Source organism: Haemorhous mexicanus, chromosome 14, assembly GCF_027477595.1.
Source record: "Haemorhous mexicanus isolate bHaeMex1 chromosome 14, bHaeMex1.pri, whole genome shotgun sequence".
NCBI lineage: Eukaryota > Metazoa > Chordata > Aves > Passeriformes > Fringillidae > Haemorhous > Haemorhous mexicanus.
In genome coordinates this window covers 4,079,240-4,142,168 of record NC_082354.1, presented here as the reverse complement: position 1 = coordinate 4,142,168, position 62,929 = coordinate 4,079,240, and the positions used below count along the sequence as shown (strand labels likewise).

The 62,929-nt window shown below is 44.3% G+C and overlaps 2 protein-coding genes and 1 long non-coding RNA gene across 3 annotated transcripts; 2 read left to right on the top strand and 1 right to left on the bottom strand.

Moving 5' to 3' along the window:
• Positions 1 to 11,401: 11,401 nt before the first annotated feature.
• SERTM2 (serine rich and transmembrane domain containing 2) lies at positions 11,402 to 18,820 on the top strand. The gene is made up of 2 exons (XM_059859360.1): positions 11,402 to 11,783; positions 14,815 to 18,820. The coding sequence occupies exon 2, from the start codon at positions 15,406 to 15,408 to the stop codon at positions 15,679 to 15,681; it is 276 nt and encodes a 91-aa protein (XP_059715343.1). The 5' UTR covers positions 11,402 to 11,783; positions 14,815 to 15,405; the 3' UTR covers positions 15,682 to 18,820.
• An 11,058-nt stretch (positions 18,821 to 29,878) lies between these two features.
• LOC132333940 (uncharacterized) lies at positions 29,879 to 33,473 on the bottom strand. Its single transcript, XR_009488304.1, has 2 exons — positions 32,800 to 33,473; positions 29,879 to 30,289 (listed from the first exon to the last, which is right to left on the bottom strand). It is a non-coding gene; the product is annotated as an uncharacterized LOC132333940 (long non-coding RNA).
• Positions 33,474 to 33,966: 493 nt separating this feature from the next.
• ALG13 (ALG13 UDP-N-acetylglucosaminyltransferase subunit) lies at positions 33,967 to 59,774 on the top strand. Its single transcript, XM_059859663.1, has 27 exons — positions 33,967 to 34,146; positions 34,573 to 34,738; positions 34,922 to 35,060; positions 36,329 to 36,437; positions 38,061 to 38,397; positions 38,570 to 38,697; positions 39,431 to 39,481; positions 40,185 to 40,231; positions 41,170 to 41,242; positions 42,572 to 42,653; positions 42,998 to 43,178; positions 43,893 to 43,968; positions 44,677 to 44,785; positions 45,987 to 46,051; positions 46,935 to 47,035; positions 47,625 to 47,749; positions 48,428 to 48,662; positions 49,406 to 49,577; positions 51,468 to 51,600; positions 51,835 to 51,870; positions 52,004 to 52,059; positions 52,677 to 52,739; positions 53,096 to 53,267; positions 54,462 to 54,584; positions 57,691 to 57,731; positions 58,554 to 58,737; positions 58,853 to 59,774. Exons 1-27 carry the CDS (start codon positions 34,066 to 34,068, stop codon positions 59,116 to 59,118), a joined length of 3,351 nt encoding a protein of 1,116 aa, XP_059715646.1. The 5' UTR covers positions 33,967 to 34,065; the 3' UTR covers positions 59,119 to 59,774.
• Positions 59,775 to 62,929: the final 3,155 nt, after the last annotated feature.

Below are 62,929 nucleotides of genomic sequence, written 5' to 3'. Positions count from 1 at the left end.
AACAACAGAAATCCATGGGGTTTGTTTCAAGTGGAACCCTCCCTGCAGGTGCTGCATCCCTCTGGAGCAGCTGGACTGGGATGCAATGGGAAAAAATGTGTCTGCTGACACTTCCAGAGCAGGGAAAAGTCTGTGCTCTCCAGGCCAAACCTGGGTGCTGCTCTTCTTCAAAAAGGTATTTGTCAAAAAGTCTGTGCTCTCCAGGCCAAACCTGGGTGCTGCTCTTCCTCAAAAAGGTATTTGTCAAAAAGTCTGTGCTCTCCAGGCCAAACCTGGGTGCTGCTCTTCTTCAAAAAGGTATTTGTCAAAAAGTCTGTGCTCTCCAGGCCAAACCTGGGTGCTGCTCTTCTTCTCTAAACAGGGATTTATGAAAACTTCATTCATTTTTCTCAGAAACACACACTAAAGAAAAGGAAGCATAGCTGAGTGATAGGAGAAAAAGAGTAAGAATTCAGAATTAATCTCTCCCTCTCCTTTACATCCAGGACCTCTCCAGTGAAAAGCACTTTTTTGGGTTCCCTGTGCTGGGAAGAAAGCCATGCTTTGCTGGTATCAGCCACCTAATTAGGAAAGGGATTGTGTGAGTGAGCAGGTAGCTCAGGAGCAGATCTTTTGTGAGCAGAGCTAATTTCATTTATGCAAAGAGAAATGTGGGGCTTAGGCTGAATTATCAAATGAATTATACCAACAGATCATTTGCCTTCACAGTGATTTAATTATCAAAGATTTTGCAAGTGAAGGGGGGGGGGGACCAGATGAGGGACAGAGCATTTCCTGAGGGAAATGTCAGCTTGGCAGCTGCATCCCTCACCTGGCTGTGTCAGGCCAAGGTTATTAAGGGAAGGTGACATGGTGCAATCATTTGTGATGGAATTCTTCTGCACATCTGCTCTCCCCTCAGCTGTAGCTCTTTCCAGCACACAAGCATTTTCCAGTGCAAGGAACTCACCCTCTCCCTCAGATGAATTATCCCAAGCATCTCAGACACTCCAACATTTCTTGTCAGGCTCATAAAGCAAATCTTGCCTCGGCTGGTAATGAACCTGATGTGCTGTGACAGCCACAAGCAGGGCAACAAAGAGAATCCTCACATGTCAGCAGATCTGAGCAGGACCTCCATCTCCCTCCACCAGAGAGAGCAGGATGTGTCTGTGGAAGTGACAGCCACGATTTCCTCACACAGGAACCTGTGAGTGCACGGACTGATGGGCCAGGTTCTATTAACACAGGATTCCTCTGGAAAGAGTTATTTTTTTGTGGACCTTGTCTTGGATCCCTTAGAAAAGAGTTATTCTTTCGTGGACCTTGCTTACCATCAGGTCTGACATTGTTCTTTCCTGGGACAAAGAGCAGGAAGGAATTCCAGATTGTCTTATTTTCTTTTCAAAAGTGTTTTCCTGCCTACAGGAAATATTTGATGGGAGAAGGCAGCTTCTATACCACAGGTCATGCACTGCAAAGTGGCTGTGTGTTTTGCACAACAAAGGTACCTTGAGGAATTACAGGCACTGAAAATGAAATATTTCAAAACGTGAAAGGACAAGTGGCATTTTGTGAGTAGAAAAAGCAGTGGTACAAATCTCCCTTCTTCTTGAAAGGAGATCAGCTGGTTCAGGAAGATTCAGAGACTTAAATTCCCTTCAGAGGACTTATATTTAAATCAGCAGAGTTGATTACACAGCAGGGTGTTGTAAAGTTCTGCAGTGACTGGACTTTACTGATCCCCAGTGGAATTTAAGCTGCACTCTCACAGTTATCTGTATGATTAATTCAACTGTTTGCATTAAAGCAGGCAGGGCACTCCTGCAGTCTGCTGGGGCCCACACATGGAAATTTCTACAGAAATTTCCACAGAAATCTCACAGCTGATGCTTCTGAATCTACTTCAAGCTCATGGCTGTGGAGATTTCCTCATTCTGAAGCAGTGGCCCTTAAAGCAGAGGTCTGTTCTCTTACCTTCTGATCCCATTTTAATGCATATATTTATTCCCAGGATAATCTTTGCAGGACTGGCCTCTGCTGAGAGCCCCAGCCCATCACACACAGGGTCTACTTGCTCCTGCTGCAGCTTAAGAAAGACACTTCATGTGCAGTCCAGCACATAATTCCTGACTTGCTCCTCTTTTTCTTGGTTATTTTGGGCCTGTCATCAGAAGCAGAGCTGAAGCAGGAGGAAATGTTGATAATAAATTGTATGCAAAAGCAGATAATGTGCCTTGCCCTCCCTGTAGCCCAGGACTAAAATCCTTGGGAATGGGAACAGGGATTTTGCTGGCATTAGTGGGTAAGACAGAAAGCTCCTCTCCCTTGCAGAAGTGGAAATGGAGAATTGGAAAGCTTTACAGAGAACAGCACTAGCACTGAATAGACACTGACCCAAACCTCACACTCCCCAAGGACACTGCCAGAGAAGGGCTGAATGCCTTTACAATTCCAGGGGAGTCAGGTGTGGAGAGCTGACCAGGGATGTTTAAATGTCCCTTAATCTGGGCACATGGAGCTGCTGTTTAAATACCAGAGGGATATAGGAATGCTGTTGTGTCCAAAAGTTGTTAACCTACCTCTATGTTCAGATCACACAGAGCCAGAAATTTGAGGCTTGCCTAGGAAAACACTTCACCAAAGTTAAGACAGAAAATTAGAGCCAAATTTAAAAATTACTGGCCTAACTACAAATTGTTGACACGGGTGAGACTTCTTCAGTTCAGGTTCCTTTCTCCTCCTTCTTTTTAGATGCAAGGGAAGGGTGAGATACAGGAATGTGCTCTCTGTTGATGGAGTGACAGAACTCTCCTTTGTCCCCTCAAAAAGGAAAGAAGCCCAGAAGTTTCTCTCCTCAGTTAGGTGAAAAGACACCTCATAGCACCTGGGGGACTTCACCTCAAACTCAAGGATGGCCAACTGGACAGGAGCCAGAGAGTCCTGCCTGGGCAATTGACCAGAAAAAGAAGAGAACAAAGAAACCAATGGCTTTTGTGGGGTGTTTTACCAGGGGCAAGAGCCTCCTGCACCTGGCTTGGTTTTTCTGTTTGTTATTTTGCCTTTTATTAAATCTTTTTGTTTCCAACACTGCAACAGAAGCCATCCTGCTGATTTTATGCCTCCAAAGGAAGCTGAGCTGTCTTGGGTGAGCAACAGACCTCCAAGAGCTTCTGAGACCTGGCTCAAAGAGGCAACTATTACTGAGGGACAAAAGCCCATCTTCAGCAGCAGCCTGGCATCCACAGCCTGCCTCTTCCAGGGTCCTCCCTGCAGCCAGGGCCTCTCAGCTGGCCTCTGCTGCCCAGCAGGGAGGACAAAAGCCCCTCTCTCCTCTCCAGAGCATCACCTGATTGCAGCACAAGATCCATGTGGCAGTGGTCAGAGTCTGGAGCTGATGCCCAGGCACTGGAGAAGTTTTAGAAGTTTAGAAGTTTTTTGGGGTTTTAGAAGCTGGGACTTGCTGCAAAGCCAATCTGGAGCATGGATGAAACCTGCTTCCAGTGAGAACTCAGAGAGCTTGTGCAGAGCAAGGCAGAGGAAAAGGACCATAAAAGGACCATGTGGTGAATCTTTCTGGGTAGAGATCTTTGTCCAAATGGAAAACACGTCCACAGCTATGAAAAGTGAGGCAATAAGGCAACATTTGTTGTTAATAGGCTAAAAATAAAAAGATAAATCAGTCTTCTGTTCAAAAGGAAGGTTGTTCAATAAGCTTTTTGTCCAGTGTTTTCACAGAACAGTTTCTTCCCAGACAGCTTGATGCTGGAGACAGAAATGTATTTTGTGGCACACAGGCTGGAAGGGGGACCAAAACTGGCTGTTAATAACCAGGCACATTAGTTAAGCAGAATCACTCAGGGATGTTTATTCTTTTCTTCACCAAAAATGAACAATAATTAAGTGGAACTGGCTGGTGAGCTTGTCCTGCTACTGACCCAGAGGCTGGGGAAGAGGGAACTTGTGACTGCTGTTAGACAAACAAAGGCATCACATGGAAACACCCCCCATTTATATTTACTAGAAATGTGTAGGAATTGCTGCCACAGCTCAGAGTGAGGGGCTGCCTGGGCTGACACCCTGTCTCCACTCCCTCATGGAAACAGCACAAGTTAAAATTTGTTGTATAAAACAATTTGTTTCACAAATGTGAAACAAAATGGGAACTGTGCAGTTGTTATTCACATCTTCATCCTGCCTGCTCTCCCCTTCAGCACTCCCCAGGCACCACCTGTGTGGAAGAGGTTTTACAGCAATTTCTGTGAGCCAGAGAGGAGTTTGATAAGAGGACCCATGTTTGATAAGAGGATCCATGTTTGATAAGGGGATCCATGTTTGATAAGAGGATCCATGTTTGATAAGAGGATCCATGTTTGATAAGAGGACCCATGTTTGATAAGAGGATCCATGTTTGATAAGAGGACCCATGTTTGATAAGAGGATCCATGTTTGATAACAGGATCCATGTTTGATAACAGGATCCGTGTTTGATAACAGGATCCATGTTTGATAAGAGGATCCATGTTTGATAAGAGGATCCATGTTTGATAAGAGGATCTATGTTTGATAAGAGGACCCATGTTTGATAAGAGGACCCATGTTTGATAAGAGGATCCATGTTTGATAAGAGGACCCATGTTTGATAACAGGATCCATGTTTGATAAGAGGATCCATGTTTGATAACAGGATCCATGTTTGATAAGAGGACCCATGTTTGATAACAGGATCCATGTTTGATAAGAGGATCCATGTTTGATAAGAGGACCCATGTTTGACAAGAGGATCCATGTTTGATAAGAGGACCCATGTTTGATAAGAGGATCCATGTTTGATAAGAGGATCCATGTTTACCCCTGAAAGAACTTCCAATCAAGGCTGTTGATGTAGAAACCAAGAAAGAAAGAAGGATAAATAAGAGAAACCTGCAACTGCCTATCCCAATGAGCACTTTGTTTGTCTCTTCTAACCAATGAGTAAAGTGTAAACTGATGAGTTTTGAAGAATGTATAAAAAGCATGCAGGCTAAAATAGAACAGGGTTTGAAGCCTTCTGAAGTGGAGTGTTGCTTTGTATTGTGACTGTCCCACCTATGGCACAGCTGGGCTCCCCGTGAACAGAAAGGATTTCAGGATTGGTTTATGGGATTTAACTCTCTGCTCACTGCCTCGGTGCAGCAGAATAAAGTGGGATAACATTGCCCAGGGCAGCACATGGGCTCTGTGTCAGTGAATGGCAGATGCTGGAGTACAAATGCTTTGGGGTGGAAGCCAAGGGAGCCATGGCAAGAGACGGATCCCTGCTGTTGAGAAGGGATTAAAGAGAAACACCTGAATGGCTTTGGTATCACTTGTAAGATTTATTTTTTAGCTTAAGCTACAATAATTCTTTCAGTACAACTGGCTCAGGATTCCTGTGCTGTGCTCTCCTGTACAGAACAGATGCATCCAAACAGAGGATTTCCTCAGAAATTCATGGGAAATGGGTGGCAGAGCAGAGATGGCAGTGTTTGCATCTATCACTGTTTTTCACTCTTCTACTGTGAAGATTTCAACCGTGTTTCCTCCAGACAGGTTTAGAAAGAGTTCATCCAGCCTGCTTGGAAATGCTGATATCTGAAATGTTAAAGCGTGTGGGTGGGCAGAGCTCTCTCAGCTGCATATTCTGTAAAGGAGAATTGAGAAAAGAGACCTTCTTCCCTAAGACTGGAATTAAAACAAACCAAGGAAATAAAAATTGGTGTAATGGGGTCAGCACAAAATCGTTTTCCTTTCAGTATAAAGGGTCCTGATTATTATTTAATGATGGCAATTGAAGAACTGGTCCCCCCCCTGCAGAGGCAGAAGCCCATCTGTTAACTGTGAATCATGCAAATAATGTGGCATCAGAGGCTTCAGAGAAGGCTTTAACTGTTTTGCAGCTCACATTCCCCATGCTCTACCCACCCTGCTCTCAGCTTCACGGCCTGGCTGGGGGGATTTGGTCACAATCCAGGAATTATCTGTTCCTGTTTTAAAGATTTGCCTGGTGGGTGCCTTGGCAGAAGGGAGCTGGTCAATACCTGGGTCTGTGAGCACTGGGCTCAGACCAAAACTCCATCCTGCTCAACAGGGAGCTCCAGCTTAAGGATGGCTCTGCTCAGGAATTACAGGTCAATGTTGTGGTCACAAGGGCTGCCTGGCAAGCTCAGGGGGTGCCTTGGTTCTAACATGTGTGACCTTATCTGAGACCCTCCTTACATCACCTGGGCTGTGAAAAGCACCTTTCAGGGGCTCCTACAGTAACCCTACCAGCTGTTCCTGCAGGCAGAAATCTGGGAGAAGCCCCCAGGAGTCCAAGGCTCTCAGCACACAGCTCTGGCTGGGCTGGGAGGGGCTCTGTGGTGACAAGGTGTCCTCCAGTGCCCCAAGAGTGACCACGGGCTGACACCAAGGGAAACGCTGTCCTCAGCCAGAGCATGGAGCTGGCAGGGGGGAAGTGAGCTGGGAGTACAAAATACATTTCCAGGCTCCATGCAGAATGCCCAGAGGAAAGCAGAGAGCACAAAACCTGCAGATTTCACACATCTACACACCTCAGGTGCTGGTTTGATGCTGAGGCCCATGCCAGGTGTCCCCTGGGGCACCAGCCCTGCCATGCAGATGGGAAGGAGAAAATTCCATGAGTGACTCAGCAAACCCAGCCCTGTCCTCAGGGATGGTTTGTCCATCAGGCAGGGACACAGCCTCATCTCCTGGAGGCTTCCAGTGGCTGCAGCCAGGCCCAGGTGTGGTGTTCACTGTGCAGCCCAGGTGAGCCCTGGGACAAGCTGGGCTGGGAGGGTGAAAAAGGAGAGTCCATTTATTGTTTTTGCTGGGAAATGTCCTGATGAAGGCAGGAATGATGCATCTGACTCCATGTTCTCAGAAGGCTAATTTGTTACTTTATAATACTGTATTATATTATATAATACTATACTGTACTAAAGAATACAGAAAGGATACTTTCAGAAGGCTAAAAAGATAATAATGAAAACTGGTGACTCTCTCCAGAGCCCTGACACAGCTTGGCCCTGGTTGGCCAAAGAGTGAACACAACTCCCAGCAGAATGCAATGGAACAATAACCTGTGGGTGAACAATCCCCAAACACATTCCACATGAGCACAGCACAGGAGAAGCACATGAGATAAGAATTGTTTTCCTTTTCTCTGAGGCCTCTCAGCTTCCCAGGAGAAAAATCCTGGGCAAAGGGATTTTTCCAGAGATTGTGAGTGCCACACCCACTCTCAGTGACTGAGGCACAGTGGCTCACTGCTGTCTCTCAGGTTGTATTTTAGCAACTGGCCACCAAAAACCAAGGATCAGCACATCTCAAAGTTGCTCCAGACCTGCATGAAGCTCTTGGGTCTGGAGTTTGTGCTGAACTCCCTTAAAAATAGGCACAGCTGCAAGAACTATCCTAGTTCAGGAGAAATAATAATACTCCAGACTGTGGGCTGGAGAACACAAGATCTGTTCATTTCTCAATAAATTTTTGCCAAGGCCCACATGAGCCATGTGGGATCTTGATGGAGGGTGGCTGACATGAACTTGTGGCTTTGGATCCTGGTGGAATCTGCTTCCCAAATACAATTCCACCTGCTCCAAAGGTGTTCACAGGACCCTGTTCACCGCCAGCTGGCCCCACCTGAGCCAGCCCTCTCTGACTTACCCTGAGCACTGCCAGTCCCTTCTGCAAGTGGTGCTAGTGCCATTCTGGGGACATGCAATGCCTTCCCCACAAGCTCACTCACAAAAATGAAGCTCAGGGCTGTTCCAGACAGAATTCTGTGCAGAACAATGCAGCCCTTCACTGACAACTGTAAATCAAATTAGAAATGTTCCTAAAAATTAGCAGCAACATCAGACAAGACTGAATTTCTTCAGTCATCTGTGGGAGACTAAGTTTCTATAAATAAACTGAGGCATTGCCGTGATGAAGTTCCAAACAAAGCCAAATTGTCAAAACAGCCCCAGAGCCTTTCAAAGCAACAAAACTCTTTCAGTCCAAACTCACGAGCACTTTCAGGCTCAGTGTGCTGGAGAAAAGGAGATTGTGTGGGAATGCACAGAGGGAAAGGGTGCTGCTGGGGCAGGGGACACATGACCACTGCATTTGTGTAGCCCTTGGGGGGAGGGACCAATAATTTATCCTTTTTCATGAAAAAGAAATGAGACAGAGAGAAGTCAGTACATTTGGTTGGGGCCTGAGCAAGGAACAAGCTTGAGGCAGCTGTCTTTGCTTTCAAGGTTGCCACCCCTTGCACTGTGGGGTTTCTCCTCAATGCTGGTGGCAGCTGGACACATTTCACAGGAACCTGAATATTTATCATATTTAACATTCCATCCTTTAGAGACCCCTGATTCAAAGTCTACCAGAACATGTCTTTTTGCGTGTTCTAAAAGCCTGTTTGTGGTACAGAACAAAACATATCAGAACAAAAACAGATCCCAGTCTGCCAAGACAAACAGCTACCCCTTGCTTCAGCATGTCCCCAGTCACTGCAGCTGCACTGAAAGGAAATGTTAAAGACCCAAATTATGCATTTACTGTGTTGATAGGATTCCTGAGTTAGGGCAACACAAGAACCCCCACAGGAGCACACAGATTATACTCACTAACAATCATGCAGAGATCTTGTTTGCTTCTTAAACCCAAATTTCACTCTAAGATGGGTGGGGATCACTATGAGGAAGATGTGTAAAATGACCTGATTAAAAGCTTCAGACACATGGGCCAAATGGTGCACAGGAAAGAGTCCAACAAGCTCCCTGGGTTTTTGCCCCCAAATTCACAAAGGCTGTTTAAAAATATACATTCCCTGGGGTCATATCTCTGAGCATCTCCAAGGGAGTTTGTACACCTTTATTTTATGTAACACAAATTTGTCACTGATTGTCCCAAAATGTTTACATACTTTTCAACAATTCAGGAATTCAGCAATCATTCAGTCAAGTATTCATCAGCCTCAGCTGGTATAAATTGTGGCAGTATTTAAAATTCATCTGTCATTATTATACCCTGCTACAAAACAAACACAAAATCCAAGTGCACCCACCCAGCAAGCAGCAGCTTGGTCCTACAAAAGGGAGAGATAATTTACTGCAAAATCAACAAAGGGGGAAAAAAAGCTGAGCAGAGAAGCTGGATGGCATGGACAGGGAGAGAGCCTTTCATTTCAGCACTGCTCATTAGCATTATATAGCAAGCAAGGATGCAAGGTTTCAACATATCTGTCTCTTCTGGGTCTCATAAATTCAACCAGCAACATAATTCCTGCTTAAACAGAGCTCTCACTTCTTTCTTCTTAAATACAAGGATGTGTACCAAGGGTTGGGAGGTGGTTTGTTGGTAAAGCAGCAATTGTAGCAATTCCAGGGGTAAAATACACAATCTTCCTTCTGCTTTACCACTGTACTTTCATTCCTATGTGCCTAGCAGGGAATGGTGGCATAGACTGCAATATTGGGGACAGCCCTTGATATTGCAACAAAGGAAATATGAACTAAAATCAGCAGTCAAAGCTGCCTTTCATGTCTTAGTTTACAGAGTTCATCCCTGCACAGAAGCATGGAGGAATTGGGGTTTCTTTTAAGGGACTATGTTTTATTTATCTAAAGAGTGCTGCATTGTAATCATACACTGTGCTTGTGAGCTCCAGAGACTGAAGAGCCTTTAGAGAGATGGATTTATAATGCATCCCAGGAGGATGAAAGAGCTGTGCAGCTCTGGCTTTCATTACCCTTTGGCCCCTCTGCTCAGGCTGTGGCCATGGGGAACCAGAGAGGGAAAGCTATTCTAGGAGACAGTTTGGAGATTAAATATCTCCATTTTGTCACACAGAAAGCTGCAGAGAGAGAGAATTTACAGGTCTTTCCAAAACCCCTGTGCAGGACCTACTTTTCAGAGGGAAAGCTTGTTTCCAGTGCCCCAAACACTGGCCATGAACGACAGCCTGGGAACTTCCACAAGCCCACAGGTCAGAGTGGGGCTGTGGGTCAGGTTCACCCCACGCAGGTGTCTGTCTACATGAGCACACGAAGTACAGCTGCACACAGCTGCCCAAGCTCAGTGCTCAGAGCTGCAAGCTGCATCTCGTGTGCTGGTGACACCTTGGGGACAGCTGCAGCGCATCCCAGACTGGCATCTGTCACAAAACATCCCCGCTCTGTCAGCCCAGGAGGGTGAAGGAATGCAGGTGAGGAGGTGTGGCAGGGAGAGGGATCCACGTGCTTTGGGCTCTCACCCAGCCCTGGCTCCTCCTGCCTCGTTTCTGTGCCGGTAAATTTGTGCTTTGCACATTCGTAAACTGGCGAAAATCATTTTTGCCCACAACACTGCAGGCTTGGGGTTATGTTTATTCTTGCAGTTCCAAACTACTCGTGGGGGCAGGACCTGTAAACTCAGCACAGCCCTTCCCAAACCACCAACCAGCAGGCACAGGGACAAAAATGCACCCAAAGCTGCACGGCCACAGAGCAATGCTTGGGGACTGTCCTGAGGGCTGGAAGGTGACACTTGTCCATGCTCCAGACAGGAACCCAGCAAGGAGCCTGTGGGAACCCAGGAAATTCCTCTGGCTGCCCTGCAGGACTTGAGCCCCTGCCAAGGGGTTCAGAGACCTTGGCACAGAGCCCAAGCCCCCCGTGCCTTTGATGCAGCCCTTGGAAAAAACAATTCCCAACCTTATATAAAGAATTACAAGCCACAAAAGTTTAAGTAGAATGACAGTGAATTTATCACAGGGTGAAAAATGGATTTTTTGGGGTTTTTAGAATGGGGGGTCAGGGGGCAAGATGGAGGAATCTGGGTGTGTCCAGCCTTTCTCCTTCTTCTTCTTCTTGGCCTCCATCTTCTGGGTGATGGTGGCACATTTAGATTCGTTCAGAGTACAAGCTCACTGTCTAACATAGGTGACAGGTATTGGGAAGTAATTGTAAACATTGTACATGTAGTTTTTAGTATAAAAAGATAACACCACCTCGGGGGCAGGCAGAGTGCCTTGGACTGCCCTGCTGAGCGGACCTCGGCTGGACAGGAGAAAAACTTTCATAGATAAGAAACAATAAACAACCTTGAGACCGAGAAATGAGGAGCTCTGACTCCTTCTTTGCCTGCCGGGCTGGGAAAAGACTTTCTAACATGTCTCAGGGTCACTCTGAGCAGCTAGAGACCCTGAGAGGAGCCCTCACCAAGAGACACAAAAATAATAATAAAAAAAAAAAAAAACCACAAAAACCAAAAAAAAAAAAAAAAAAAAAAAAAACACCACCACCTTTGCACCCCCCAGAAAATGAGAGGAACCCTAAGCTGCCCTCCAGGGTGATGTCTCGCTCCTCAACCAGCAGGCAGCGCAGCCTTGCAAGCACGAAAGAGTTAAACCGAGAGAGGAAGAGTTAAACCGAGAGAGGAAGAGCTAAAGCGAGCCTCGCACAAACTTTGCAGCGAGCTGAGCTCAGAGCGTCCCTCCCTTCGCTCGGAGCCGGAGCTCGGCTCGTCCCCTCCCGGTGCTGTGAGGGAGGGAGGGAGGCTCTGCCTGCCTCCATCCATCCCACCGAACAGCTCAGCCAGAGCAGCTCCTCGGCCCTTGCCCTGCCCCTGCAGGGACCCAGCCGTGCCCTCCTTCATCAGCCGTGCCCTCCATCCATCAGCAGTTCCACGCTGCTCTGGTGGCATCCCAGGGTCGGGAGGAAGAGGAGCCTTTCTGCACAGATCCCACCGAGGAGATGCTCCGGGGACACCAGGTGTGAAGCAGGGGCTCTGGTGGCTCATCCCAGCACTGAAAGGTAACCGTGCTTTATTCTCTTCTCTGCCTGTGCACCACCACGGCCAGCACCCTCACACGTGTTCAGCATGAGAACAAAATCTCTTCTCTGCCACTAAAAGAGGAGACACAAGACCCCCCTTGCCTCTCTTCTCCCCTCCAGACCCTCCCTGGATCTGAGGGAGAAAACTCAAGCCATGGATGGAATTGATAGTTTTGATGGGGTTTTTTTGCATTTCTTCAGTGCTGACATTTTTCTGTAAAGGTGACCTGGACAGAACACACCTGGCGCTGTGTGTTCAACCCCAAACCATCCTGTACTTGCCAGCCAGGTGGGTGCTCTTGAAGAAGCTACACAAGTAATTGTTCTATTTTGTCCCACTCACCTGTTTGTAAGAGCCAGAGTGGGAGGAGAGCCCAAGGGGAGCTCAGGAAAGTCACCTGCACGTTCAGAGATGCTGTGCTGGCAAGTGGTGCTCACACTGAGAGTGGGAGTAGAAGGAAGCAGGTGGGCAAGACAAAAACATTTTCTGCAGCTGCAGGATCCATTTGTACTGCCTGTGTGCACTGCTTGGGGAAAAGCTTTCCTCCTGCCCTCCTGTGACATCCAAACGTGCAGAGTGGAGCAATGCAGGCTTCATAAATGCTCCCCAGAGCTGAAGCTCCCCACACCCTGAGAGCTGCAGTGGGAGGCTGCTAATGTCAGTGCCCATGAAGTTTTGGCTGATGAATTTCCTGGCTCAGACACACACTGTGGGAAAAAAAGCCTTCTCCTGTTGTGTATGAAGGCTTCTATTTTCATTGCAGATTTTTATTAAATGAAATGTGTTGGGTTTGGGTTTGGTTTTTTTAAATTCCTGATTTAAAAAAGCCACAAACTGATAAAAAAACCCCAAGTGTCTGCTTGGAATCAGTCTGCACCCACTGAGCACCAGTGATCACTCAGAATTGGAGCATTGTTCAGCCAGAGAATGACTGAATCTTGGAAACTGAGATCACAGGGAATGCTCCTGTGTCCATGAACTTGAGGGCTCCTCATGGTAACCAGTGAGGTTCTGCCTCCTCCAATCTGAGTCATACACAGCTATAGTCTGACCTGCTTTAAAGACAGAATTATTGTCTGCCACTTATTTTCATAGGATGTTGGTCTCTAAAGTCATTCAGCTTTTCTTCCTTAGAGGGAAGTGTACAAAATCTGAATCTAATGGTATCCAAAGAGATGTGCTCAATGGAATAATTGGTAGATTGAAAAGCAAAAAATCTTTGGGGTTGCCTGGAGCTATTGAATTATTTCTGGCTCATTTCTGGAGAAGATGCAGTTAATGTTGCAGCTTTCAATAGTCTGAAGAGTTGATTGCTCCTGACAAATCTACAGTTGAGCCTAAAAAAACCCCAAACAGTGCCAGCTCCCCATTGCTGATACTTCTTACTATTAATCTGCTCCTTTTATCAATAAATACCCAGCTGAGATTTACTATTTCAGCATCTTGGTTTTAGTTAATTATTGAACTTCAGGCTAATGTCCTTAGCATTCTGCAGTCTAATTTTATGAAGGATATAAAGCCATTAGGCTGTCTGCTCATTATGGAGAGAAACCAGCTCTGGCTTTTTCTCTCAGTAACAGAGCAGATGGGATGGGCAAAGACATGGCTCTGTACTTTAACTCACACAAGTGTCAGATTCCAGGCTGGTTGCACTTCATTATCAGCAGAGAAATCATATTGTAAGAACAGAATTTAATACAGTTACCTTCACACCCTCCATTTCCCACCTGCTATGTAACATGAGAATATTCTTCACGGGAGAAGAATTTCCATTTATAGATTCCAAGTGTGAAAATCACAGTTATTGCCCTGTGATTGAGAGCAAAGGGGCCTGGCTGCCCTGCCCAAACCTCTGCATCAGCACCAAGCCCTCTGCCAGAGGAACTGGCTCCAGAGGGGCTGGGTCAGCCCCTGGAAGAACCCTGAGCCTGCCCACAGCTCAGCTCAGAGGCCACTGCAGAAGTCAAATCAAATCCCCAGGTCATTTTTTCCATCAGCAATTTGGGCCAGTTTATTACAGAGCAGGATCTGGTCCAGTGTCCCCTGAACTGGATTGCTGTTTTCTCAAATGCTTTGGTACTGAAGAAGGGGCTGCGAGGCACAGAGTATCCAAGCCCCCATGTCCCTTCTCCAAAACTCAGCAAATCAGGTGTTTCCTCATCCCACGAGCCAAAGCAGGTCTTTCCTGCTTGTAGTGAAAGTCTGAGTCCCTTGAAAGTCAAAATGTTTTGCAGCAATTTGTCATTTAGGTGAAATCTGTCAGAGCTTTTATCATACTGACCTAACACTTCATTTATTCTGATTATCATACTATATTACCATGTTAATATTACTCTGTTTACACCTCGTGTAGGTTTATAGGCAGTGGACATTATAAATCATTGCATCAGTTTATTCAGTGCTTTCATTTTTGTTTCGGCTAAAACCAAAATTCTGGTCTTATCAGAGCAGAACATTATGCTTTTGAATACAACATTTACAGTCAAATTTCAGAATTTTCATTTCTGTTTCCAGCTGGAAGAACTGGAACTGCTAAACCATTAAGATTCCCCTAATTTCTAGTAAGTTGTGCTGCCAGGAGGAGAGGGAAGTGTCAGATCCTGCAGCAGAGTTGCTGCAGGGGGACAGGTAGGGCTCTGGACAGCTGCTCAGAAAAAGAGGGTGCTGATACACAATAAATGAGACCCATGGTGAAAAACACTGATTGGATTGATATCTCCCCTTCCTCTCTGACATCTGATTGCAATAATGTATTACCCTTATTGCTTGTGCAATAATGCATTACCCTTACATGTATTACCTTTAATAATGTGTTACCAGAGAGGACATCAACAATTAGATTTGCACGATGTTTTTCTAAAGTTAAATACTCAGTGCTTCTCATCTCAGAGTATCTCCCAGGAGCTTGACAGGGGTTTTCTTATCCACTTGCTCTAAAGATACCACATCCAGGCTAGGCTGTTTTGGTACCTGGTGTCATTTCTCTCTCTCACACTCTTTTCCCTTTAGAAATCTGACTTTTTGACTGTTCCTAATGAGAAACTCAGAACTCCAGACTCCTTAAGCCCTGAATTAGGAGAGAAGAGATCCCCCCAGACGTTTGGCAAAGCAGAAAGCAACCTTCCCCGGCTCACCCAAGGATAAACCACCTGCTGTGGGAGAGAGAAGCTGGCAGAAAGCTGATTGCTCAGTCTGTCTGGAAAAACAACACTTGCAAAGACCAAAGCTGTGCCAACCTTCACAGCTCAGCTTGAGGGAAGGACCAAAGCTTTTCACCATCCAAAGGAGGTGACCTACCAAAAGGAGACCCAAGGTATTTTTAGGATGAAATAAAAGCCAGAAAGAAGTGTAAAGCACAAGTGTGATGCTCGTTGTCATTATGACAGCAAGGTGCAAAATGGTCTGCACAAGCCTGTCCCTCGCAGTGTGCTCAGCTGTGTGAGCAGCAGCCTTGACATCGAGAGGATGGAGCAGCTCTTGCTGAAGCCGTCGTGCCATCTGTGCTGAGTTTCCTCTCCTGACCTCCTTTGTGAGTCTGGTGAGGGGAGACAGGAGATCTGAAGGTAACTACAGAAAATGGACCAAAGCTGACAGAGAGCAATGACTGAGATTTATTTCAAGTTCCGCGGGAACCTGACTGGCCGCGTCCACCTTCCAACTCTGGCTACTGAAGTAGACACAACAGCAGACAAATACTCTGGCCTCTATGTATATGTGGGGTTGTTCCTAACCCTCCTGGCTCTCCTCCTGATCCTGCTCTTCTCCATGCTCCTGCGCCTGAAGCACGTCGTGTCCCCCATCACCTCCCCAGAGAGCACTGAGAACGTGCAGCACTTCACAGACGTGGAAATGCACAGCAGGATCCCCACCACGTAGGGAGCCCACAGCAGAGAGGGCTCCATGCTTGGGCAAGGTGTTTTGTTCAGCAAAGGTGGTGGACAGAAGCTCTGGCTGCCTGTTGAGCCCCACAAGCTCTTGCAGAAGCCTCAGCAGCATCTGGAGAGAGTTGCTGGCTGTTGGCAGCACGGGCAGCATGTGTGCAGCAGCGTCCATAAAATGGACATCACAGAAACCTGCTGCTGTCAGGGAAGGCTCACATCCCTCTAAAAGCCTTGCAGAAAATGGGAAAAGCCGCATTAATGACAGGCAAAAACCCAGAGAAACAGCAGAATGTGTCCTGGAGCCTGTGTTTGCTGACCTCTCTCTCTGAATCAACAAAGTTGAAGTGGTGTAAGTGGGAAGAGCCCACAGGTCACACACAGAAATTGTCAGTGGCTTGAAAATTCTCAGGCATTTCTCCCATTCAAAGAGGAAAAATTAAAATTTTCTCTTTCACCTGAATGGCAATTAAACAATGGAATTTCACAAATATAGAAATGTTTCATCACCTGCTGGAACTACGTCTTTCTGATATTAGAACCCATTCAGTGAATAGTTGCACACCAGATATCAGAAAGAGACAGAACTTTAAAGAGGAAAGAGAATAAAGCCAAAATTTAAGCAAGGTTTAAAATAAAAAGAAGCAGCAGCGGCAGGAAATGAGATTAAAAAACTTGTAAGACACTCTACCTCTTCCTTAGTCCTCCTTTATATGAACTGTGCTGAATACAAACATTTTATGCTCCCATGATTTTAGGCTCCCCAGTATCACTCAGTAATTAAAATGCAGTGCAAGTTTTGGGAGCCCAATTGACATTGCTCTCCTAACAGACTCCACTTCATAATAACATCTTCCCTCACATCCATGTTGGGTTTTCTTCCTCAAAAGACAGATGAGTTCTTCCAAAGATTTTTCATTTGTTTTCCTCCAAAGAAAGCTGAGGAGATGCCCAGGCCTGGCACTGCAATAAGGAATAGTGGGAACAGCTTTGGACACAGACTAACAGGGAACATGCAGATGGAAAATAAACTCACTGAGCACTGAAAGATATGATTGGATTCAAATACCCTGATGGAATCTCACAGGGGAAAGAAATGTTTATTTGAATTTATGGAACAACAATCTGACCCAGTCCTATGAGTGACGTACAGAGGTAGCCTTTGCCTCTGTGGATGGAAAAGATGGAACCAAATATGGCAAAGCACTCCTGGGACAGCCACTGCCTCTCACAGAAAAACCTTCAGTGAATTGTTTCAGCCACATCTCTAAAGGGCAGGTATTTTACACAGCTTATCCACTTTATTACAGCCTAACTCTAGCTCAGCAATAAAATCCCCTGGATGTTTTCCACATGTACATACACTCTTATTTGCCAATTCTCCTCCCTCCAAGGGCTTGGAAAGTGTAAAATCCTCACACAAACCCAGTGCAAAATTAGAGAAGGCACTGTCACATGGACCTGTGACAGTAGCACAAAATTTTTCTTCAAATGCTCTGTGTACACCAGGTTTTTTGCTTACCTTTGAAGGTCTGGGTGAGCTGTTTGGACTGGGAATATCTGAACTTTTACAGATGGTTGGCAGAGGGAAGCAGAATGACAGCTAACATCCCCCCTGGATACACTGGATCCATGGACAGGACTAGTGCAACTTCTCCCTGATGTATTGAGTACAAAACCATTTAAACACTGCTTTCTTATACTGAATAATTCCTTTTTATTTCACTAACCCCTGTGAATCACAGAATCCCAGAATGGTTTGGGTTAGAAAGGACCTTAAAGATCACCTTGTTCCACGCCCTGCCTTGGGCAGGGACACCTTCCACTATCCCAGGTTGCTCCAAGCTCTATCCAGCCTGGCTTGGGACAATGAACCAGAGCAGTGATTGTGTGGGGGAACACAGCAAAAAATTCACTCTCAGCAGTGTGTCTCCATGCCACGCTTGTGTGTTTCCCTGGAAAAATGGCAGGATGCAGGTTATCCTCTATGGGGACAACCCCAGGCAGGATCACACTGTATCTGAAGATTGGCTCCTCGACTGTCAGTACTGCACAAGAGCCAAAATTCTGTGTGATGATCAGGATATTAATCCAACTAAGGCAGATGGCTACTGAGTTAGTCAATGACATTTAAAATTAACAAAAATCCATGCTGCTCAAATTGGTTTGGTATGTGTCATTCATTGAGCCATCGTGAGGCAGCTTAGCCCAGGCTCAACATCTGACTTACCTTGGGAAATTTCTCCATTCCAAAGCTACCACTTCCCTAGACTCTGTTCTAACTTACCCAATCAGCAACTCAACCACATTAGCTTCCCAGCACAGCTATCTGCAGAAAAGCCTTGCATCCAAGAGTCTGCAGGACAGACTCAGCTTTTATTGACAGACTTTTATTGACATAAAATATCAGACCTACTCATTTAAAAGACAGTATCCAATTCTGAGTGCTCTGATCTCAGCCAAAATGGCCCTTGAGGCACAGGTCAGGACTGAGCTTCTTTCCATCACACTAAGGAATGTTAATTCACAAGAGTCCCACAACACTTTAAAACTTATTCAGTAACTATCCTTTAAATAAATGAGTAATCTCTTTATACATCAGATGGTATCTTTGGGCAGACTGGGTATTTTTATAGAGTACTCTCATGGAAGGCTGCCCTATCTTCTCACACGAAAATGACAAGTTTTCCTTTCCAAAGCTTGATTTCACATGAAGTCTCTGTCCCACTTGACACATCTACAGTGGCACTCAGGGTGCCTCATTTGTCTGTAAAATGCCAGTATATTTTAAAACTTTTCCCACTAAGAAATAGAAGAATGCCTTTCCCCTCTTTTCATTATCATTTGCAGTGTCCCAGACCTGAGGGATGTGTCTGGGAAGAGAGAATGTTGGGATGTGTTGGCCTGTGTTTGGTGAGTGGCCCCCAGTGGACTTTGGCATTCTTTGGCTTTCAGAAGTGATTATTGGAACTTTTGCACAGTTTTGGAGCATCTTCTGGAACTTCTGCTGCATCTTGGAGCACTGCAGGTCTCACAGCCATACCCTTCCCCTCCTGCAGGCTGTTCCCTTCCCACTTGACCATGTGCTATAGAAAATGGGGGTTTTTTACAAAAATAAAGAGGCACAGTGCTACCAATGCTGAGTCACTGACTGCTCTGTACCTTCCCACCTGTGGGTCTGGAGGACCAGCTCACAAAAAGGCTCAGGAGGTGCCACTATTCCAAACCAGCTGGCCACAGAGAGTGTCTGGGCATGAAAACCTTCTACCAGTCTGTGTGAGTATTACTAGAACCAGCACAGTTTGCCCCCACCCTTACTCCCATCAGAGACTGGAAATAAATCGAGTATTGAGTAAATTCCTCACCTCCTCCCCACCCTGCCTGCGGGGGAGGACAGCCACCTGTTGTTGTGAAGGAGCAGAAAACACTGAGCATCCCTGCCCCTGCTGGGTGGGGCTGTGAGGCCAGACAGAGCCTCCTTTCCCCAAAAAGCCACCAGTGCCCCCAAATCTCCCAGGGTTCTTAGCCTGGGAGCTGTCAGGAGTAGGGTGTGAGTCCCCAAACCATACAGCATTAATCATTGAGTAATCTCACCCACGTGGTTTTCCTCCACAAGCATGAATTTTCTGTATTGACAGACCCTTAAGGGTGGATGGGTAGAATCTGTTCCTTCTCTATGTCAGAATCAACATAAATATTTTCATAGCCTATTGTATTTGCAGGGTCCCTTGTGGCAGGGAGGGATGATGAATCTGACTCCATGTTCACAGAGGGCTAATTTATTATTTTATGACACTATATTATATTAAAGAATACAGAAAGGAGACTTACAGAATGCTAAAAAGATAATAATGAAAACTCCTGACTCTCTCCAGAGCCCTGACACAGCTTGGCCCTGACTGGCCAAAGAGTGAAAACAACTCAAGCAGAATCCAAAGAAACAATCACCTGTGGGTAAACAATCTCCAAACACATTCCACATGAGCACAGCACAGGAGAAGCAAATGAGATTAAAACTGTTTTCCTTTTGCTCTGAGGCTTCTCAGCTTCCCAGCAGAAAAATCCTGGGCAAAGGGATTTTTCCAGAGAATGGGAATGCCAAAATACCGTCTCAGAGCTGCAGAGAAAAACTTTATTTTGCAAACAACATAACTCAGCAGAGGATCAACCTTGATCCTTCCCAAAGGACGTTTTTGGATTTTACTTGAAAAATAAATAAAAAATGTTAAAAACCCAAAAATTATGTGAAGTCACCCATCCATTTAACTGACAGCATTAATGGAAACTTAGAAGTATGATTTCTCCTCACTAGGAATTGATGTATCCTTACATATCCTTACCCTGCAGTCACTGATGAGGTGACTGCTTAGGAGGGAAGTGCAGACAGACAGCCCCAGCTTTAGGGCAGGCTGGAGAGCAGGAGCCATGCAGACAACTCCTCTGCTGGCAGGTAATGCCACAAATCTGCTTTTGCCACAGGTCAGGCAGCAAGGGAGGTGAAATTGTGGAATGGTTGCACTTTTCTCCAAAGAAGATGCACTTTTGTGTTGTGTCTACGCTTCAGCTTAACTCTGGTATGGAAAGAAAGTTGGTTCACAGTCTATTCATGTGCCTTGCAAAAAATGAGCAATGACATTCATGACTAGGAATTCAGATGCAGATACATCTGGAAAGGGGAAATCCCAAACGGTTTTTTGTTGGTACATGGGCTGTAGACTCAAATGTTGACTTTTTGGTAGAAAAATAAAACTGGTGATGGTGAAGTCTGCTTGAGCTTTGCCATGGGCTCAAAAAGAGACCACTCTGAATTTCAAGGGTAAAAGATAAATACTTGTGGATTGGGGAAGGTATTTTCACTTACAGTTCCTGACACAGATTTCACATTTGTTCACAAAAAGAACTGCATGTTATGCATTTCATCTGCCAAAAGCCTTACCCCATAAAGCCCTCTCAGATCTTCACCTTCCTCAGGCTTTTCCAGAAGGTTGTGAAGTTCCAGCAAGGGTAAGAGCAATCTTCATCAGCTAGTGTTCATTCTGGGGGCACAGATATCAAAATAAAGTCTAAAAAACCCACAATGATCATTTGGTTTCTTGTACACTTGCTCTCCAGAATGTGATATATGAACATTCCCTCCTCAGTCCTTTCATTATCAAGAATAGTTAAATTATCATCTAAGTGACTGATGTTAAGAGTGGAAAAATAAACTGGATTTGAATTTTGATGGATTGGACTTTTCAAAGATACTTAGAATTTCTTCAGCTGAAGGCAAAAAGAATTTGTTCAGCTGTAGTCAAAGCTGAGTTGTGAAAGCAGATCTGGCTGCAAGAGGGAAAGGTCTGTGCAACTCATATGTAATTAATAAATAACCCACTCCTGATACTCCCACCTGCATTTCATGGCTATGTAAACTTGTCAAACAAATGATGAATAATTCAAACTACCTTCTCCTCCCTCCCTTCTCCTCTAGATTTATTAACCCATTTTCAAAGTATAACTTGATCAAGCTAATAGCCACAGACTTCCTAAGCTGACTCTCTCTGCATTAATTCTCTCTGCATGGCCATAGTCCTACTCCCACAGTACCATCTAATAAAAATCAATTACAAGACAACAAAAGGCACCTGAAAGCCAAATGAGAGCTCAGCAACATTCTTTGATGCTTGAAGTCTGTTCTTCTCTGCAAAAAATAAATTTATCTTATTTAAGGTGGCCTGTTGTCCTGAAGCCAGTTCCTCTTCAAGTCATCAAATACTTAGGTACTGGATGAAGTTTATTTATGCAGTTTTGTTTAAAAAAAAATAACACCCCCCCCCTCAAAAAAAAGAAAAAAAAAACCACCCAAACCAAATCAAAACAAAACAAACAAAAAACCAAAACAAAACAAACCCACACACAAAAACAAAACAAAAAAAGAAAACCAAAAGAAACCCAAACCACATCCTGCCAACAATGCTGAAGGATTAAGCAGGACCTGGCTGGGATATTTCTGTGTGATATTTTGCTCACATGTGTGAGCAAATAACAGGCAGAGAAGCTCTTCCTTGCAGTGCAGGGGAGGTTTGGAAGCAAACTGGCCCTGGGCTACCCTTTGAACTGTGTGGGCAAGCAAGTGCTGCACTGGGAAACTCCACAGGACAACACAGAGCCATGAGCTGGATTTGAGTGTACCACAGGCTTTGGCATCCTCCAGCTTCCCATTCTTCTTCCCAGATCAGAATTCTGTCTTTGGCCCACAGCTCACAAGTGTTTCCAGTTTACTCCTTATGCCTTAGCAGCCCTAATTCAAACTAATTCATGCTCACAGCAGTTACATGCAGCACTTTGTGTCATGCTGCTCCCTAATCTTTAGGTGACAAGGACCTGTCCAAGTTGCTGTGGCATGAGCAGCACAGAATGCCCCAGGAAGCTCAAATCTGGGCTGGGGTGAGGTTGCTGCAATGGACTCAGTGGCAAATCTTACAGCTTGTCACTGCAGAATCAAACTGACGTGGGCTTGCTGTTGCTCACAAATTTTTCATGCTTTCACACCCTGGGAAAGCTCCCAACAGCCCTTTCAGCACTGACTCTGTCAGGATGGGAACACCACACCCATTTGCACTTCATGTTGGCACCTCGAGGGGAAGAAATGTGACTTCTCCTTGTTTGTGTCCAAAAAAACAGAGGAGAGCAGGAAGCACCCTGAATGCACCTGGTTTGGGCTAATGCTGGGCTGAATTCCCAAGCTGTTTATTGTTTCAGAGCATGACCAGCACTGAAGGGATGGGTAAGAGATAACCACAGCACAGCAGTATTCTCCACATGCACTTCTGCAAGCTTCTCAGGAAGAAAGAAACCGCTGGGATCAGAGTGCTGAGGCTGCTTTTCCTTTGTTTGACTTTTGCTGGTAAGTATCCATCAATTTACTAGAGATACATCATCGTTCTGCTGACCTGCTTCCCTCCACTCACACTGCTCAGATGAATAATAATTTGCTGCAAAGCAATTTAGAAAATAAATGCTGACAGGCTGAGTGTATACTTAACCTAGGTGAGATTTTGTTCTATTTCTACTTTTTCAATGAATTTTGCTGGCTTAGAATTCTAAAAAGGTCCCAAAAAGGAAACTGCTTTTGTGGAATTTCAGTGTTTTCAAGGCCCATGCTGGACAACAGCAATTAGAAAGAGATTGGGAAAAGTTTATCCTACATTGAGGTAGTGGGATGACCTGAAGGCCTTTCTCTAGAAAGCTGCTTTCCATATCCATGAGCAAGTCACAGGTCAGACATAAAGCTTGCAGTCAACACCTTTGCATTTGGTGTCACCTCTGCCACTAAAAGCTCAGATTTCCATCTTATGAATACTGATTAGTTTAGCATTGTTGCCTCTTTTTTTTTTTTTTTTTAAATCCTCCTGAGGAAACTTGCGTGTAAGAGCCTGAATGAGGGATGTGGGACTCCAGGGGCTCTCCAAAATGGAGTTTATGCTACCCAAGAGTTACAGCAGTCCAGGGCTGTGGGTGACAAAGCTGTGCCCACAGCTGTCAGCTCCAGCTGCAGGCAGGCCTGCAGACCCTTTGGTTTTGGTTACAGTGCATTCTAGACTTTTCTTTGCTGAGCATCTTCATACAGTAGAACCAATCTATATCTCAACTTTTACCTATAGCCTGTCATAACTACTCTAATTACCCAATTCATGTTTCTGTTCTCCAGTCACTCACAGTCAGTACATCACAGTTCAAGCCAGAAGTTGTTTTTCAGTTTTCTTGCAGTGGAAAATTCTGAGACCTTTTTTCTACTTGCCACATGTGCTGACTTGTTTGCCTGTGCTCTCTTTCTGCTTGGTAAAAACATCTTCTTGTCTGGGGTGGGTTTATCCTTTGCTCTAAGCCATAAAACCCCTTCTAACTAACACACCCTTTGCCTCCTTGGTTATCCAGTAACACTGGCTCAGCAATTCTTTTCTTCTATATCAAAACTTGCTTCCAACTCTATTCCTTCATCAGACTCTACATTTAAAAATCTTTCTGCTGAGCATACATATCTGTGAGACTTTCTTGTCAAATTTTCATCCTTCCCAACACTTGAGAAGAATTATTCACAAGAATTATTCACACCTCAACAGCAGGGGACAGAACAAGATACTTATCATGAAAACTTCAGGTCAAAGTGTCCAATGGGCACACAAGTACCCATGACACAGAGAATATTAATTCACAGAAGAGGTGTGCAAGGCCAAGGAAGGTCTGTTGTGGATGGATGTGTGACTGTAGCTATCTCCTACTGTTTTCCTCATGATCCAGCTGAATCCAAACAAAACAGCCACACAGTAAATCACAGGCAGGAATCACAGCAGAGTGCCAGCAATGTTCATAGAAAGAAAAAAGACATGTTAGGATACATCAGACAGAAAGCCCAGTCATTTCTCACCTTGGAGCAATGTGCCCTCCCTCTCAGCAGGCAGCAGATGCTGGGAAACCAGAAACAGCCAAACCAAATGCAGGAGTCCAAGCTGCACTGCCAGCCTAGGACTCAGGAATGCAGACAGACCAGGAGTCTGCTTTTTCCAGGCATTACCAGCTGTGAAAATCTATTTGGAAAAGCAGCCCTTTCCACTGAAGTCAGGTTCAGCAACTGCTGTTTGGCTGTGCCCAGTTTGCCTCTCTGCACATTCCATATGCTGCTCCTTCCATTTACCTTGGCACATCACTGTGACAACCATGCCCAGAAGAACACAGGAAACTGAGAGCAAGGAATTATCTAGATAAAATCCTTGGATATAATTTAAAGGTAAAATAAGGAGAAAAAAACCAGCTCTCCCTGGACTGCTCCTACATGGTTTGAGTTCAGTGTTATTGAAGCAGGAAAATCTGAGAGTTGCAAGGTTTTGTCTTTCTGGGTGCATAAATTCTCTCAATGGTTTCCTTGAAGGAAAGAGAAATGTGACAACATCCCTACAGCCAGGAAGCCTGAGAGCTGTTGTCACTCTCCCCACGTGATTAGATCCAGCTATATCAGGTTTTCACATCCCAAGGTATCATCTTTCAGCAGTAATCACCATTTGGTTTGGGTTTTTTAGCAATCTGTAAATAAATGCAGTCTTGCTCTGGGGAAGGCTGTTTATTCTTTCTTGTAAGTGAGTCTGAAAGATCTTTCATTCAGTGTTATGAAGTATGAACATATATTGCATTCTATTGAAGGAAAATAAGAGCTTGGATTCGATTTCACCAGACAGCTGGGGAAGGCAATTTCAATATTAAACATTGCCTCTTTATTTAATACTGCTGGTTTTAAATTCATAAGATAACATCAGGCAAAATAAAATATGTGTATGTGGAGTTTTCATCCCTGAGTGACCACAGCCTAATCTTTGTCATTTTCATCCTCCACTATGCCAAAGAAGCCTTGCAGCTCTTCTCTCTGCTGACTTTTTTGTCCCTCAGCAGTCTTTTGAACAACCCTCAGCAGAGCTTTGCAGCTTAGTGAACCATCTCAGATCTGCAGAAATCCAATCAAACCAGTGCTGGAACTTGGGCTGAAGAATAGGGCTGCAAGTGAGGAAATCAGAGTTTTTCCCTTCTTGACCACAGGCAAACCATTCTGGGATGTAACATGCCTGGTGAAAGAACCACTGGTCTCATTGTCTCAGAATTTCTTATGGTGTAGAACATGTTTTCAGCCATTTTATTCCCAAATTTCTCTAATCCAACAATATTCCTTGATTGTATGTCAATAAATCCATCAGCAACCAATTGACAGTAACATTTCATAGACCAGTCACTTTATTTAATACAAGCCTAGATAAATTTTGAGAGGAGTTTATACAAACTATTACACATTCCTTCTTTATCTCCAGGCTAGTCCTTCATGTTTTTCTGGGTTTGATTTTTTGTTTTGTTTTGGTTTTGGGGGGTTTTTTGTTTGTTGGTTTGGTCTTTTTGGTTTGGGTTTTTTTTTTTTTTTTCTGTGGCTGGCACAGGCTTCTCTTTATCTATTGCAAAATTCATTATAATTGGAGTTCTTTAAGATTTTTTAGCATTTCTAGGGGGAATTAGTTCTTTACAGAGGAAGGGTTTCTCCATTGTGGGATTCATACCATAATTAGACAAAATGATGGGCTAAGTCCCAGTGGAAAAAATGCACTGTAATTGGTGTTCATTTTTGTTACATAAACCCATGGAGATCACGCTGGCTCCTCCTCTTGCAGCCACTTCTGAAGAACAGAGTTCAATTTAAAACTGATGTGCCATTATTATCTAGAACCCACAAATATCTTCAAGACTTTCATCTGAGTCTGACATGAACCTTCTTCCTCTGAGCAAAATAAAACTTCAGATCAGTTTAAGGCATCTGCATTACCTAATCTCAGAAGCCACAGATTACAACCATGCTTTGCCATGTTTGTTCAGGCATCCTTGGAGCCAGAACACAAACAACTGGCATGGCACAAATGAGATTTGGATGTCAAAGTAAGGCAATACACAAAAGAATTTCTGCCAGCCTGCACAGCACCTGGGACAAGAAAATAGCTGGTGACAACCACAGAACAAAGGTACCAGCCCCCAAGAACAGATCTTATTGAGTGCAAACAAGAAGTGGCCAGATTTTGTGGAAGATAAACAAAAATATTTAAATGTGTTTATTGCATCTAACAAATCATTATTGAGGATAGTTGTTATTAAGAATTAACCAAATACTTGTGAGTTGGTTTTAAATGACTGGTGAAAAATACCAGTCTCACAAATTTTTTTTGCTATTACCTGGCTGATTTCAGAAAACAGAGGATGTTCACAATTAAGCCAAGTCACATCAACCCCAAATGTATTTTTACAGAACAAACCATGCTCTGTGTACATGCAACTCCTCCAGCTAATTAGCACCTTGGGGTAGGTTGTTCATAAACAGAAAACAGTAAGGGACCACTACATCCCAGCAGTACCTTGTGTAAAACCAGTCTCAGAATCAATGAAGATTTTACAAGAATCCTCATCAAGTCACTGCCTCACAAAATAAAAAATAAAATTCCAGGTTCAGAAAAACCAAAGGGAATGATTTTACCTATGATGACAGAAATCTAGGGCCCTGGAGGGACATAGGACACTCCTTCAGAAGACATTTCCTTTTGATCTTAAGCATGAATCATTTCTTTAATATCAAGCTCATTACCTTTGGAAAAATTAATTTATTTTACTAGTTATGCCACAGGTGTCAACATATAAGTGTGGGTGCTGCCAGGCAATTCCATCCATTTGATAAGGGACAGAAAAGGAACATCATTTGCCTCATGGCAAAGGCATTGGGTCAAATTCAGCACTGTCTGACTGCTGGTGGCCCAGCAGCCTGCAAGGGTCCCCAGTCCAATTTCTGATGGCCAGCTGCCCACAGCCACACTGAAACCTCAGAGCCATCACCAAAAGGATCAAACATGGACCGTGCTGTGAAGTGGGAAGAATTTTTCAGCTTTAATAGTTCCACCTTCCAAGCCAGGCACATAAAACTGAGCTGTCTGTACATCTGCTGTGCTTCACCCCACTTTCAAGAGATTTAGGGCTTCAGACTACCCTCAGCCATCAGCCCAATCTGTGATACTCTTACAAATCATAAAACAAAACCAAGGCCCTTCTTTTGGATGGATTTAACCATGAATCACCATTTTAAGATGGCACAGGAAATGTTGGTACACAAAGCCATGTGTAATGAACACAAACATTCAACAGCTGAACAGCTCTTGGTTTCAGCGGGGAAAAGGAAAAGGAGAAAAGGAAAAGGAGAAAAGGAAAAGGAAAAGGAAAAGGAAAAGGAAAAGGAAAAGGAAAAGGAAAAGGAAAAGGAAAAGGAAAAGGAAAAGGAAAAGGAAAAGGAAAAGGAAAAGGAAAAGGAAAAGGAAAAGGAAAAGGAAAAGGAAAATTATTGTGGATGAAGTACAGGTGGCCATGCATAAGTGTGCTAAAGGGTGAAGCAAACAGGACTAATTTGAGTTCAGAATCTTTCTCTAGAGGCAAGATAATGAAAAATATTTTTGTTTTTACATTAGTGCATGCAGTAATAATGGCTCTCCCAAATGAGCTCTGATTTAGATCGAAGCCAGTTCAGTCACACCTGGGATGAATCTGTGGTTGTAGAATGAGAATTTATTTTAAACAGCTTAATGTTATCCTGGAATTATGACACAAGAAATCCTGAAAGAACATTCATCTAAATAGAAGATACCTAAATAAGAGGATTTATTTGGGTAGTACACATGCACACACACTCAAAACAGTTTTCCAGGTGTAAATGACTTTAGATGTTTCTTACATGTCTCTCTGCATGTATCTTTAGAACATTAAAAAATAAGAGCCACAATTTTTCATCTTTGTGAAATTCACTGCATACCATTAACCTCCTGGTTTGCCTCTGCATAAAACATTTCTAGCATTTCTGGTGATTAAAAGAAGGCCATAAACAGGAGATGCATGCAAAAATGTTTCTGGTATTGATTCTCAGTACATGTTTTATATCATGCACTCAAAAAAAGTGGTGGCACAGAGCTGTTAAAGAATCTCCAAACTGAGCTCAGTGGTTTTGCTGAGTATCTTGTGGCTGCTGTGATCCCTAATGTCTAATGGAAACTAGACTGCTTGTAAATAATAAGCTATCATCTTGTTAGCACAAACAAACAGCAGAGAAAAATGAATCATGACTGTCACTGCCTTTAGCACCCCTGCTGCTGTTGCAAAGCAGCAGGGGATGATGCAGAGGGCACAGACCCTCTGAACAAGACTGGCTGCAAAGCAAAGGCAGGTTCAGTCCATGAAACATCACTAGATTTTCAGACCTTGAGCAGATCCGTGTTGGCTGTTGGTCAGCTGGGAAGTGAACCTCAAAGGCTTAAAGGCTTTCACTGTTTCTCTTTGGTTCTGAGAGGCAGCTTGGCAATTAAAAACAGGTTTTGCAAATGGGAAGATGCTAATGCTGAGCAGGAAAGATGGAGCAAAATGGAGCCTGCAGGCTGGGTGCCCTCACTGCAGTGAAGGCAGGCAGCCCTCTCCTGGTGTAAACACCACTGCTCACGTCTGCCCAACAGCCCTCTGCTTTTCTGGCAGAATCAGAGCAGTTTTCATTCATTGTAGGGCATTTTGAGCAAGTCTGCATACTTCCAAAATCCATTTACTTCATCAGTGGACTGACTTAGGAGTCCCTGGATACTTCTGGAGAACAATTCAAACTGTCTACATAAACTGCTGCTGTCTCAAGCCAGCTTCTGGAGAACAGCAGGCAAATGGACAGAAGTGAAATTTAGTCTGAGTTCACACTGAGTTCACCTCCTTACCTCTTTTTATGCTGCATGGCAAACAGAGGTATTTGTATGTACTTGTATAATTGGGATGGTCTGGGAAAAGGAATTTGACTCACTTGGAGTTCCTTCCTAAAGATCTAAAACTGTTGGTTTACTTGAGCATAATATTCTAATTTCCTTTAAAAATGCACATCAAAACGAATAATTGAAACATGAATTCCATCTCACTGCTTGTAAAAATGCATGCAAGGCACCTCAGGATTTGATTATATTTGCACCAGCACAAGCTGCCCTCAGAGAACAAAGCTCAATTGATTTCAGGGAGTCTGATTTGCCTGGATGAAAATGAATTTTTAATAGATTTGGTTGTCAGAGGGATTATGCAGGAATATGAAGTGGCAGGGTGTTCACACAGTGGACTGCTGTGGAGGTGCGTGCTGGTGGCCAGCAGGCAGTAATGGTGGCCAGTGTTTTCCACAGGCAGCAAGGAGCAGGATCCCAGGGGAGCTGAGGGGACCAGTTGCCAGGAGACACCACAACACTGAGTCCTCTTTGCAACAGATCTGACTCCCTCCTACCTCTGCATACCGGCCTGGTTTGCCACCGCTCTTCAAATTCTTTTCTTTAATCTCCCAATAACCCAAACACTACTGAAAATTGCCAGCTTTGAGAAATTTCATTTGTTTGATATGAAGCCCATCTTCTGGTTATTTAAGGTGAGCATTTCATTTATGACAGAAAACTAGCAGAGGCCTCGAGCATCAGTAAGGATCCAGCTCCAGGGCTGGTACCAATCGGCCCAGCCACAGTCCCTGTAACAAGGATTGAAACACAGCATGTGCTGTACCCCAGGGCAGAGATGCCCTCCTGCTTCACGGGAGAGCAAAGGCCAGCAGCACTTCACCTTCCTAAATGAGTAAACACTCAGCTTCCGGAAGCTCAGGTCTCCATGAATCATTACATTGTTTAAATACAAAGCAAAACAGGAGTAACAAACAGATACATAGTTATAGATCCCCAACAAATATTGTTTGTGTCTTCAGAGACACTGGTTTTCTCTCTCTTCTTCAGAAACATAAGGCCTTAAAAAATATGATTCCATCATTCCAGAACCAGGGGCTTCAAGGCACCCCCCAAAATGTGGCAAAATTCAGAAAAATCCATGAGAGCTGTCAGACAGTGGACACTCATTCTGACTGAGCCTCCTGTCCCATGCCACGTGTGAGATATTCAGTCAGAAGAGTTCCTCCCCGTGCTTCAGTGTCTGTCTACTGCCATCAGCCTCGAGGAGGAGGTGATCCAACACCTCCCTGTCTCCAGTCAGCCTGAGTCTTTGTGTCAATCCAGCTGCTAAATAACAAGCCCACAAAGACACAATTCAAAGGATGAAGTCAATTTCAAATTGACATTTGCCTGACAAATGCTACTCTGTTATTTTCCCAGGCCAAGCGTCTCTGAATCACAGTAATATGAAGGAATTACTCCCCAAAAGATCCTTCATCTGATTTTCAAAGCTCCCTACTGTAACAAAAATATCAACCCTCAAAGGTACAGCACTACATCTCAATGAGAGAGGAAAAGGAAGCAAATATTTTTTCAGTTCATATTTATATAAAGAAAATCAGAAAGAGAAGTAAGACTACCTTTACTCTTTCTGCACATTTATAAACACAGAAAAAACATAAATTTAGTGTGGAGAGGTCTAATTGCTCTCCTGTGCTTCAGGTCATCCACTGCAGCAGTATATCACAAGCCATATGGAGAATCAATCTGTGCACAAAAAGTGAAAGGAAAGTCAATAACTAGCCAGTCATTGGCTTTTTTTTTCCTTCAAAGAAAATCAAAGTTTGTAGACTCATACAGGTTTCCTGCTTTCCTGTTGGTGTGTATTTTTTAATGATTCATTATTTGATACACTGTGGCCCATGCATTTCCAGGGTCATCAGAGTTTTTTCTCCACAGTTGTGGGTCAGCCTTTAGACTTCAAGAGCAAACTAAAGGCAGGATGTAGTTTTCAGAAACAAATATATGAGCTGACTAGTTTATTTTCATTCACTTTTTTACCCCTGAATAATATAATTATAGAGCTTTCTGGGCAAATTGTGGCAAGCTGAACTGAATACAAAGCAACAGTGCTCAGAACAGAGCCATCCAGAAACATTTCAAACACCAGCTCAGGAGAAGAGGGGAGGGATATGTCATTCCTCTCTCAACAAGAACCAGCTTGCACTCATGACATCTTCACTTTCTTGCCCAGATGTTGTCACAGGAAGAAAATATCAGAATATAAATTACGCCCTATAAAGCACAGATGGGAGCAAGCTCTCATGAGAACCTCTTTTCCATTTCAGCCCTGTCCTAGCCCCTCCCTGGGGCCCAGAACCACATTATGTCAGATTGAGCCCCTAGTTCTGGACTGTCCCTGATAATATCACTCACATATAGACTGGAGAGAGACAATTGGCACTGCAAAGACAGACTGGCCAGCCCAAGCAGGACTAGGTTCACACAAGGTTTGCCCCAAAGCTATGGGCACTCAGCTGCCTGAGCCACAAGGCTCAGAGAACGTGCTTGCAGCTTTAGGCAACAAAGGGGGGAATGGAGGTGCCATCCCTCAGTGTTTAAAACAGATTAAATCCAAGGTAGCACAGCCCTGCCACCTTCCTTGTGCTGGTAGTGCTGCTTGTGCAGCCCAGTGAGCTGATCTAACTGCAAACAAGCCTCTGGCAGGTCAGTTCTGTGACCACTGTGTGGTTTATCTGCAGGAACACAGGGCAGAGGCAGCAATGAAACACAGCACAGCACCAAGCCTGGATTACATGACCTCTACCTGCCTCAAAACTGCACGGGCTCAGCTCCAAGTACCTCATTTTGAGAGTGATCTGTAGTTCTCACAGACTTCAGCATAAGCACTCATGGGCAAAATTCTACTTATGCCCTACACAACTTCTAATTAAAACAGCAGGTACAAATTAGCATGAAATTGAGTCCCTTAATGGATGGTTTTCCCTTTTCTCTTCTGTTTAAAATCACCCTAACAAGCCTGATTCAATGTGCAAGTAGAATGTATCCTCCAGTGAAAATTCAAATTTAAGTCACTGCAATTTTACATGTGAATATTTTTTCTTCTCACTCCTATACAGCATGAAGCTGGAAGTGCTAGCTGCAGAGGACACTGACTTCCAGTGACACACAGAAAAAAAAAACAACCAAAACCTGTAACATTTAATTATCCTGTCCTTTATCAGGTGCTGAACCTCATCTCCAACACCTGAAAAATTTAGCATTTTCCTTTTCATTCCAAATCAACCTTCTTCTCCCACAGCTGCCAGGGCCCTGACTGCACTAATTGTCTGACCAGTCTCAGCTGGGGCTTCCACTCACACTCTTGTGCAGGGATTTTATTTAACCTTGGGATTTAAATAGAAGCATAGAATGGTTTGGGTTGGCAGGGACCTTAAGTTCATTCAGTTTTAACTCTCTGCCATGGTCAGGGATGCCTTCCTGCTCCAAGCCCCACCCAGCCTGGCCTTTGATGCTTCCAGGGATCCAGGGGCAGCCACAGCTTCTCTGGGCCCCCTTTGCCAGGGCCTTACCACCCTCACAGGGAAGAATTAATTCTCAAAATCCAGTCTAAATCTGCCCTTTTTCAGTTTAAAGCTATTCCCCTGTGTCCTGTCACTCCAGGCCCTTGTCCAAAGTCCCCCTGCAGCTCTCTCCTTGAGCCTCTTTGAGCAGTGGAAGAGATTCTAAGGTCTCCCTGGAGCCTTCTCCATGCTGAACACTGAGCTCTCCCAACCTGTCTTCCCAGCAGAGGTATCCAGCCCCTGAGCCTCTTTGTGGCCCTCCTCTGAACCTACCTAACCATGTCCTCCTCATGCTGGGATGACAGAGGTGACTCGTGGGTGTCTTTGCTGCTAATTCTGTTCCTGAACTGCTGTTTGGGTTTCCTGGGCTGACGTTGTGTCCCATGTCCTTGCTGGATGGTCACTGGACCGTGTCCTGTTGGTGAGGTCTTGACCTGGCTGGTGTTGTGGCCACCCTCAGCTCCCAGATTCCTTTTCCTGAGGGACAACAGCAAGAGCTGGATGAGGCTGGGCAGAGCCACTGAGTCCCTGTGCACTCAGGACACCAATAATGTTTTGTTCCACTGCATTTCCCCCCCAGACAGTGTCTGCTGTCAGCACTACTTGCTTTAATCAAAAAATAAATACATTTCAGAGTGGCTCATTATGCTAAATGAAAACAACAGGGGGCTAATGAGCTTTGTGAACAAGGCATTAACAAGGCAATCGGAGGTTTCCACAAGAAGCTGCATCCTTCTTCTAACACCATGTATACACAACTGTGTATACAGTTGTGACCTCATCTGTTGAATTTAATTCAGGAAATAAATAGATTTAGATGCCTAGCTTCGGTTTATCTTTGTAGCAAATTGTGCCTTGAGTTACACTTACTATTAAGAAACAAAACTGGCAGCTTGATTTGTGCACCTGTTCAGGGGTCATTCTTACTCTTCAGTGAACACATTTAACACATCATAATTCTGTTAGCACATTTAATAGTCATGCTTTTGGGGTATAAGTTAAAGTGTTACTCCCCCAGTAAGTGTTGTGGGAGGCTTGGGCCAGTACCAGTCTGTAAAGGGAAGGTGGCCGTGGCCCTGCTCTGGCAATGGCAGTTCTGAACACACCCAGACTGGCTGTCCGCGAGTTATCTGGGTCCCCAACGCTGAAATAACACGTGCAGGCCAAAACTTTCCGAATCCCTTTTCCAAATTTACTTTTTACCTCTTCTCCTTGAAAATCTTAAAACCTGAAACAGTCTCGACTGCCCCTCTAAAAGCTGCCGGACAGTGGGCTCGTTAGAGCGGCCACCATCGCTGCTGGTGTGGCACCGTGGGGGAAAACCCCAGGGCGCAGTGGCACCAGCCCCGCCGAAACGGGCGTGAAGAGGAGCCACGGTAGGGAACAGGGGGGGACAGGGAGGGACAAGGAGGGCCGGGCCCGTGAGGGAAGGAGGCGTTCCCGCCCGCCCCGTCCGTCCCCTCAGCCCGGCCGCCATTTCGGGAGCGCTGCGCGGGCGCGCGGCGCCCCCTGGCGGCCCCGCATCCCGTCCCGGCGGCCATGAAGTCCGTGTTCGTCACCGTGGGCACCACCAGCTTCGATGAGCTGATCGCCACCGCCCGCTCCCCGCCCGCGCTGCAGGTCAGCCGGCCGAGACACCGACACCGGCCACGGCCCCGGCCCCGGGCCGGGCCTGCCCTCCCGGGGCTGGCGCCTGCGCGCCACAAGCTGCCCCGCCCTCCCTGCCACGTCCCGGCAGCGGTGCCGGGGTGCCTGAGGGCACCGGGGCCGTTCGGGGGTTCCCGGGGGACAAGCGTGAAGTGTTGGTGGAGGAAGGGGAGGGACGGTCTGTGGTGCGGGGTGGGAAAGGGAGGAGGCAGCGGGGCCGGGGCCGGGTAGTCGGGAGCTGGGCACACACACCCTCTCTATCCCCGCCTCATCCCCTTCATTCCACGCCTGCCATCCGCCCCTTCTTCTCCATCTCTCTCTTCATGCCCCCACCCTGCATCTCCCCACCATTCCCCTATCCCCCATTATCCGCTCCATTCCCCCGTCCCGTGCCCGCAGGCGCTGCAGAGCCGCGGGTACCAGAAGCTGGTGCTGCAGGTGGGCCGGGGCTCGCTGCCGCAGCCGCAGCCCAGCAGCAGCCCGGCCGTGGCGGTGGAAGCGTTCCGATTCAAGGACTCGCTGGCTGAGGACCTGCAGAGCGCAGACCTGGTCATCAGCCACGCAGGTACAGCCCGGCTGCTTCTGGGGCTGCGGGAGGGCCGTGGGATGAAGTCTCTCCGGCCCAGGGGTGGGCTGGCTGGGAGTGCTGAGGTCCACACTAGAGTTGGGTTGTTCAAGGGGCTCCCCTGTTTCAGCAGCAAGTAGGGGGATATTTGATCTCTCACCATGTTTTCTGTTTCTCTCGTAGGTGCTGGTAGCTGCCTGGAGACTCTAGAGAAAGGAAAACCACTAATAGTAGTAATAAATGACAAGCTGATGGACAACCATCAGCTTGAGCTGGCCAAACAGCTCCACAGAGATGGCTATGTCCTCTACTGTAACTGCAGGTATGGAGCTGCTGGGGCTGTTCCCACTGGGCAAGAGCATTCAGTCCATGTGACTGCAGAACTGAGAATGCAACAAGGAAATTAACATCCTTCTCTGTAATCTCCATCTGGATATTACACTTTCCAGAGTGAACAGACTAACACTAGGTAGTAATTTACCACACTTACCAAGCCTTTTGACCACGACCTCTTCTAGTTTTTTTTTTTTTTTTCCATTTGAGGTAACATGTATTTAGATTTAAAAAAGAAAAACACTTGGATTCAGGGGATTAATAAAGCAGATATATATATATTATATGGTTAGTAACTTTAATACCCCTGTCTTTCAAGTACTCATTTAGGCTGTCCTTATAACCAAACTTCCTGAATCCACTATACCCTCTGACAAGGAGTTTCAAGAGATCTCCTGCCTGTCACTTCAGAAGAAAAACCCAAAGTAACAAAAATACACAACCCTCCACCCCACAAGCAAACAATGCATGAAAAAATCCCACCATCACCAAAACCCCTAGCTCCTTTTTTTAGAGTTCATCCTGAATCCTGTTGGGTTTATTTCTTCTCCTGGTTTTGACTGTGTTTTACTCTTTTCTTTTTACTTGGGATTGACTCCACTCTAAAAATAAAAGATGACTTTTAAACTGAAGGCAGAAAAAATGTAACTCCCATTACTTTACTTAGTCTGCATCTTGTTCCTTTGCCCTGCTAGCAGAGTTTCATATGTTTCAGAAGAGCTTTCTGAACAGACCAGGCCTGGCATTCATTTAAATTGAGCAAGTTTCTTAAACTCATTATCTTGGTGCTTCTGTCAGCTTTGGAATTTTTATTTCTTTGTGTTGGGCAGTGCCAAGCATTTGAGCCTTATTTGCAGCCTGATAATAGCAAGTAACAGATTGATGTAGCTGTTCTTTCTGGCTCTGTGATCAGGGGACAACTCTGCCATGTGTTCAAATAGGATGGATTTCCTCCTATGGTTTATGGAGCAGAGCCTCAGATCCTGTTCAGTCTCCCAGCACTGCAACCACAGAAGATTAAAAAGTTTAAAAGTTGAGTTTGTCTCCGAAAGCTGATGGAAATGTGTTCTCAGAAATGCTGCCTACAAGCCAGAGCTGGCTGGGGCCTGCTGCTCTGTGCATTCTCTTCCTTTCCAAACATATCATTATTTAATATTTCCATGCTAAAGAATTACTTATGGATGCATAGAAAGAAAACTCTATTAAAAATTTTCCTATGGGGTGGCTCTTCTTTAATATTTGCTTTTGTTTTTACAGCACTCTTGTGGAGACGCTGCAGTCGATGGACTTGTCAGCTTTGAAACCTTTTCCTCCTGGGCAGCCAGAAAAGTTTGCTTCATTCTTGGATAAAGTTTTTGGGTTACAATAAACAAAACAGAGAAATAAAAAAGGTGGAATAAAATGTGTCATCTTCTCTACTTAAGATCTGCAACGGGGCCAAACACTCAAAGAAAATATCGTTTAATATTAACTGGTATTAAATGGCTTCCAATTTAGTGTCAAACTCATTCAGCTTTGTGTTTAAAAGAGTACAATGCCAATAAGGAGGGAGTATGAACTGTCTAGTGGCATGGACAGACATATTTCTATCACAGAAGCTGCACTGGCATGGTAATTCCACTGATGAGGACAAGCTAAACTACTTCTTTACAGGCATGGCTTATGCATTGTGGTCTCTTGACCTTTTTGCCAAGTACAGATGGAAATAAATTATCTTTGTTGATGTTCCCGATGTCCTGCAGATGCCTTCAGCTCTTGGTTCATGTGTTTAAAGAAGCACTGAAAAGAGAGTTTAAAAGTGAGCTATTTGAGCCTCAAAAGGGAAAAAGGCATGTGGTGTATCCAGGTGAAAAAAGTCACGAGCTGCAAACCTGCTGCCCTTTGTCTGGGTGATTTACCCACAAAACCCAGGACAGGAATGGGCTTGGCACTGCAATCCTCCTTTTGCATGGTGTTACCCCATCATAACCCGTCACTTTGGACTTCTGCATGCCCAGTGTTTCCTGTTTAGAGTATATGTAAGGAAGAAATTCTCCCCTGAGAGGGTGGGCAGGCCCTAGCACAGGTTCCCAGAGCAGCTGGGGCTGCCCCTGGATCCCTGGAAGTGTCCAAGGCCAGGCTGGACAAGGCTTGGAGCAGCCTGGGATATTAGAAGGTGTCCCTGCCCATGGCAGGGGTGTTGAAACTGGATGAACTTTAGGGTCCCTGCAAACCCAAGCCATTCTGGGATTCTTTGATGCTGATCAGAGCTTCCCATTTAGAGTATCGAATTTGACAATGATGTGTTACATCGATTTCTTCAAGTAAATATTTTGAAAACCAAAGGGGGTTTAAACTTCAAAACGTTCATGCATGTTTTTAGGCTTATAATGCTCTAGAACTTTAGAAGTCCATAATTGGTGCTAATTGCCCTTCCCACAAGGACATTATGGGGGGGCAGTGTTGCTTTTGTTGTTTAAAACAAGAAAATAAAACTCCTAAATTGGCCCATCTGATGTCTAAGTACAATTTTCACGAGGAAGTTAAACGTACATAGAAGCACTCAAATCAAGCACAAAGGGCCACAGGTGGAATAAATCAGGACGCACGGTCGTGCAAGGCTCAATTTTGCCAATCCCCCAAAGCTTGCCCCAAATACTAGATTAGGAGCTACAAAGATTTCTCACTCCCTTAACGACTTCTATGGAGTTATTTCAAACCCACTGCTAGCAACTCGCCTCCAGCTCGGGAATGCAGAGGGAATTCTGGAGAAGCACCGGAGCGATGTTCGCGCTGGTTCTCCGCTGCCGAGCGATGAGGTCGAAGGAGCGAGCAGGTGTAGGAGGAGCCGCTTCCTGCGGCTCGGGATGCGCACCTACGTCGGGCGCCGGGCACTCTAAAAACTGTCCTAAACCAACCTAAAATGGCCCCGGCCGGGGCAGCCCCAGCGGGACCCGAGAGGCCGGGGCCGGGCTGTCCCGTCCCGCAGGTGGGCGCGGTGCCTCATTAGCGGCGCCTCATTAGCGGCGGCCGCGCGCCGGGCGCCTCGCGCCTCGCCCGCGTCTCCGCGCCCGCCTCAGCCACCCCGGCCGGGAAGATGCACAAAGGCTCCAAGAAGTACTTCGGGCAGAAGTCCTTCAGCGAGGTGGCCATGGACGAGTACCTGGGCAGCCTGGGGCTGTACCGCAAGATGACGGCCAAGGACGCCTCCTGCCTCTTCCGAGCCGTCTCCGAGCAGGTGCGCAGCCGGCCGGGCTGGGGGCAGCCGGGGCGCCACAGGCCCGGGGCGGGCCGGGGGTGCCCCCAGAGAGCTCCTGGAGAGCCGGCCGTGAGCCCAGAGCGAGGAGGTGGCAGCGGGGATGGGTGGGGATGGCTGGGAATGTGTGTGGGGATGGGTGCGACCGGCACCGGGCTCTTGGGCTCCCCTCAGCTTCAGGTGTCCCCAGGTGCCGCCCAGGCTCTGCACCGCCTCCCGCTGTGGCCGCGTTAGTCTGGAGGATTCCTAACGCGAGGCGTGAGTTAAACTCTTGACGCTTTCTCCTTTGTTACCGTTATTTTCCCAGCTGTTTTCATCTCAAATTCATCACGCAGAAGTTAGGAAAGCTTGCGTCTCGTTTATGAGGCAGCACCAGCCGAGGTTTGAATCCGTAAGTACCGTGTGTTCTGTGTCTGAGCTGGGTGCGTGCGGGTGGGAGGTGCTGTGGGAGGGGGTCTGTGGTGTAGCACTGAGAACACGAGGGTTTGTCACGCTTGAAAGGCAGGAGAAGTGACAGGTTGACTGCTTCTTTATGTTTAGTTGCAGTTACACAAGTTTTATTTGGCTTTGGTTCTGAACTTCCTGAAAACTAGTTACTAAAACCTAAGCAGCGAGTGGGGCAAGTTTCCATGTAGTATATTCTCTGTGGAGTGACCACTGCAGAATTTAGTAGGTGGGAAATGTGTAGGTTTTTGGAGCAAGAAATTAATATCAAAGGATGGTGGGAAATTCTGGAATAATTACATAGAATCATGGAGTTTTGAGGTATGGTTTTTGGTTGGTTTTGTTTGTGCCTGTTTGTGTGTGTGCAGTGTGGTATTGTAGGGTTTTGATGTGTTTTGGGATTTTTCTTTGTTTTCCCTCTAATCACATTTAAGTGCTTCATCTAATCTAGGAGGAACTTGAATATTACTTAGACTCATATCCTTAATATTTTTTTAGAATCTTTTGGTATTCTCACGTTGATACCCCAAATCATTCCTATGTTCTACGTGCCTTGCCCCCTCCAAATCAACAGCTGGTAGCTGTTAAGTAGTCTTAACAGCTAAGTCTAGGTTTCATTTTAACTTTGCTTTCCAACTGCCTACATTTTTATATCTTTTTTCTTCATTGTTTTTTTGAAGTATGTGGAAGGCTCATTTGAGAAATACCTAGAACGACTAGGAGATCCAAAGGTAAGCCTGATTTGAGACTTATTAAGAGATTTAAATTTTAAGAGACTAGAACAGGAAGGTGTTTAGGTAGTTATTTGAAATGTAGTTATTTGAGTTTGTGAGTTTTTTTAGGTAGACCCAGAATCAATTCTAAGTAATACTAAGGGTTTGTACTGATAAAGGTGAATGAAGTATACATTTATAAACAATACCAGTTGTAGTAGAGAATTTGCATGGGTGCAAAGGAGCAGTCTCTGCAGGCTGGACAGTAAAAGCTTATTCATAACTGTAATTGTTTAAGAAGAAAAAAACTAACTATGTGGTGTGTACCTTAAATGAAATGTCTGTCAGGCTTTACAATCCCCTGCTTCTTCCTTTACTGTTCAGACTTCTATTTCTTTAGTCTTTAACCAGTAACCTTGGTGAGTGCAGCAGTTTCTGAAACAAATGTGGGTTTAAAAAAAAAGTATCTAAAGTGACGTGTTGGAGGAGCTCAGTCTTACTAATTTTGGTGATTGTGGTCACCCCATGTAGCAGACTCCTTTTCACTCACTCTCCCTCAAATCCTGATATCTCAACTTTCAGAGCATCATTGCTTTAACAAACTGATGACTTTGAACAGGTATTTTAATAGTACAGAATTTTAATGCTACAGAAATGTAGAATATAGTTGTTGATGTTTAGATTCTTCTGCAATCTCACATAATCTCATCCTATTGCACAGGAAAGTGCTGGCCAGCTGGAAATAAGTGCTTTATCAATGATGTACAAGTAAGTACCTATTTCTTAAGGTTTACTTTGTTTTGCCCTTGATGTGGGGGTTCTGGCCCCAGAACTTTCTGTGTGTTTGCCACTGAGAGGTGAATGTGTGAAATGGGATGAGAAACGCTTCCCTAAAAGACTTACCTACCTGACATGTAAATGGTGCCATCACAGCCCCTGTTCTAATGGGGATTAAGGGCAGGGTCAGTTTCCAGAGATGCTTGTTTGTTGTCTTTTATTAAAGATATTAAAGTTGAATGTCAAGAGTTTGTTTCTAGTGGCTGAAGACTGGAAAATGGGGAAAACTGAGGAGCTGTGTGCAGTGGAAACACTGTGTGGTAGTTACAAGCATGGCTAAAACTCATGTAGGTGTTCTTGAAAGCTCCAGGAGTGAGGACTACCTGCCCTACCTGGTGTGTAAACACTGCTGTTTATTTCAGAGGTAACACAGAACTGTGCAAGTGCTGCTTTCTTGCTGTCTTGCTGAATTAAGCTAATTATATGCTGCCATTTGTATAAAGCAGTCTGGCTCTCTAGTGGTAGGAGATAGAAGCCTCCTTTTGCAGGCTCACTCTGTCCCAGTACTAAAGGAACAACTGAAGCTTGGCAGGAATTACTAGCTCCCTGCACTGAGGTTCTAGGCCTTTTGCAGGGTGCCTAAATCACTTAGACTGAATAGTCTCAGTCTGTGCACCGTTCTGTAAGTATAAGTACTCGGTTTAATCTGTGAGTAAACATCATGGTCTTTCATAGATCATTTTTGTTTTCCCCAAGATAGGTTTGCTCATGTGGCTAGCCCTTTATAGTAGCATTCATTTATTAGGGAACGTGCTTTGCTTGATTTTTCTGTAAACCAACAGCTCTAACTGCTCCCTGGAAAATTCTACACAAGATGGTTCTACTGAGAGTGTGCTCTTGCAAGTCTTGTTTTCTCTCTGCTTACCTAGGAGAGACTTCATTGTGTACCGGTACCCCGGGAAGCCACCCACACGTGCTACAGACAATGGCTTTGAAGACAAGGTCAGTGGAAGTGAGGGCAATTTCCTGCTGTTCCCCTGCCAGTCTGTTTCCTTACTTTTCCTGAAGCTGGATGTGCAATTTTTTTCCATGAAAAGGGGATGTTAATAGGAAGGGATGATTGTAACAAAATGATTGATTTTTGTGACCTACGAACTGATCCCAGTTCAAAAATGGGAGTTATTGGAACAGCTTATCTGCATCAGAACTACTGCTGGGGGCAAAAGGAAGGAGCCTAAAGGACAAATACTGTGTATTACCTTGCATCTGACCCCCCTGGAGCTGTGTAGATGTGGGTGCACAATTACGTGGCTACTTAAGGCATGATGCCAGTGAAGCTGCTGTGGTGTGGATTTCAGTGTGGGCTGCTAGATTTGCCAAGGTGGCCAGTCTGCTCTGAACCTGTGCTGCTGCAGCTGTTAATGATTTGTTGATGAGCATTGCTGTCTTCATTACATGTGCTTCTTTCTTCATCTACCCAGTTTTCTGCGTAGCTTAATTTAATTCCAGAGTGAGCTGAGTTTAAAAATCAAACAGCACGGTCTAAATGCTCAAGGCTTTCCCACCAGAACTCTCATTAAGTGTTGGTAGCTGTCTGGCATTACACTGAGTTTGGGCAACAGCTCCTTCTGGTGTTGCTCCTCCTCACCACAGGAGGAGAGCTTGTGTTGGCAGAATCCACTGAGCACCCAGAATTAAGAGTCCTGGCACCTGGGCTCCTTCTGGGAGCTGGTTTTCTGGGAAGCATCCTTGCTGGCAGTGTGCTGACAGCTGCCTCAGGGCTTCTGCCCATTGCAGTTGGCTGTGGTCGTGTGCCAAGAAGTTTGGTGGCACATGTTTACATGTGTTAATGCATGTGATGCAGAAAGCATCTCTTCTGCTTCTTAAAAGCAAGGTTTTAAGGGCTAGAGAAGTAAATGCTCTTCTAGTCTTGCAGACAGAGAAGGATGAAATGTGCCTTTGACATTTGGGAGAGTGTGTTTTGGGGTGCTGCATGCAATGGGTTGTATTTGTTTTACCTCCTGAGCAAATGGTTGTCTTGGAAACAAACTCCTATTTTGTGTTCAATACAGCAGGATGTACAGATGGGTTTTTTTTTCTTTGTATGATACAAAGTTACTTAGAGACTTTACCTTAATTTCAGTTTTGAGCTGATGCTACAGCTCAAGAAAAGCTCAGCTTTTTCCTGTTTATATTGAGAATATTTACTATTTTCTGGGTGAGTTGGTGTCAACTGTAGAATAAAAGGATATCAGAATTTACTGAATTCATCATAATTGATGGGATTACATCATTCCAGCCTTAAAACTTTTTTTTTTTTAATTTTCCCAGATTTTACTGTGTTGTTCCGGTAACGGCCATTATGACTCTGTGTACACAAAACAATTTCAGGAAAATGCTGCCATTTGCCAGGGTAAACTTGAAATAATTTTTCTGTGAAAGAGAATTGTGTGTTTTCATATGTTTAGAGGCAGGGTTTGTTTCAGTTTTCAGGGGTGGGGAAAAGAGAAATGGAAACTCACTTCTGGTCAATTTTTATGCATAGACGCATTTTTTTCACCTGTTAAGTGGGTTTTGAACTAAATGACTTCCAGAGGTCCCTTTTTCCCAACTGAGTTACTTTATGATCCTGTCCTTAACTGCATTTGATGTCACTACAGCCTTGTAACAGTAGATAATATCTGAAGATCTGCCTGCCCTAAACTGCAGGAGTTCTTATGGATCTCATATTATCGAGCTTTGTGTTGGTTTGTTCAGCTGTATTATATGAGATCCTCTACAAAGATGTGTTTGGCATGGATGAGGAAGAATTAAGGTCTGCAGTTGAGGTGTTTCGAAGTGGATCCAAGAAGAACAGAAACAGTGCTCCTGTAGGAAGTGAGGATGCAAACTTTGGTTGTCTCCATGAAAAAGTGCCCCGAAATCCATCAGAAAAGAGGTAGTATGTTGGGAAGGGGATCTGGTAAGAGGAAAGCAAAAAAAAAAAAAACACCATGAAAACCTTGCAGAGGACAACTTTTCCAAGTTTCTATGAATTTTTATGGAATATTAACTCTTCTTTTCCTATGATATGACACAAACACAAAGCTCAAGTATATCATGGAAGAGAGTGTGCTTTTCTTGGAGCTGGGAAGTGCCATATAATTGACTGTCCTCTGCTGCAGGCTGTGCTATAGTTGTGTGTTACTCTGTAAAATGACAGCTTCTTTGTAAGTAAAATTGCTCCTTATTCATTAGAGCTTTTTTTTATTATTTTAATGTGAGACTTATTCTTCTAAGCCTCCATAGCTCTGAAGGGCTTGAGAGCTGCCTCTGAATGCTTGCAGACAGCATTGGTTTGATGGTACCTGGCACAGAGTGTCTTTTTTTACTTGACAGTGCAAGAATTCAGTCAGTGGGATCACCTTCATCCTTTCCTAATGCAAGCAGTAGCCCTCATTAGGGGTGGGTATTGGAACAAGCAAAGGTCAAGTTCTTAAAGCTTGGAAAAGGCTGGTCCTGCACTGCGTTGCACCTTGCTGGTGTTTAAGGCAAAATGTGCCACTTGATGGCACCATGGTGCTTTTTCAGGTTGTCTGAACAGTTGGTGATATTAATCCTGGCTAAAAATCACGTGTTGTAGCTTTGGTAATCTTATTTTCAATTTTTTTAGACTGGACGACTGGGAAGGCAATGATGCTGACAATCCCCAGGAAACCAAGTTCAAACAAGGCATTGAAGAGCAAAAGGTTTGGCAGTTCAGGAAAAATCCTTATGGTTTGCTTTTGGGGTTTTTTTTCCCCCTGTTGTATGATGTTACCCTTGTTAGGGTTAAATCCTCTTTACCACTTTCTAAAAATGCATTTTTGGTTAGTAGGTGGCTTATTTCTTCCATCTACTTGTCTTTTGGTTTTGCCCTTGAGATTCTCGTAAACTAAAAATGGCTCTTTTACTTTCTGAAATTCTCTAGTCTTTCTCTAGCTGATTTTTATTTCCCCCAAAAGATGGAGCTTAGCAGATGTTTCCCGATTTGTTTGTTTTTCCCCAGAATGTGGTTTAAATTAGTTCCCTTTTGTCTTGACCACAGTATAAATTGCTTCAGAATACTTCTAGAAACTGTACAGTTTTCAGATACAATAACCAAAATTCTCACTTACTTTTGATGCTGTGGCTTCATTGGTCTGGTTGGCTTCCTTTGATTCATTTTGAGTACAGAACAATGCCAAGTGTTACTCTTGAGCCTGTTCTGCTTTCCAGAGTCAGTTTGCTCAGCACCCGAGTGCCTGGATCTGTTTTCCTACTCTTGAGTTTTAATTTTTAGGGAAATACAGTGGAAGATAAAATTTTGGAAAATAGCATCTGTACTTTTTTAAATGGTGCACAGATGCTGGCAGAATAGAGACTGTGCTAACACATGAAATGCACTTGTTAATGCTCCATTCCAATTCTCTTTTTAGCCTCCAGAAAATCCTCCAAAGATGCCTGTTCCTTATAAAGTGCTAAAGGCACTGGACTCTACCATCTATCGAAATGTGGAGTTCGATGTTTGGCTGGACAGTAGAAAAGGTATCTTTGGAAAGGGAAAATCCAAAAAACTCTTCCTGTAGCAGGGTTAGCATTAAATTTATGAATCTTGAGTCCTGTCACCTGTTTCTTCACAGCTGAAATGTGGAGGACACAGGTGAACCCAGCAGATAGCTGTAGGTGGGACATGTTCTTGGTTTCCTGTCTGCCATTCAAAGCACAAAATACCCAGCCTTGGATACTATATAATGGTACAAGGTTGCTAAAAATCTGATCTCTGCTACTCATTGACTGTACACAGGAAATAGGAGGATTCAAAGCAGAGCACAGAACTCTGTTGCCATTCTGTTGTACTGGAAAGCTTTCAAATGTGAGAGTTTTTTTGTTACAGCATGTGTGCAAAGACTTCTTTTTAGAGCACGATTTTGGCCTCAGAATTGTATAATAATGAAGATCTCAAATTTAGCATTGAGATCTGTCAGAGGAGTTTTTCTCCTGCCTCCCAGCCCTCCTGGGCTTGAGCATTCTGCAGAGATTTTGTGGTTCTCGTGGCTTGGGAAAGGTTGGTTGCTTTTTGGCATTCACTTTGGCTGATCTGTAAAGCAAGAAGTTACCAAGAAAGATAAGTTTTTAAGTGATACTTAATGTCTGACCCAAAGTGCTTTGCATGCTGAAGAACTCCAGCATTTCACCACGGTGTAATCAGTAATGAGGATCATTAAAATTCTTGGAACAGAGTGTGGTAACCAATTATCTGTGTAGAATACTGACGTGCAGAAAAGCCAGGCAAGGAACAGAGGTAAAAAAAGCTGAAATCTAACGGCAAGGAGACTTTAGGCAATGTTAGCTTTTCCTGGGTGACATTTCATGTTTGCCAAGTGCCACTGGGACTCCGGCAGGATAAGAGATGTCCAACATTTTTAATTCCAGGATTTATATTAAATGCAGGATTGGCTGTGTGCCACCACAGAAGCTGCAGTGTTGTAGCAGTGCTGCTTGCTGCATTAACTGGCTGTTGCTGGTCTCATGTGACTTAGCCTGGTTATGGTCTGTTGTAAGAACACCTAGAGTTACTCCACTGTTACTATGGGGAGTATTCAGGTATGCACAGGAAGTATTTAACTCAATTAGCCTGTACATTGTAGTTGGCTGCTGTCATGAGGTACTTGTAGGATATGTGAAGAAAGAACAGTAGCTTAAAGGCTTTTTTCCCCCATTTATTTATTTATCCATTTCTTTTTAGAGCTTCAAAAAACTGACTACATGGTGTTTGCTGGGAGACAGTACTATTTAGGAGATAAGTGTCAGGTCAGTACTCAAAGGAGACTCAGTTATGATCAACTGTTAAAGCTATTTTAAATGGACTATGATAAGCCATGAAGTCATTTGACTTCGTAGAATTCTCTATTGCTTTTCTCATTCTCTTCCCTGTAGGTATTCTTTTAAATATATTTTTTTTTTAAATCTACCTTTAAACGTGGTAGTTTGATAGAAAAGCAGTTTGGGGACTCAATGTAAACTAGTCATCCACATTCTCTGAGTGTGGAAGTTCCAGGCAGAGCTCAAAATGCATAGGGAGTGCTTTTGATGTATTTGTCTTTGGATTTTTCACTTGGGATAAGCAACAATTCTGGATAGCCTTACCTTTCTCAACAGTGAAGTAGCAAAATATTTTTATAAAATAAAAAGAGAAGAGCTAAAAAGGGAGGAGTAGAATGATCTGAACAGGAGATGCTAAAAGGAAGGTCTGTTTTCTTTATATTCTGATGTTATATGTTGTGAGGGCACATTTTTTAAATCAGTCTTTAAGGTAGTGCTAATGATTTACTCAGTGACTTGTTTTTCACTGAGCAGAGCTTTCCTTTTCCTATTTTATCTTCTGTTCTCCTCAAGTTCTTAAGCAGCAGTCTTCCTTGGCACTTATCTGCTGGGCACAGGGGATAAAAATAAGTTGGGGAGCTGGTATCTTGCTTCTCAGTTGCTCACAAGACTGATTTTATGTCTTTTTATCCTCCCTGAAGTTAGTACACTGCTCTTTAGATTGGTTGCTGTTTTGAAGAAGTATTTGAGACTCCTGGGCCAGCTCAGTAGCATGGGACTGGCTGGGAGCAGCCTTTGCTATTCGTGGTTTGTGGGCAATATTCTGATGCAGTTTAAGTTTTTTTAGAGCTTCCCTTGTTCTCTCTTCCAGGTGCGTCTGGAACCAGGAGAGAAGTATTACAATGCTCACATCCAGGAAGTTGGGCAGGATAGCAACACCTTGACTGTCTTTGTTGAGGAGCTGGCAGAAAAGTAAGCAGTCTGGTGATGACTTCAAATTTAAACACTTTCTGGTTGAGGGCTTTGTTTTTTTCTAATGACCAAAATCATTATTGTAATGCTTTGTGTGAAATCTTGCTGCTCCTCCTTCACTGGAATGTAAAAGTGATCTCTACAGTTTGGGCTTAACTCACAGAGAGCAAATTGCCCTCTGCTGTTGCATTTCTTTGGAGTTTTTATGCTGTACCCAAGCAACAAAATAATTGGCACTTCTGGTGAATCTAATCACTTTCTCCCCCTTGCTGTTCAATCATTCTCCCTCCTCCAAAGCTGGGATTGACAACATCCTGCAAAAATTCTGTGTACCTGCTTTTAGGAGTACCTCTAGAGGCACACAAATGCAGGTAGGGGGGAGGGAGACTTGACCCAGGAAATAAGCATTTAAATTAAAGCCTAGCTTGTCTTTTCTTATGAAACAAGTAGCAGTAATGGGTGCTTGGTGCCAGAAAAACGGATTATTTATTTTCACAAGTTATTTCCTCTGTCTTCGTGTTGCTTCAGCTTATGTTATTGTGCAGAGTATATCCCTGGGGCGCTGCTAACATGGGTGTCCTTCCTGCAGGCACACAGTTCCTTTGGCAAACTTAAAGCCAGTGTCACAAGTGGCTCCTGTCCTTGCTTGGAATGTGGCTCACAACAGAAGAGGAGCTTATCAGAAAGTAACAGGTGGACACTTCTCAGGAATAGGTTTGTACAAGGCTTCCAGAAGCATTTCTTCCCTGGGGAAGAAGGGGAGTTGCTCATGAGAGTTGTAACTGTAGCAGTCTTTGGATTTTGGAATGGACTCAATTCCCCCTGTGATGTAAAACTTGGCCACTGTGGGGGTTTGATGGGAAGCTATCTTTCAGACAGGGATGAATTTGCCTTTGCAAATGAGCAAATCTGTTGAAATAAAGAGGAAATCTGGTATTGCTCAAAATTGCCCAGAACAAATTTGCCACTTGAGAACCATCTAAAAGACACGTCAGTGAACCAGAGAGCTTGTCTGACCTGGCATTAGCTGAGACGCGTGGATGGGCCAGGCACCCACTTAAATATGGGTTCCATTTAATTTTGAGGAGGAGTTGTGAGGTTTTTTACTTTTATGAATAAATGCAGCCTGCACAGAGAGGTTTTAACACTGAGTACTGGTTGGATCAGCTGAAGCTGGGAAGGTGCTCCCATGTCAGATGCTTGTGTCATGTAGAATTCCTTTTTGATTCTTTTAAAGAAAGGTCTGTGGTGTTCATATTTACAATGCACTTCTTCTGGAACAAGCCACTGGCTTTCTTCTCCATGGGTTCAAATATTAATTCTTCACTCTTTTGAGGCCATAGCTCAGGTTTAAGGTGTAAATCTTTTTTCTGTCCTCAATGGAAACTGCAGAAATGGATATGAAAACACGGAAAAGGATGCTCAAGAAGGTCCGTGGGAAGGAAGTGTTCATGGCTGTGGCTTACAGCAGGGGACAGCCAGTGCTGCCACCCCGGCTGCAGCACAGTGCTCCCTCAGGGCGCTTCCCTCCCATCCACTGCTCCCAGGGAGGTGCAGCCATGGCACCCTACAAACCCTACCACCAGCAGAATCCTCCCAGACAGCACCGCGACTCCGGCGTGCCCAGGTAGGAAGCTTTGAAAACGTGAGCTGGCTGCTTATTTCCTGTCCACTCTTGATGCAGACTGGTTGGGAGAGGGTTTGTGCTCTTCAGGTAACACTACACCTGGGAGGCACTTCTGGTAGTTGCACTTTTTCCCCTTTAAACTCAGGGAATCTGCCTGTTTTATAGACAGGGGTATATAGATGTTTTATAGACATGGGGGGTGTGTGTGTGTGTGTATATATATATATTTATATATCACCTGGAGAGAGAACAAGGGAAGCTCTAAAAAAACTTAAACTGCATCAGAACATTGTCCACAAACCACGAATAGCAAAGGCTGCTCCCAGCCAGTCCCATGTTACTGAGCTGGCCCAGGAGTCTCAAATACTTCTTCAAAGCAGCAACCAAAATAAAGAGCAGTGTACTAACTTCAGGGAGGATAAAAAGACATAAAATCAGTCTTGTGAGCAACTGAGAGGCAAGATATCAGCTTGGCCCTCAGATAGCATTCTACCCCAGCCCAGGGGAGAGAGGCTGTCAGAGTTATGACAACTCATCCTGGTGAGTGACAACAAACCTCTTTCACCAAAAATTGCTCTACCAGGCATTAGGCAGGGTGCTGGGGCTCAAGTTGCCTGTTTGCAGCAGAGTGTGAAAAAGCAGGTTTCTCGGTGGCTCTGCAGAAAGATCTGAGTTCAGACTGAGCAGCCAAAGGCAGGTGGAAGTGCAGGTGGTGGTGACTGCTCACCTGTCTCGTTCCCCAGCTCGTACAGCCGCAGCCGCCGCCCGCTGCCGTGCGTGAGCAAGGAGTGCCAGTACGGCTTCGTGCCAGGGGCTGCTGAGGAGCCCCAGGGGCCAGAGGAAACTGTCACTTTCTGTGAAATCGAGGGGGATGACACTGCTTTTCCTGCTCTGCCTGTGAGTTATGAACAAAGGGTAAGCTGAAGCCTCTCAGAGAGAGAGGAAGAGGTGGAAACTAAATGGATGATGATTCTTAACCAAAAAACCTGCTGTATATTTAGGTATTCTTGGAGTAAGGTTTAGCAATTTTGACAATGGAAGACTGAAATTAGTCTAGTTCCTGTAAAACCTTCTTGAAACCTCATTTTTTCTAGATATTCCCTTCTTTGAATCCTCAGTAGCAACACTTGATTTCTTCCATGAATATTTTCATAAACATAATCACGTTTCTCCTTTCCATTGCAGTTTGAAAACAAAATCTTTTCCTACTGTGAATGTCTGTCTAGCTCTAAACATTGTGGGAGAAAGCTTTTCACTTGTTTACCACACTGTAATTTATCATTTGGGGAGCAAGATTCAGAAACTGGATAGTGATAGCCTGGGTTTTTTTCCCTATGAATTTGTAGTTGTGATGTTTTGGATTAACATGTTGTTCCTGACACAGTTTCTTCTGCTATAGAAACAGGAAAAAATTGCAAACCTAGACTTTTCTTAAAGCAGTCTTTTTGTTGAGTTGTAGATAAAGTGGCAAAGTGTATTCTTAAACTTTAAAATGCTTTTTTTTCTTTATTTGGAGTCTAAACCTAGTCCAAAGCTGGGAGTGCTAAAAAAAAAAATCAGTTTTTACTTAGGTATCTGAATAGGAAAACAGATTAAAAAACCACAACCAACCTGGTATGTTTGAGTTTTTTTTGCTATGTTGAAGCAGTGAACTATTGTTAGACTCATATTTAAATGAGGAAGAGAGAATGTGCTTAGGGCTGTTTCAGCACCAGTCATTTTTGCTTTGTTCTGATGTACTAGATCTGTAATCTTTGCTCTGATTTTTCCTCCAAGAGTGCCAAGGAATAAGGACACATTATCCTGCAATTTTTTTTTTCCAACATGAAATCAATACAGCTCAGTGGCTTTTTCTCCCCCTTTGCTAGACTTGCCTGCAGCTCCTAATGAATAGGTTTTCATGTTCATTCAGTGACTTTGTTATTGTCAATGCCAAAGCTTTTTCTGTCTCTTACTAAACAAGACAAGGAAAGGAATGTGACATTTCCTGGGGAAAGATGCATCTCACAGAGGACTCTGCCATGCTGCCAGAGGCCTGGTGGGAGAATCTTCTGACTTACCACTTCTGCTTCAACCTTGGAAATCTTTCAGGCCTCTTTGAGCACTTTATCGATCTCCTAGTCACCAGTGGCTTCTGAGGAGAGTTTTGAGTGTCACCCTAGCCACAAGAGTGAATCAACTTCTTTTACTTAAGCATCTCAACCCTACATTCCTCCTTCAGAGAACTGATCTTTTAAACTGGAGTGCAGCTAAAGATTGATTTCAGTGCAGCAGCAAAGGGCATGTAAAAAACTGAAGGAGTGCTGTGGGCAGCCTTGGGGTGTGCTGCTCTCTGAAATAGTCAGGGTTGCACGTGTGGATCAGCCTAGTGCAGACAGTGCTGTCTGTGCCAGCAGCCACCTTCTGGTTCCACTAGTTGGGACTGAGGATGACCTTTCTCCATGGTGGTCAGAGTTTGGACGAACTGATCTGCTGCTGGTGTGGGGGCAGTGCTCTAGAATGAGGAATGCACTAACGCAGCCTTGTCTGGGATCTGCTCCCTCCCTGCCTGAGTTCTGGGAGGGAGCAGCTTGACTGCCTGCATAGGACGATAAAAACCTTCTGGATTGCCTTAACTGTGCAAGGCAGAACAGAAGGAAAAGGAAAGAAATGTTTGTTGCTTTGGAATGGACACACAGATGATGCTTCTAGTAAGCTTTGGTTGCAGCAAGCTGGGTCTGCCTGCCTGGTTCTGTGTGTCTGTCTATAGAGCATGGAAGGGTTCCAAATGATTTCTAAATGTGTGCTTCTGACTCTGCTTTTTAGGGCCACAGTAGCCATGCTCCCATTGTCCATGGTCCAGGGGCATTTTGGGTAGCAAGGAGAGGTCCAAACTCTGTTCCATCCAACAAGCAGACCCTGAGTGCCTTAGAGGAGGAGGAAGAAGCAAGTGAAAATGGTGAGTTCTTAAAGGATTAATAGACAAAAAAAAGGTTTAAGAGATTGTCAATGTGCTTTTCATTGTCAAAAGTAGGTTCCTTACATCTCCTAAAGGACGCAAAGTGAGATGGTACTGAAAGCAGATTATTAACAGATGCACGGAAGTATAATTGCAGTAACTCAAGGTGTAAGCCTTTTTGCCTTCCCCTTTTTCCCCACCGAATCAAAACTTCCTCTTCTTTTTCCCTTGTAGGGAAGTTTCATGAGGAATATATCTATGTATCTCCAGGTAAGTAAAAGTTTATCTTTACTGATAGAACACTTGGTTGAATGTAATACACTCGATCATGAGCTTTGTATATGTTTCTGAAGGATTAGATTTAGTGCAGCTCTTCTCAATTCATTTTGCCTATGTCCTCCAGATCCCAACTGTGAAACTGCAGCAGTGTTTAGTTCAGCAGAACCTACAGCTAACTTGGTAAGTTTTACTCACAGACTGTTCAGATTTGAGATCTTTGAGGTGTGTGGCATTCATGGAAACTGTCCTTGGATGCATAGTAAGCTAGAGACTTAATAAAATAAATGAAATCAACATTCCTTTATATATTTACCATCCTTTTCCTTCCTGAATGGTGAGGTTTTATCTGAGTCTGAAAGTGCAGTCTGAATTGCACTGGATCCATTAATAATTTTCCACCTTTCCCTCTGCAAAGAAAGAATGTGTATTTTAGTGCTGTTTACTTTTCTTTCTCTGCTCCAGACAGCACTTGCTTTTATCAGGCCACCCTTCAGGTCATATTCAGTTAATCTTAGCCCTCTTCTGTGGGACTGGAGAGATCTCATCTCTGGTAGAACTTATCTTGGAATTTAATTTTTGTTTTATTTGAAACTAAATTTTTAGTCACCTGCTGCTCTGCGGTGGATGTGAAAGCAGTCCTGAGCATGCCAGAATAAAACTGTGTTTAATTGAGCTACAAAAGACACTCAGGGTGTATAGTCCATAAATTTAAAAACAAAAAATAGGGGTGTGGTGTATGTGCCTTGTGGCTTCTTTGCCACTGAAATGGACCATGCTTTGCTTTGGAATCCCTTCAGGAAGAAGGGCCAGTCTCGGTGTCACCTCAAGATGAAGTGGCTTCCTACAGCTATCCCCAGAAGGTAGTGTCTGGTACTCTGAACTGTATCTCACACTTCATTGTGGTGGCCCTGCAGAGAGGTGACCACTCTGCTTGGACTGTGACATTTTCTGGGGACCCCTCACAGCCTCTGGCAGCAGAGAATGCAATTCCCTGCAAATACAAGCAAAACAGAAGATGCCTTGCAGGTGTCTGCAACTCTAAACTGGTATTTTCAAGCCAATTTTTACAGAGTTTGGATAGTTAGTGCCTTTACAGCTAGGATTTACAAGATGGATTTGTGTGAAGTGAGAATTTTTGAAGTGTGTGGTATTTTCCTAGTCTTTGTCAAAGCCAGTTGCAGAGGCAGACTGTTGAATACTCTTGACTCTTTTCCAGGTGTTGGTGAACTCTGCAACAGTTTCCACCTCCACAGATGTTTATACTGCTCCAGCTACAGGTGTCTCTTCAAATTCTGCTGCCTCCACTCCAGCCAGTGTCATAACAGCAGCTCCCCCACAAACAGCAGTGCAGCCTGTCATAGTATCTCCCTTTTCTGTGGGGAGGCCAGGTAGAGTGTACAGACTGCAGCTGTGGACTTGGAAATCCAAGTTTACATTTTCCCCTCCCTTTCTCCCCCCCATCCAAAACAAGTGTTAAAAAACTTCAAAAAAAGTCACTTGCTTTGGTTTAAAATTACATAGTTGTAACTTGGCTGCTGGCTTCTTGTTTTGAAGGGGCTGTTGCCCCTGAATTTTTGTGGGAATTGGAGGTCTCTGCTTTGGGTTCCCCTCTTGCCAACTTTAATCATTAATGCCAAGTGTTTGCTAGAAAATTCTTTTCAGAAGGCAGAAGTTCAGTGTGACTGCTTTCACCTCCCCTTTCCTACAGCTAATTTTCCTCCTGAGTTGAGGTAGCAAGCCTCTAGAACACCATCACTTCCAGGAGAGTCACTGGGTGGGATGTTCCAGTGTATTTTTGTGACCCTTAGTTCCCTCTGCAAGGAGATCAGGTCTGTGGGTAGTCACAGGGTGCATTCTACACCTTAGCTGCTCTATCTGCTTTGCTCTTAGAAAAGGGCACTTATAAAAAAACTCTTTTCCTTCTTGCAAAGAGCATTTCTCCTGTCTTCTATAACTTTTCATTTAGCATCTAGAAAATCTCCACATTCCATTCTGCTCAGTTCTGTCTCACTTTTTTTTTTTTTTTTGTTCCTACTCTGTATGAGAGTTTAGTCAGCGCAGTTCTCAAAGCTGTCTGCTCACTGGTGCCAACCTGCTGCTGTGTTCGAGGTGTGGGCTACCTAAAAGGATATTTAACAGTTCTCTATCCAGAAGATTTTTGTCCTGATATGTCTCAAACCTTCCCTTATTTTTGTGGGCTTACTGTCACGCTTCTGAGGACTTCAGGTGATTGGACTAAAGTTGTTGTTCTCTTACATAATTATCTGCCCTAGAAGTCTGGCCTGCCTTCCATTATGAAGAAATTATTGAAAAATACTTTTTTTCCTTTAATGAGGATATACAGTTTGCAGTTAAGAGAAGTGCAGTTAAGGCTTGAGAGATGGAAACCTTCCTATCTAGCTTTAAAATTTCTTCTGTACACCTTTCAAAGTGATTGCTGAACAAAGTTTTGTTAGAGCCTGTATTTAGGGGCACCGAGGTGTCAAAGTGCATGCTGAATCGTGTAAGCTAACACCTTATTCGTTTGACATACCATGGCAAAGCTGACCTTTTGGGTGACATCTGTTTCCTTCCAATTGTAGCAGTTTCTTCAGTGCCATTCCCAATTTATTCAGCTCCTCTTCCCCCAGTGAGTGAGGTGGGAGAAGCCAGTGCTGTTCTTCCAGCTTACTCTTGTGATCCCAGCGGCAGTGATTTGCCTCGAGGTAATTAATGATGGTGGTTTGTATTTTTGTTTCTGCTGCTCTCCAGCACACTTCTGACTTGTGTTCTCCTTGGAAGCTTAGCAGAACACCAAGTGAGAATACTATAGTATTATAGTGAGAAGAAATGGTTCCCTGCAACTCGCAGGGAATGACAAATAATTTTATAGATACTTAAGCTAAAACATTTTCATTCCCAATTTGGAACAGAAACTTTGTATCTGACTCAAATATGTGATTATTGCAGCTTTAGACAGCACCTTAAATAAATGAAAGCCCAGGAAGAGGGTGTTTGGCCTGTATCAGACTTGTTTGTGGCCAAGTAATCACTTTTCTAATAACTGATGAAAGTAAGAACTATGTATTTATAAGTTGTGCTGTTGCACAGTTCAGTGGGGTATTTTAGTTGTTTCCCTTAATGGCTCCAAGCTGTAATTCTGTGGTATTACAGACTAGGGCTGAAGTGTAGGGTCAGCTTATTCCTTGGGTGGGTAGCTTTGTCACACAGTGCCATCAGCTGGGACGGTGCCTAAGGTCCATGTTGAGCAGTGAGTGCAGAGACCAAGCCTGCTGCTTTCACACTGCTGCTACTGTGCTCTGCAGTTGTTCTGCTCCCTCCCCTGTGCCCTCAAATCCAAGATTTGTTCATCTTGGCTGTTCTGGTTCCCTTCCCTGCTTCCCTGTCAGCATCACTCTGACCCCATGCACACATCAGAGTTCCTGCTTTCCAGCTTTAGTTGAACGCCCTTTAACTGAGGCTTTCCCCACTTGGGAGAATGGGGTGTGAAGTGTGCTGACAGGAATCTGGAGTGGATGTGGATTAATAACCTCTCCAGACCCTGCCTGCAGCTCTTCAGCTGAGTCAGTCCACATCACATTGGTCCTGTCCTTGGCACAGGCTGTAGGAATTTTAAAGGTTGCTAGTTAACAATACTGCATGTAGCATTTATGTTACATTGCTGGAGTATAACCTAGATGGCTTTAAATGAAGAAACTCAGCAGGTTTGGAGTAGGGTAGGGTGAAGTATGTGGGTGTGCTTGATCTGGAGTTCTGTGTGCTTTGCTAAAGACACTAGGCCTGCTATAGATGGGCAGCAGGACTTGTCAGTCGACTGAAGTCCTGGACCTGGGAGGAAATCCTGCTGTGGGCTCTGGCATTTGTTGTATCTCCATTTATTCCAGTTTTCACAGCATCTTGTATCTTGTTTTAATGGCATTTAGGATTTGTCAAGTGTGTTTATTAACAGTGACCTCAGGTGTCCTGCCCTTGCATGGTGCCTTGTATTTGAAGGAGCTGTTGATAAAAGCCTGCTTGAAATTGCTCTGTTCCAGAAACACAGTTTTAATATTGGCCAGAGCTTCCCAACAGCACAGTAAAAACTCTTATCATGAGATGAGACTTTTATCAGACATTAGTGTGGTCTTTATATTTTCATATCAGAATGGGTAACTTTTTTGGGTTAGCTGTTGCTTCACAAGCAGCATGTTTTACTGAAGATAGACTTGATTTCCAGACGTCTAAAAGAGGAATCTAAACACAAACTGGTCTCGTACTGTACTGGCTTCTTTTCCATCATTCCACAGATGTCAGTATTTCCAGTGTCAGTTTGTCACTTCAGGCTCCCAGCAGTTCCTTTGTACTGTTATTGCTGCTATGGAAGCAGCTGTTTCATTCAGCTCTTATGCTTGCTTTGCATAGATTTGCATAAACAATTGAAGAACAAAATTGGGTTTTGAAAAAAACATCCAACTTCTTCCAGATGTAGATGGAATTTCAGCTGGATACGAAAAGGTTTGCACTTGTGTAAGCCTTTGAGTTATTTTTACTATTTCACTGACCATGGTCAGTGTTACAGCCAGACCACCAGTACCTCCAGGACTAAGCAAGGAAGGATCTGTGAGCATTTCCTGAAACAGCTGCATGGATTGTTGCCCTGATAAATGGGCTGAGCAGTAAAAGAATTGAGAATTGGCAGCAGCAACAGAGGAATAAATCCACGTGCATTTTAAAATTGTGGCTTGCTTTGCTGATGCTTTTGCCTTCCTGCAGCAAACCACAACACAAAGTGCCACAGAAGCAGGGCTGGGGAAGTGTGGAGATGGGTGGGCAGGGAAGCACTGTGGAGCCTGGTCTAGGGGAGGGTGGGTGCTTGTGAAGATGGAATGTGCCAGCTCTGGAGGTGTTGCTGAGTTAAACCCCTTAGTGGCTCCTTTTGAGTTGTCTCCCTGTTCTCCCTTGGCTTTAGTACAGCTGGGAGCTCAAAGGCTGCTCTGGAATAGGTCACTTGCTCTTCCTTCAAAGCAAATCTGTATTGAAATCTAAGAAATCAATTTTTCTCATGCACAGTTCCAGAACTGCATCATGGGATTAAACACACACCATCTACCTTTTTTTTTTTTTTTTTTTTTTTTTTTTTCTCCTTTCAGTGGGTCACCTTTAAAGGTTTAAAGCTGCTTCATGGGTTTTGGACAGTTGGAAATGTGTTTCAAAGTTCAAACCCTGTTGCTTTTGGAGAGAGCTTTCAAAGTGCCTTCACACACCTGGGACTGTTTCTCAGCTTATCACTTACTTGGCTGGGGACAAATTATTCAGTACAGGGAAGAGAGAAGGAAAAGACTCTGCAAGAAGGCAGGGAACTGAGTACCCTTGTGAGGAAGGAATTTATTCCTTATTCCTGCCTCCACTGATCTTAATAAAACAGCTGGGGAGCCCCAGAATTTGGTGAGAAGCTCTGTGTTAAGTCCTGGTTCCTTAGACAACTTTTTTGATTATTTTGTAAAAAAATTGAGTTATCACTTGAGTAATCAAGATGAATAAACCAAAACTAAGCCTAATGTAATCATTGAATTAAATAACTAATTGGCCAGACAAATGCTCTGCCATTGCACAAACATCTAACAGGATTTAATTTAAAAGATAAAACTAGTTTAACAACTATTTATATTCAAAATACATTCTTTACCCTTGAAATTTTAAAGAAAGGGTGGTGCTGAAATACTCTTATTCATTAAGTAAGAATAACTTCAAATAAAATGTTCCTAATATAAGTTGCTTTTGCTTCTTGGTTTATATTCCTCTGCTCTTTAATGTCTTGTACTTTAATTTCAGATACAAAGGTCTTGCGGTATTACTTTAATATGGGATTGCAAGTAAGTGCTTTTAAAATGAGTATTGCAACTGCCTGTGAAAACTGCTGGGTTTCCTGACAAATATACTGATTTATTCAAAACTCCAAGTGTCCCAAATGTGCATTTTGTGCAGTCCAGTGACTTATTAATATGGATGGACTTTCTTTATGGCGATTAAAGCCTGGCTCAGGAAGTGAAGTTCTACCTCAAAATATGAAGTACACCATATTAATTGTTTTACTGTGGGTTGTGGTAGTTTTTTAGTTTTTGGGGGGTTTTATTGTATTTTGATGGTGGATAAATATCCTTTCTATGAAGAGAAGGGAAGAATCTGAGCCATTCTTAACAGAATTTGTGTACTTAGGTAAGATATCAACGACCACTTAGAGGTGTGTGGATGGAGTCTCCTAGGGCTTGTGCAGCTGAGCTCAGGCTGGTTAGCACCATTTCCCTGTGCTCTGGAGACCTGCTCTGCTGAAGCATTCTCTGTAGCAGTAGTTAAATGCAGTGTCAGTGCTGCTGATCAGGGAAGTAAAAAGAGCAATGTGAGCTCCTTCAACTGAAGAAATGGGGAAAAAAATCTCTGAATATGACAAAGTTAATGAGTGGGAATCTTCTTTGTCTGTAAAGATTTCAGACACAACAGCAGTGTGGCTGTTGCTGCAGGTATCTTTCCTGGTAGGCTATGTTGGTTTGATGGGTTTTTTTGTTTGTTTATATCTCTTAAAGGGCTAGGGAGAAAAAGAAATCCCTTTTCCCTAACTTTAGCTCTGGGAGTAGCAGTGATTTGGAGGAGGGCTGGAGAGTGTGTGGCTGTGACCATGTTTTTCCTTTTCCTGCAAGTATTGCCATCAGAGCTGCTGGCCTTCCATGATGTATGTGCAGCCAGTGCTGCCTCCATCTCCAGTGGAAGTTTACCCAGCCTATGCTGAGCCAGCTCCAGTCCTGGATCAGTCAGTGCCCCAGCTCTTCCCTGATGCTGGGCAAGCTGAGGTCCACCAAGTTCCCTTGGAGGCATCAGCAAATGGTTTGTACTTGAGCAATGCTGCCTTCAAACTCATGAAAGCCTGCATAACAAGGCCATCAGTGGGGCTGAAGTGTGTGAATGTGCTTTTTGTTCTGTTTTGTTTTTTTTTTTTAAGGTAACTTCCAAAACACAGAGCCTCCAGCCCTGTCCTATGGGCCAGTGTATTACCCAGTGGTGTCAGACCCCTTCAGCCAGCAGCCTGTGCCTGGCTTTGACTCTGTGGTTCCTGCCTACCGCTACATTGGCACCTGGCATCCAGTCAATCCTCCCCACGGAAATTCCCCGCCTGTGGCCAAGGCTGGGAGCTCAGGAGCACCACCCCAGGTCGGCTACATGGCCTCCCCTAACCCTGCACCTCCTGATGCACCTCAGGGAATGTAAACCTGGGAGCTGGAGGTTCCTCCTTGGCTTCTGGTTCTTGTTTGTCAGCTCTGGTTAATATTGTTTTGTAAATGTTATCCTCTCTCAGAGAGTTGAGTCAGTTGCTCAAACTGTGTTCAAATTTCATGTTTCTCCTTAGGTTTATGCTACTGATAGATGACAAGATGTTGCTTTAGTTGATTAGGAAAGCATAAGAGAAAAGTACTGTAGTGCAGGGAACAGCTTGGATGTGAGTAGAAAAAGGATGCTGTGACTAAAGACGTGTTGTGTATCTCTGAGGGCTTGCACTGAGCACTTAAATACCTGGTTCTTGCAGAAGCACTGAGCCACTGCCATCACAACTCAGGTAAACACTGGGCACAAGGTCATTAGAGGGGGATAATAATGTTTAAAATAAGTTGACTTTCTCAGATTTTGCAAAACAAAGCTGCTTTGCATCTAGTGGTCACATATTTGTAATAGCTTTATTTCTTCTGTCTGACTTCGTGGTGCATAGGTTTCATGGCTCTGGAAAGTGTAAGAATAATGTTTTGATCTGTTGTATATTGTTGTATATTTGTAAGATTTGTTTTGTGAAAGCTGTTGCACGTACAGGGGTGGCCGTGGTGGTTAAGTTGCACTGACAGCACAAAATAAAAGCATTGAACACCTGAAAATGAGTGGTCATTTATCACTGGCAGGTAATGTTCCTGACAATTAGCTATCCCACAGCCTGGACTGAAGAAATGTACTTGTGTGGGACAAGGCTGTTCTAACCTTCTGTGGGAAAGCAGCAAAAGCTTTCAGCATGGAAATGGAAGCAGAATAATTCCTGGTAATTGCACCTTTCCCCCTCTAAACTCAGGTACAATATGCTTGGCCCTCAAATAGCCTTCTACACAAAATTTAAATCAGCTCTGTTGGCCCATTCTGCTGTTTGGTGATTTTTTAAAAATAAGTTTTCCTTTCTGTATAACCAGGTGGTGGTGAAAAGGAGATTAAGTGTAGATCTGGGAGAGGGGGAAAATGGTATTTCCTTTGGTATCCCTTTTTAGTAACCCTGGAAGCAAAACCATAATAGGAAAAAGTGATTTATTACATTTTTGTCTTAAATTCATGCAGCACTGTTGGTGTTGATAATGTAACTCTGTAGGGGCAGGGCTGCAAGCTCAGCATTGTTTGTCTACTTCAATTTCTAATTGCTGCACATTTAATTTGGCAATTTAATAATGGCTTTTCAAGATGGAGCAGCCAGGTAAAAAGTCAAAGTGAGATGAAAATGAACCCTGAATAGCTAATTTGATTTTGAGCTGTTGTGCTGTTTTTAAAACAAAACATTTACACAAAATTGTTTATGAAATAATGGGTGGCCTTTGTGTTTTTACCTCTGGAGGAGCACTTGACTTGCACAGATGTTTTTTGGAGAAAATACCATGAGGACTTTTTTTTCTCTGAAATAGCATTCACTAGCCTAACCTCTTGAAGGAACTAGTAAAGCCTGTGATTTATTTTAAGGAATTTAAAGAGGCACTTAACTAAGCCGAGTCTCCGTGCTGGAGTCATGGAGTGTGTTTCCATCTGTCATATCCCAAGCAGTTTCTGTCAAGCACTGAAGGGAATGGAATATCTTCCCCTTCCAGGCTGTAGCTGTGAGTTCTGCCTCCTTTCTTTCTCTCACTGAGACAGCCTTGCTCTTTTCTATACACATGGTTATCACAGCACAGTGTTGGTGTTTTGTCTCTTGGTATTGGTCTGTCCCTGGAAGTCAACTTTTTTTTTTTTTTTAATTTGAAAAGCTGATAATTCTGCTAGAATTCTCCTGACTTTTTTGGTTTTGCTAACCCATCTAGGACCTGGATTATTCACCATTAGCCCATGGCTATTTTGGCCTTACTGGCCATTTTGATACACATGAAAATTAATTTATATAATAACATATGTGGCCAGTTAACTTATTTATGGATTTGATATACAGAGGTACCTCTGTGGCTCATTTTATGTATTTTTCCAAGGCTTTTAAGCCTCAAAATCAGCTTTTTGAACTAGCAAGCAGGGGCTGTGGGGAGCAGGTAGCAGTGTGTGAATGTTGTCCATGGATAGGAAATGCCACCTCTTTATTAACAGCAAAAGAGCTCAGAATGGCACAGAAATTGAAGTCATTGCTGGAGTCTTTTCTTTCAATTCTGTTTCCCAGAATTGTGTTGCAGTACAACAGCTCTGCAGCACTTTTCTGAAACAGAAAAACAGCTGCCAAAAAAGTCACAGCTCTGCCCAAACCACAGCTGACCTGCTTTGTGCTCCTGCCCTGTCCTCAGCTGGGGTTTGCCAGCTCTGGCTGCAGCATCCCTGGCCTAACAAACAACATCCCTGGGGCTGGGGCTGATCAGCCTTTCCAGGGGCTGTAGGATAATTCACATCAAACTTACACCGAGGGCTGGGGCTTGGCTTGAGAGGTTTGGGATTTTTTTTTGGTTTTTTGTTGGGATTTATGCACGTTCCAGGACGTGGGCTCAAGGTCTTTTCTTTGGTGGGGAGTCCAGTGTCAGCCTGATGCTTTTCCAGACCTCTCTGGCACAGGTTTTAGTGTGATTATTTTAGTTTGATGATTGCTGTTATGGTTTGGTACCAGACCAGTGCTCTGGGATTTTTATGCCCAGCAGAATTGCTGTGAGTGGGGATATTGGAATATAGTTTGAAGCCATAACCATATTTTATCTTTAGTTAGAAGAAAGAAATCAATACTCATGGATTTTTTCAATCTGGAATTTTTTTTTTTCCCTGCAGATCAATGTTTTTAAATTTTTTAATTTTTATTGGACTTCTTTGAATCATGTTGCCTAACAGTAAGTTTTTAAAGCAAAGATTTGATCCTGGAATGTGGGGGTTTTGTTTTTTTTTTGTTGTTGTTGTTGTTTTTGCTTCATTTGTGGATGGCTTTTCAGCCTTGAAAAGGGAGAACAGAAGAGTTCAGCCAGGTTTTCATTCTTGCCACCTCCTTTCCTTCACTGTTTTTTTACAGATGAAAGGCAGAGGCTCAAATGAAATAAACACCTGCAGGCTTTGTGAGGTGGCAGCACCATGGAGTGCTGTCCCTCCATGTGAGCCCCAGAGCCAAGGCTGGCCCTGCTGACAGAGGACAGGGCTCCACCTGTGCCAGGGCAGGCTCAGGCTGCACACCAGGGAGCATTTCTCATGGGAAAGATTCATTGTTGAACATTGGAAGGCACTGCCCAGGGAGGTGTAGAGTCCCCATCCCTGGAGGTGTCCAGGGAACACCTGGATGTGGCACTCAGTGCTCTGGGCTGGGTGACAACGTGGGGATCACCCACAGGCCGGGCTCAGTCTTGGAGATCTTTTCCATCCTGAATGGTTCTGTGATTCTTCTGAACCTGCAGGATGGAGAAAGCAGTGCCCAGCCCCAGGCCTGGTGCTTTGGGGGGTGGCTTCTCTTGTGATTCAGTGTTTGAGGCTGGGAGGAGCAGGCTCCAGCTGTGTGTGCTGCCAGGCTCCAGAGTGGCTCTGTCATCTCAGCACTCCAGTGCAGGGTCAGCCCACGCTGGTGCTTGCAGAGATGTCACCTGTGTCACCCCCAGGTCAGCAGGGCAGCACCAGTGCTGGCCTGCCAGCCTCTGCTCTGATGGCATCTCTCTGATGGGGCTGCAATCCCATCTGTGACTGAAGAAATGATAAATACTGCACAGAGACCAGGCTGGCTCTGCCTCCAGCCCCACTGGCCACTGGGCTGTCCCCTGCTACTGCTCCTGTTTTCCCCTTGCTCACATAACCAAACCATTCCCTGCACAAAGTTTGTTTTTCTACCTCAGCTGTTGTT

Bases quoted from the DNA above. Each gene is read 5' to 3' on its own strand.
- SERTM2 (XM_059859360.1), top strand. From the start codon at position 15,406: ATGACTGAGATTTATTTCAAGTTCCGCGGGAACCTGACTGGCCGCGTC.
- ALG13 (XM_059859663.1), top strand. From the start codon at position 34,066: ATGAAGTCCGTGTTCGTCACCGTGGGCACCACCAGCTTCGATGAGCTG. The intron at 44,786-45,986 runs GTATCTTTGGAA...ATTTCTTTTTAG, and splicing joins TTGGCTGGACAGTAGAAAAG to AGCTTCAAAAAACTGACTAC. The intron at 51,871-52,003 runs GTAAGTAAAAGT...TATGTCCTCCAG, and splicing joins ATATATCTATGTATCTCCAG to ATCCCAACTGTGAAACTGCA.